Source organism: Arachis stenosperma, chromosome 6, assembly GCF_014773155.1.
Source record: "Arachis stenosperma cultivar V10309 chromosome 6, arast.V10309.gnm1.PFL2, whole genome shotgun sequence".
NCBI lineage: Eukaryota > Viridiplantae > Streptophyta > Magnoliopsida > Fabales > Fabaceae > Arachis > Arachis stenosperma.
This window is the reverse complement of record NC_080382.1, coordinates 143,837,499-143,909,587: the sequence shown is the minus strand read 5'-3', so window position 1 is coordinate 143,909,587 and position 72,089 is coordinate 143,837,499. Positions and strand designations below refer to the sequence as shown.

General features: G+C 28.3%; 6 protein-coding genes and 1 non-coding gene across 8 annotated transcripts in view; 6 read left to right on the top strand and 1 right to left on the bottom strand.

The window, feature by feature from the left end:
* LOC130933057 (uncharacterized) overlaps window positions 1-570 on the top strand; it is a 2,855-nt gene extending 2,285 nt beyond the window's left edge. Inside the window, exon 3 of the mRNA XM_057862558.1 lies at window positions 1-570. This exon is cut by the window's left edge and continues 66 nt beyond it. Coding sequence (XP_057718541.1) covers window positions 1-330 — 330 coding nt within the window. The 3' untranslated portion in view covers window positions 331-570.
* An 18,945-nt stretch (window positions 571-19,515) lies between these two features.
* LOC130932937 (strigolactone esterase RMS3) lies at window positions 19,516-21,112 on the top strand. Its single transcript, XM_057862404.1, has 2 exons — window positions 19,516-19,988; window positions 20,378-21,112. The coding sequence occupies exons 1-2, from the start codon at window positions 19,618-19,620 to the stop codon at window positions 20,808-20,810; spliced, it is 804 nt and encodes a 267-aa protein (XP_057718387.1). The 5' UTR covers window positions 19,516-19,617; the 3' UTR covers window positions 20,811-21,112.
* A 14,654-nt stretch (window positions 21,113-35,766) lies between these two features.
* LOC130935808 (U-box domain-containing protein 4-like) lies at window positions 35,767-38,600 on the top strand. The gene is made up of 3 exons (XM_057865712.1): window positions 35,767-36,627; window positions 36,863-37,189; window positions 38,335-38,600. Exons 1-3 carry the CDS (start codon window positions 35,968-35,970, stop codon window positions 38,410-38,412), a joined length of 1,065 nt encoding a protein of 354 aa, XP_057721695.1. The 5' UTR covers window positions 35,767-35,967; the 3' UTR covers window positions 38,413-38,600.
* Window positions 38,601-43,593: 4,993 nt separating this feature from the next.
* Window positions 43,594-43,667, top strand: TRNAT-AGU (transfer RNA threonine (anticodon AGU)). Its single transcript has one exon. It is a non-coding gene; the product is annotated as a tRNA-Thr (tRNA).
* A 65-nt stretch (window positions 43,668-43,732) lies between these two features.
* On the top strand, window positions 43,733-46,589 carry LOC130936054 (mitochondrial outer membrane protein porin 2-like). 2 transcript variants are annotated; one of them, XM_057866028.1, is made up of 6 exons: window positions 43,775-43,890; window positions 43,985-44,052; window positions 44,619-44,732; window positions 44,995-45,081; window positions 45,163-45,371; window positions 45,878-46,588. In XM_057866028.1, the coding sequence occupies exons 1-6, from the start codon at window positions 43,836-43,838 to the stop codon at window positions 46,182-46,184; spliced, it is 840 nt and encodes a 279-aa protein (XP_057722011.1). In that variant the 5' UTR covers window positions 43,775-43,835; the 3' UTR covers window positions 46,185-46,588. The 2 variants fall into 2 exon arrangements, with proteins under 2 accessions (XP_057722012.1, XP_057722011.1); XM_057866029.1 differs by lacking the exon at window positions 43,985-44,052 and having other exon boundaries at window positions 43,733-43,890; window positions 45,878-46,589.
* A 2,831-nt stretch (window positions 46,590-49,420) lies between these two features.
* On the bottom strand, window positions 49,421-51,055 carry LOC130935725 (F-box/kelch-repeat protein At5g43190). Its single transcript, XM_057865603.1, has one exon. The coding sequence runs from the start codon at window positions 50,975-50,977 to the stop codon at window positions 49,781-49,783; it is 1,197 nt and encodes a 398-aa protein (XP_057721586.1). The 5' UTR covers window positions 50,978-51,055; the 3' UTR covers window positions 49,421-49,780.
* Window positions 51,056-61,014: 9,959 nt separating this feature from the next.
* Window positions 61,015-62,040, top strand: LOC130934908 (AT-rich interactive domain-containing protein 1-like). The gene has a single exon (XM_057864430.1). The coding sequence runs from the start codon at window positions 61,015-61,017 to the stop codon at window positions 62,038-62,040; it is 1,026 nt and encodes a 341-aa protein (XP_057720413.1).
* The last annotated feature ends 10,049 nt before the right edge of the window (window positions 62,041-72,089 follow it).

Sequence of the window (72,089 nt, the reverse complement as noted above, 5' to 3'; positions counted from 1 at the left end):
AACTTAAAAGTGACCGATGAGAAGAAGGAAAGCAAAGCGTTTGCGTATAGCATGGAAGACATTGCTTCTGATGATGAATGGTATGTAGAGAACATTGAAAGTTCATCTAATAATGAAGAACCAGAGCTGTACGATGCAGAATTGATTATTCCAGCTGAAGATGATACACGAAAAGATCAATATGGTTATATAGATGACTTGAGAATTCCTGATATTGATTCTGACTTTAATGATGATGATGATGATGATGTTGCTAATGATGATTATGGAGATGATGATGTCATGGAAAGTGATGGAGATGACATGGAAGATGATGATTACGATGATTGATGCAAACACATTGTTCAAGTCTTGCATGAAGTATTATGTTCTCCTATATATATAGTTAAAACAATGTCAGTTTTTAATGTTTCAAGTGTTTTCTTTTCTGGTTGACATGTTCATGTTCTAAGTGTTTAATGTGGTGACTTGTCTCTTGTAAGAAAACTTAACCTGTGATGTCTTTTGGATTAGAGTTTATTTAACATGTTTGTTTTGATTTTAAATTTCTTGTGGACTAGCCTTAGTTTTTGTTGTTATTGCTTGTTTGTTTTATATTAATAGTTTTAGAACCAATTGCAATATAGAAATCTCTAAGAATTGCCACCCTTACAAGAAAAGTATCAATGTTTTCTCCTCATTCCTTGAGGAAATTAAAGTATTAGGATCCTATCAGTGTATAAGTTAGTTACCATTAGTAAGAACAAGAGAACTAGTTATAACAATTATCTCCTCATCTTGTTATCTGTGGTTAAAGATTCTTAATACCATTGCCAATTTTCATTCCAGTTTGACTTTTTTTTTTATCTTGCTGATATTGAAGTGATAAGTATCCTTGGTTAAAATCCATCCATTTGTGAAATCATAAAACACCTAAGCAGATCACTTGTTTTGGATAATATCATCAGCTTTCAGATTATTCCAAGTCCAACAAAAATCTAAATTCTTTGTAAACTGTAACCACGTCTCAGAATTTTAGACACTATATCACAAACTCAGATACGCATCTATACAAACACAACTATAACTTCATTTGCGGTCTCACATCTTTTGAACTAACCCAAACTATCTTGCCCCATTCACATACCATAAACAAACTTGCTATGTGGAAATAAATAAAACTCGTTGCATAATCAGATTATTACATTAATTTGAAATGGAAAAGTATAGAGTACTAACATGTTATCCGTCAACTTATTGTTAACAATAATTAATTATTATATTTTAAATACATATATAAAGAGACACATCTAAAAAAATATATCTATAAAGATACTTTTATTAAGTATAGCCATAAAAAAGATATTTTTATTAGACATATTCACAAAGACACTTCTATTAAATACAATTATAAATAAGAGTTGATAAAAGTTGACAGAAATATTGTTGGTAACGTAACGGGATTGATTTGAAATTTATTTAAGATGATTTCCTCAATCTGCACCTCATCACATCTCATAGATAGAGGTCATTTTAGAAAAGACCCATGTCCAAAAGCAAAGGCCAATGGGAAAAAGTTCTTAGACTTCTCCGATCTGTACTGTTTAACTGCCAAAAAAAATGTCACAGAATACTAAAAATTAAAGTAATTAATAGTAATAAAATTAAAGTAATTAATAGTAATTTTATTTTCATTAATTTGTTTCCGCTCTTAAATTGACATTAATTAATCTGAAATGCACAAATAGTATTTTTTGTGGGCACGTAATTGTACAGTGTGAGAGTATGTTGAGTTGTTAAGGCAGGCGTGGTTAAAGGCATTATCAAATCAAATCACACTTAATTGTTTATTTTTTATTCTCACTCATGTCTTTTCATGTGTTTAATTTTTTTTTTATTTCTCCAGTTTTTTAGTAACATCAAATCATAAGATTAATGTGTCAAATTAAAGTGCTATATGTCTTTTTACATTTTCTCCTTTTTTAATAAAAATTAAATTATTTTTCCTTTTTACATTGTTGCTAATTATAGAATATATCAAAAATAGTACGTATAAAAAAAATTAGTTATCATATATTTATATATAAAAATATGTTATTTATTTTTATAATATATATTTTTTATTTTAATATATATTTTATTTAAATAATTAATTTAATAACTAATTTTTTACCCACATAGCATGGCTGAAAATATACACTTTACTCTTAAATTTATATGTTTCAAATATGTTAGAAGAGTTTCTCTTTGTTGAAGTGTTATTATGCTCATTTTAATTTAAAATCTTATATTTAAAGGGAAAATTTGACTTGGTGACAAAACATTAGCCTCGTAATTTTCTTTTGATAATTTATGATTTCACAAGTTTATTTATAAATTATTAGCTCCATGAATGTTATGTCTAACATTCGTTAAACAAAATTTTAGTAGTCGTCTTTCTTTAACAAAATTAATCTTTTGAGTTGAATAAATATTATAGATACATATATAATTATTTTATTGATTTAAATTTTTAGAATAAGTAATTTTAGGATAAGATGTTAAAACTTTTATAACAAAAAAAATTGAGTTCTATGTATTGTTGTCCAAAAAGCCAAAAAAAAAATACATAAGACAATTTAAAAGGATGTCTATACACAATTTATACAAATAAAAAAAAATAAATGAGGAGACATGCAAACTTTATTATAATCATTTATATATTTTTATTTATTAATTTAAATTTTTAAAATAAATGATTTCACGATGAAATATTAATCTATCCAATCTGAATTTTAAGTGATATGATATTGTTTTTTTAATATCTCTTACTAAATATGTGTACACTTTAATTTACTTAGAATAGCATTTTACGAGTAATTTATAGTTTTCTTGCAAAAATTAATTTAGTTTAATAACCAGCTCACAACTCGGATATTGGTTAATAATGTCATATAACTTTTGATAGTCGACGTGTAAAGTTAAGTTTGACCAATTGCCCACCTATAATTAAAACACTTATAGCTATGGAGACGGTGCTAATCATGGAAATCAATAATAGATAACCCTAAAAGATACCCATCAAATTTTGCATAAATACATATTTGACCAAAACCTATTAAGTTGTGTTTGGGAGCTAAATTTGGATTGAAAGACCGTGATTGGAGATTGAATTAAATTTTTGTATTATATTTTGTGTAAAGTATATAAATTAAATTATATTTTATTATTTTATTTGATTTAAAATAATTACATAGATTAAAATAAACAAAATTATTTAGAATGTGTTTGTTTTGTATTTTTATTTTTTGTTGTTATTTTTAGTATTTTTTATTTTTTGAATTTCATAAAGAAAAATAATAAATAATAAATAAAAATAAAAAATAAAATTTTATTGTTTATTATTTTTTTAAACGAATTAAAAATGAGATTTTTTAAAAATTATAAAAAATTAAATGTATATTTTATAAATAAAAGAGAAAAGAGTGTCATTTTAGTAATTTTTAAAAGAGAAAGAGAGTAAATTTTTTTAAAATTTAATTAAGTTTTGTATATATATTTTTTTCTTTTTTTCAGTTATCTTTAATTAAAATTTTTCGTTTTCAATCTTAAAATTATTAGACTGACTTATTTAAATTTAATATTTAAAATAATTTAATCATATAATATAACTGTATATTATTAATAATTATTATAATATATCATGAAAAAAAACACACACACAAGTCAAAATATGCTTCACAAAAGTCACATCTATATCCTATTTGTTACGTAAGAAGTTCTAACCCACAATGAAGTGGAAGCTTGGTGGCTACACGCGTGCGAAGAAAAAAGGGAAAATTATTACAAACTTTTCTTTATCTTGATTCACGTCAGAGGATCTAGATGCCTAGATACCTGGCTTGTATTATGTATAGGATTAATTTAAAAGATAATGAAACATGAAAAATAGGAGTTTAGTTTAGTGGATTTTAATGATTTATGTCTAAAGTCTCTCTCTTCAACTAATAAGTCTCTTCCACAATAATAATACATTGGATCGGAAAGATTTTCTCATCATTAATTTTTTATCTTGTGGATTGATTCTTGTTAGGTATAGTTTTCGTTGACCACTTTATAAATTATAAAATAGTAAAATGGTAATAAGAATAATAAGGCCATAGGCAACCTTATATATTCTGCTTTTGTGGGCTACAATTATTCACTCATTATCTTTAGGTATAGCGATCCTATTTATTGAACTTTATCATGTTAAAACCAAAGCTCTATCCTATTGGATAAAAAATAAGTGTAAATATAAATAGTACAACGATTATATGCTACCCGTATATTAAAATTAATTATTAAAATCAATCACTATATAAAATATATATTAAAATATAAAATATATATCAAAAATAAATTAAATAATATATATATTTATATATAAATATATAATAATTAATTTTAATAATTAATTTTAATATATAAATAACATTTTTAATATTACAAACTTTAGTATAAATGTTATTTGTAGTAAGTTTTATTTGATAAAAATAAATGCATTTTGTCCATACTAAAACTTAAGTATATCAATAGACATACATACAAATACAATCGCGGATAGATAAATAAATAAATAAATAAATGATCATCAATGCATAAGATGCGTAGAAATTTAAAATTTTAAAAATCGGTTCGAATTGATCGGTCGAATCATAAACTAGTAAAATAGTAGATTGATCAAAAGCATAATTGTTGAATTTAAAAATTGCATTTGGATTGTTGAATAGATTGGGAATCGTCTAGTCGAATCAAACTGAGTTTCAACATGTTTTAAATTTTTGTCCAAATGACAACGTCATCACTGCAATTAGTCTCGCCTTGTGCCTCCATCTCGCAGCTATTGTCCCGCCATGCATGCTCCAGCTCTGTTCAATCGCGTTCCAACCTTTTAGCTGTGTCAACTCTTTCGTCGTGCTTTCTGTTTTTTTCTGTGTTCTATTTGCTCTTTTCAAAAGGTATTTTTTATTTTTTACTGTAATTGTTGCTTTTTGTTTGTTGGTTAATCTGTAATTTTTTATTTCTATGATTTATAATTGTGAATGATCTTGAATATTGATTATGATATGCTGTGATTCTATTAATTGATTGATTTGATTATGATATACTTGATTTGAACCTTGCTGTTATTAATCTTTTTATTGTGTATCACTGTATCTAATTATTTATGTTGAAATTACTGGGTTGTTGTACGACTGTAATATTGTTATTGAATTGTTGGTAATTTTATATATGGATGAGAGTATCAATCAAGAAACACATAGGGATAATAATGCAGAGAATAATTCAACTTTGAATCATGTTGCTTTGAATGAAGCTTCTTTTTCTACTAAATCTATATAGTCAATCACAAACTTCTAATATTTGGAAGAAAATTGATCCAACTTGGAGATATGTTACTTTACAAGTAATAAATGGAAAGTCGCAATAGCAATGCTTGTCTTGTCTGAGTATTTTTGGAGGAGGAAAAATTAATAGAATGAAGAAACATTTGGCAAAGATAGGTGGAGATATTAAAAAGTGTCCTAAAGTCTCTTATGACGTAGAAAAACAAATGAAAGATTTATTGAAAGAAATTTAGAAAAATATAACTAGTAAAAGGAAAGTAGGTTTTAGTGAAGAGGATGGTGATGAGATTGAGGATGCAATTGATGAAGTAATAGTGGAAGAAGAACAACAAACACAGAGTCAGTTACAATCTAAACAAGTGGTTAGAGGCGATCCAAAAAAAAGTAAAAGAACTTCAACCTGGTAAGAATATCTGTTTGATAGTAACTTATTTTATACTTTCATTTTCTTAATTTGATAACTAATAGCATGGTTATGGGATTGTCATTTGTAGATGAATGATGGAGGTTGTTTGGTGGTTCTGCTCCATGTTTACAAAATATGGACGTTCGCATTCTTAGCTAAACATCTACTTTTTTAGAGTATAAAAGGAATTGGAGTCTTTTTTATCAGATTCATACGAAAAGAAAGAATAGATTAGAGTATGATAAGCTTTATGATATTATGTATGTTACATATAATTTGAGTTTTAAATCCAGATAATATATATTTTATACTTTCATTTCATATCATTAGATTTTGTATAGTTAATATGTTATGCTATTTTGTATATATTGTATTTAATTTATTAGGAAAGAAAGATAAAAAAAGAATAAAGTATCGTTTTTGTCCCAAATGTTTGGGGTAAGTCTCAAAATTGTTCCTAACGTTTTATTCGTCCTATTTAAGTACCTAGCGTTTTAAAATTGACTCAGTGTTGTCCTGCCATTAGGGATCTGTTAACAGAATTGACGGCGGGACAAAATTGAGACGATTTTGAAACGTTAGGGACTTAAATAAGACGAAAATATTGGGGACAAAAATGATACATAGAAATAAATTTAGTTTTATCCTCTAATAATATTAATTTTTTATTGTACATAATATTCAATTATTTTTTAATCGTATATAAGTAAATTACACTTAATCACATTACTTTCATTCTAAATAAATTTATTTTTTATAATTTTACACTTAAAGTTATAAGTTATTATAATTCTCCAAACCACACCCAAGCAGGCTTTCCCCCTCTATCAACTGCTCGAAGTCGCTTAAACATCCACTAACTGCATGTCCATCAATAGGGGGACCAAACTGGTATGCCACATTGATGGATAGAAAAATGCCAGTTAAGAATTTATGATGAAGATAGAGTTGCAAGTACAGCCTTAACCGACGAAATTTTTATTATTAATTTAAAAGTGTGTCACAATGAAAAATAAATAACCGGGAGTAGAATCCTGGGTCATGTCCCTAAGAGTTGATACAGAATGTAAATTATTGGTCAGGATTTTTCTAAATATTTTTTATGTTGAGAATGGAAAAATAAGAAAACAATAAATTAAAGCAATGAGCAGATAACAAGAGGTGTTATCTATTTAAAATAAAAGGCCTTGGTTAGGGGAGATTAATTGGAGTTTCTATCATTGTTGTCTTTCCCAAGTATGATAGTAAATGTTCATTACTTCCACTTAGTTATCCTCTAATAATTGAAGGAAAGTCAAGTGGTTGTCACTAACTCTGATTCACAAGTAGTCCTAGTCACTTCATAGGGAAAGACTAGAGTTAGTGAAAATTGAGTTAGCCAGCAATTCCCAATTACAGATCAATACTTGAACATCACAACTCAAGGGATCCCAATTAATCAACCCCTAAGCCAAGTTGAGAGCTTTAAGTCATTAACATGAATGCCATTTTTATAAACATATAATAGGAGTAAATAAAAGACATAGTAATTCTGAGAAATTAATTAAATTAAAACTGGCACGAACAATAATCAATATGAATCAAACAAGCAATAAAAATAAATATAAAAATACTTCAATGCATTAATAAAATTAAAAAATAACAAGATCCAAACATGAATTCAAAGTAATTAAATAGAAAAGAGTAATTGAATTATTGTAGAAGAAAATTATAAGGATGATGACTTCAATTGAAGGTAGTAGCAGCTCTCTCAAAATTCAATCCAAAGCAAAACTAAGAAATCAAAACCCTAGAGAAAAGTAGGTGTTTCTCTCTCTAGAATTCAAAACTAAAACTAAACTAAAATGAAAAATGAAATGTCTTCAATGTTAGCTCCATCCCTGCCTCTAGTTTGTATTTTTTTTGGACTTGAAATTGGGTCCAAATCAGCCCAGAAATTGCCCCAACGAGTTCTGTTAAGTGCAGTACGTGACGTTCTGTCACACGTACGCGTCAGCCACGCGTACGCGTCGCTGAACTTCTGCACTGGTCACGCATACGTGTCAGTCACGCATACGCGTCGCTGTAAGACGCTCCAAATCACGCGCACGCGTCAACTATGCGTGCGCGTCGCTCCTCGCTTCTCAGTTTTTTAGTTTCTTATGTTCCTTCCACTTTAACATGCCTCATCTTCATCTTTTAAATCATTCATGCGCTGTAAACCTGAAACACTTCACAAACACATCACGGCATCAAATGGTAATAAAGGAGAATTGAAAATTAACAATTTTAAGGCCTAGGAAGCATGTTTTCAATCATAGTACAAAATTAGGAAGGAAATGAAAAATATGCAATTTACATGAATAAGTGTGAGAATAGTCCACAAAACCCACTCAATGTAGTCTAAAATATATCATAAAATAGTGGCTTATCACACATCCTGTAGAGTTATCGTTCACTCTCCAAATGACATATGAAACATATGGGTCTCAGGACGTCATCGCTCTACAAATGCATTATCAGCGACTCATCAAGCTTAAACCAATAATCATCCAGCCTTGCAACATATAGTAAATTAGCACAATCTAAGTTGGGCAATACCTGGTCATGTATTATCATTTTCTATTGCCTATGGACGCTCTTAACACATTGAATTGGCTGATAAAATAGAAATATTAACAACATAATTTACGAGAGCATTATACACAAAAAAATATAATTCAAAGTAAAAAAAGAATAGGTATTCATTATAATATCACAAGTCTAAATATCATAGACATAGATACATTATGAACGAAATTTATAACTTTAAGTCTTTAAGTTCACCTAAGTCTAATATCCTTTATAATCATCCAACAACATGAAAATTCACTAAACAATGAAACACTAAATTTCATCATCACAAATATTCTAACAGTCAATCACACCAATCGGCCTTTAAACTAACCACGATCTCATTAGATATTCGTATTGAAATTTAGATTAAATTCATCATCAAGATATAAATATCATCAACAAATCAATTGCATGAACTAAATACAGATTCTGATAACTAACCTCATCATCGATAAATCAGGCAACATGCGCAATGCCGTTCAAACAGTAAATATTTTTCTGATTGGCGACCATCCTTGCCTCAGTACTGATTCTTCCCACTCCAACGCACTAATCGTCGTTCTGTGCCACACTCCGCCGGCCGCTACTATAACCTTGCCGTTGTACGCCGCATGCAACTACTCACTACCATTTTTTTCACTCTCTTCCTCCTTAACCTTGTCTTCGAAAGCTTTAATACGGTGAAAATGAAAGTCTCGTGTGCAATGTTAATCTCTGCTAGGTCTTCAACTTTTAACTTGAAGGTAAATCGCAGCAGGATGTTGAGGGTGTGCCAACTTGAACATAAATCGTGATTGAGTCTTGTGGGTTAGGAGTTACACATAAATTGTGTCAACCTCTTGTGGTTTAACTTTGAAACACAAATTCTCGTACTCTGGGATGATTTATTCACAAATTGGTAAATTTAGCTACTCTGAGATGATTTACATGTTATTCTTAAAAAATCATTCATGCATAAATCATATTAAGGTGTAGTGATTAATGTATTATATAAACCACAAGGCCCTAGATCGATTTATATAATATTAAGAATAGAATACATGTTTTGAAAATTGTTTTAGAAAAATTAAATAATTTTAAAATAGTTTGTTTTATTTAAGTTAAAAAAACCTAAGTTTAATTTTCATATGTACAATTATCAGAAAAAGTTTTACACAAACAACTATTTGTTATTACTATATTAATAAAAGATTAATTTTTAGATTTATTATTTAAAAATTATCTAAGTATATCAGCCCAATTAAACGTTCGTATAAACATTTTTATATATTATCATGCAGATAAAATTAGAATCCTTTAGTTGAACGGAACTTCCACGCAAATTAATGGGAGCAGCTTTTCTTTTTGCCACGCTTGCTGTGCCCTAAAGAACCATAATTTGGTCGTATTTGAATTGGGAAAAAAAATCACAGAAGGAAAACATGAGATTAGATTCGAATCCAATGTAAGACCACTAATTTATAGATGAAAATGATCATGTGTATTCTTATGTTTTAAGTTGCCCTATATTTTCTAATAATCAGATCAAACTTTAAATATTTAACAGAAGTTTTAATATTTATTATAGAATTATTTATCTCAATATTTTCAGTTATTATTAAGGAAAATTATATAAAATAATATATTAACACAATTACGCATATGTCTAGAAACTATCGGAAAAAAATCGCATTATATATGAAGTTTTTTTATTTTTATTTTTTACTTTTTTAATATATGTTTACAGAATATAATGAAGCAATTATTTGTAATAAAAAGAAGTTAGTATTATGTTGGAGCTAAACATTTAGTTACACTATAATGATGTTGATAAAGATTTTGAATTGGATTTAAAGAAGCAGCATTTTTTTTTCAGCAAGTTTTTTTGTTTATACATTAACAAATGGATTTGACGTTTTGAGCTAGGTGAAAACTCAGGTGCAGTCGATTTTACGTGAAGTTAATATCCGAGAGCCGTTAGATGATTTGACTAATTTGACTAAATTTTCATCTAACGACTCTCAGTTATCAACTTCACGTGAAGTCAACTGCACTTGAGTTTTCACCTTTAAATTATGTGCATATAAAATATGAAAAATATTAGATAATTAATCTTTTTTCTTTTTTGTATTTCAATCAACATTAGTCCTCTAACGGCGGTTTTTTTAGGAATTTGCGGCGATTTTTAATTACCACAAAACAAAATTCTAACGGTTCTACAACCATTGCCTATTAGAGGGTGGAGATTTGATTTTGTGGTGGTTTTGAGAAACCGCTGGCACAACCGCAACATTTAAGGAATATAGAAACAACGTGGTAGTTTTAGTTTCACCATTAGTTCAGTGATTTTATTAATAATTATATATATGTTAAGATTATCAAAAACAAAGGACATATTTCATGGTATAAATAAAATTTTAATATATGTATTTGTTACACTAAGAATTTAAAATTATATATATATATAGTGTTACTATTGTAACTTTAATAAGTATGCATGCCTAAGATACTCACTAACAAAAATAAACCTTTAATTAAATGCGGATTAGTTATACATTTCTCTCACCGTTGTAACTTTACAATTTCCACTCCCTCAAGAATTTCAGAAGATGCTAAACCACAAATTAAAGCATTATTAGCTTTTTAAAGAGTGGGGGAAAAAAGTCAAGGTTTAAAGAAGAATTAGTGAATGATGAGAGGGCCATGACTCGATTCAATGTTTGAATGACTTAACATGAAAAAAGAAATAAAGTATTTTTTTTAAAACAAATTTTAAGTCTTATAATAAAAAGGAAAAAACTTGTTGAAGCAACTTTCCTTTAATTATTTTTTATTTTGTTGAAAAAATTTTACTTCTAGACCTAATTAACGAACTAAGGATAAATAAGAGTCTAGTAGGCTTTAAATATGGATCCTGCTACTTATGCATCCAGAATTTATTTATACCCACTAAAAAAATGTGGCAACTTACAAAATTATACTAATTTTTTAAAAGAAAAATGGTAACTTCATAAAAATTTTGTAAACTTCTAAACATTGTTGATAAATATATTTAAAAAAAGACAAAAGAGCACAATAATAGGAACAAATGATGAGAAGCATTAAAAAAAAAAAGACAGAGAAAGAATAAAATTGGAAAAGAAAAAATCTAAAAGAGAACAAAACGAGCGTAACATTTTGGTCATACAAATTTCTTTAAACATAAATATTTTAGATTAAAAAAATTAAAGTCACAACTTTCAACAATATATTAGTACGCTGTACGTAGTTATAATCATAATTTTTTTAAGGATTAAGTACGATTTTGGTATTTAAAGTATTAGAGTATAGTTTGAAAATATTTTTTGTTTTTAGTCTTTTTTTATATACAAAGTTGTCCTTAAAATTTAAAATTGTTTTAAATTTGTCAATTTTACTTAAATTTTAAAATTTTGAACCAAATTACTCATAATAAAAAAATTATTAAAAAAAAAAGAGAAGAAGAGTGTTTCAGCAAAAGGAGAAGCAAAGAAGAAAAAGGAAAAAAGAAGAAGAAGAAGAAGCTGTCCACGATATATTTCTGCCTCCGCTTCTGCCGCCATAAATTTAAAATCAAGTTAAACCTTAAGAATGATTTTAAAATCAAGTTAAACCTTAGAAACCATTTTGTATGCAAAAAATTTTGATCTTTATTTTAGGGATTAAAATTGTACTTAACCCTTTTTTTAATTAACCACAATATGATTGACAGATGGTGGTAAAAATTTAGTGACGGTTTTCAAAACCGACGCTAAATAATGGTGTAGTTGCTAATAATTAATAACAACCACCACAACAACAATAATGTTCATGACTCAGCAGAACAAATGAGAAGGAACGAAGAAACTTTGTCCCAATCCGAATTCTTTAAATTTGTGGGTAAATTAAATTTAGAACTTTTTCACAACTTTACAAAGAACTCCCATATCCCTCAGTGTAGTTGGGGTCACAATGAATGAATATGCCAGTTTTGTTGAGGGTCCCAAATAATGCATCCTCCAAAAACTTATCTACTTTTCTTTTTGGATGGTTGCTTGACTTCATATGCTCTTATCTTGGATTTGCTAACCTGAGGTGCAAATCTATTGGCTTTTTATGCACACAACCTTTTTTAATATAACGATCTTGTAAATAGCATGAACCATTTGTTTATTCCATCCGTCTAATATGTTTGCTTTATCTGGCAAAGTCTCACCTTTATTATTTTAGCCGTTAATATATTTGTGTATAAATACATATATAATTTAATTTATTTTTAATATATATTTATATTTTAATATATATTTTATATTAATGATGACTAATTTTGATAATTAATTTTAGTGTATATATAACATAGTTGGTCAAAGTTATTATAAATACATTTTTTATTAATACTTGTAGTAATATAATCAAGGATAAGGTGCCGCCCTTTTCTAGTTAAATATGATAAATTGACAAGTTATTTCCGAATAATATTATAGAATTAATATTATAATGGTCAATTTCAGATCACAATCAATTCTATAATAAGTTGTTAAACAAATTTTGTACGAAATTAATTAAAAATAAATGAGTATTGAGTTTAAATTTTAAATATTTTTTTAATATTAAATTTTGAATATTCTTATTTTTAAGAGTTTTAATTTTTTTATTCTTTGTATCGAGTAAATTAAGAGTTTTATTATATTTTTTTAAGTTAGGAGCGAGATTTAAATTTAAAATTTTTAAATAAAAATAAAAAGATGATATTATTTAAATTATAATTCGTTATGCCTTCTAACTATAAAATAATGATTTCAAGCATCATATAGTCAAGGTAAGAGAGTTATGGCGCTTTTGATTTTTTATATGGAGAAGAGAATGTAATAATACAATAATGTGGAGAAGAGAGATATTTTACATATATGTGGTGTTAGCAGAAAACGGACCCTCCGTTTTCAGTTTGAAAAAAAATCAAAAAACTTAAAATTACAATACGGACGGTCCGATTTGTAATTTCAAAAATAAAAAAAAAATTAATGTTGAAATCGGACCGTTCGATTTTCATTTCAACAAATTAAAAAAAATAAAAAATACAAATCGGACCCTCCGATTTCGTGTTTATTTTATTCTTCAAGCAAATCGGACTCTCCGATTTGTAGTTTATTTTTTTATCAAACAAATCGGACCGTCCGAATTGAATAAAACACCATATAAAAAAAAAACACCCAATTTTTCCATAACAATGTATTACACCTATATTTAACCAGTATAAAAAAAATTAGCCGAGTTATGGTGGATATCAGAGGGTGGGAAAGTAATTAAGGCACACATCTATCTTTGTCAAATTAATTAAAGATAGTGAACTACTCCGAATAAATAGATCATAACTTAGATGCGGAAAAAAGAGAAGAAAAATGGACCATGCATTAATGTATTATTTGATTCAAATTAGATAATTAAATTTAAGGTTTAGCTGCCATGTATCTTAAAATCACTATTGATAAAATTTTTTAAATATCTTGTTTTAATAAATACACAATAATTACATTAAAAAATAATTCTGCACAAATTTTTATAATAAAATTTTTAATTAGTACTTTTTGCATTTGTTCTAAAACACATGTTAACTAAATTCTTAAATTTATATCTATGGATAAAGTATATTTTTTGTCTTTAAAGTTTGATAAAAGTTTTAAAAAGACTCCTAAATTTTATTTTATTTTAATTTTGTCCAAAAAATTTTAGATTTGCATCAAATATGCTCCCGACGGTTAATTTTTAAAAAATTTAAGACCAATTTAACAATAATTTCATAAAATCAACCTTTAAACACAAACAAATCAAGCATAATTTTCATGCATTATTGTTAAATTGGTTTTAAGTTTTTTGAAAATTTAGCCGTCGAGGGTATATTTGATACAAATCGAAAACTTTTGAAACAAAATTGAAGAAAAATAAAACTTAAGAGTATTTTTAAAATTTTTGACAAATTTCAGAAACAAAAAATATATTTTACCCTATATATATATATATATATATATATATATATATATATATATATGTTTAGATTAAATGAGAATATTAGAGATGAAATTAAAAACTATAAAATGTGATTGATAGAGACCTCCTTTTACTTGTGAAATTAAACCCTAGCTTAGGTATGTAGGGGTGAAGGAGAGAGTGGTGTTTGAAGGCAACTTGCATTGAATCAGATTCCACTCTCTGACCCCCCATCATCCCTGTTCTAATCTTGAAGAGAAGTGCATGCAGATTCTAATATTCTATATCTGAAATGTCCACACCCAACTACAGAAAAAACTTATAGAAATTTTGTGAGACATGGTGTTTATGTAATTGTTTTGTTTTCTAGTTTCTAGTGCCATCAAAGCTTTGATTAATGCGAGGATGGCCATCATTTATAAATTATAATAAATAATAATGCCATTCAATTGGCGTCATCACCAACGTCAACATTTAATTTATTATGTGTCCATGTGTTTCAATAGTCACATTCCATGTGTTATCATCCTTCACTATTTTTTTTTTTTGGAAGAAATTCATGGTATGCTTTCATATCCTATGTGGATGATTGTCTTCCTCCAATTTTTTAATTTAGATTAATTAATGACCATAGCTTTTCTAAATCCTACACAATCATTGGCATATCAATATTTTGACAAATCATTAAGTTTATTTAAAAAATTTTAAATTAATATAAATTAGGTTTTGCTATCCTAATTAATATGTCCTAAAAACATAAGTTAAATTTACTATAAAATGAAATCTTTTAATGCTATTTATTGTTTTTATACATTAAAAACATAAAAAAATTTGAATAATATTAAAATATATGATTAGCTTTTATTATGCACCTCTTCATTTACAAATTAATTGTGTTTATATATACTAACTTCGCCTAGTGACTCTAATCAGATTTAGGCTATATAGCATTTTTGTATTTTATAAAATATAATATTAATGATGTTCAATATAAATTAGTGGGTACTATGTGTAATATTGTTGTCACCTAATAAATTGATGAGAAGGTTATCAATGTAATTTATCCTAATAAATTTCCTTAATCTTCTTAGAACAATTATAATTTTTCAAATGACTATATTACGTGTACATTAAAATTAGTTATCGGTATAAAATATATGTTAAAATATAAATATATATTAAAAATAAATTAAATTACATATATATTTATATATAAATATATTAGTAGATGATTTTGGTGACTAATTTTAGTGTACAGATAATATTTTTATTTTTTTAATTTAACTTCTGAAATATACATTGGAATCATTCGAATAACATTGTATTTTTATATTATTAAAATTTAAAATTAAAGATTTAAAATTCAATATTTTATCAATTCGTATTTTTTAGATATTATATATGAAAATATATTTGTTAGCTAAGTATTAGTTTAAAATAATAAAATTTAATTTATTGACTATATAATGTCGTTCTAAATGTATTAAAAAAATTTAAAGTAAAAAAATTAATAAAATAAAAAATTAATCATTCTTTAATTAAAATAATAAAATATATATTCCATTAAAATTATAAAATTAATAATAATTAATTTTTTATTTTATCACTTTACCGTTTTTTTTATTCTAGAGAATCTTTATTCGCTCTTAATATATTATTATATTTAACAAACCAAGTTTATCTTGCCCAACACGTAAAGATATTGATTTATATAACAAAATTATTTAAGCCAGTGGACCAAATGGACCGCCGTCGGCCTAAATCGTTTAGAGTTTTTAAATTATAAACTTAGGTATTTTTGGTAGGAAATTAGGTTTGTATAATTAATATTTATGTATTTATCATTGACAGTTAAGGTTAAATTTTTAATCTTAAATATTTATCTAAATCTCTCGCCAATAAATCATTTTTAGAGGCTTATGTACTATTTCACTTTGTTTATTTTTTTAAAAAATGTTTTCCTAATAAAATTGTTTTGCCTTCTAATCCCTAGGCTCAGCTGGATTATTAATTTAAATTTTAAAATTTTTTTCTGGAGGAAAAATAAACTCAAGAAAAGAGAAATTAAAGTTGACCCGCCTTTACGAGTTCATATATTTCTACCTCTACGGATCTAAGTAAGTAATTATAAGTTAGAATAAAATTAAACTCAACCTTATATATTACATTTCATCAAATGTGTTTTTTTTTTTTTTTTTAGTTTTGAATGTGTATATAATATACGTCAGATCAATTAATCTTTTATTCATAATAGATTACTAAATGAGTTTCTATCAAGATACATGCAACATTATTATTAAGCAATTTTGTATCTAAAAATTTTAATGTAAATTAATTATAAAATTAAATATAATAGCATAATTAAATTAAATTTTATTACAATATAGTAACAATATTAACAATATAAATAAATATTCGAATAATTATATGACAAATAAACTTAGGCTTTTTAATAAAAAAAAACTTATTATTTACATTTTTGTTTAAAATCTGAGATATTTATGTTTTTTTATCATTAGGGTATCTATTGACTATATGCAAATGTTTTCGGCATATTTCGCTGATATAAATCAACTATATATATATATATATATATATATATATATATATATATATATATATATATATATATATTTGTACAATTTTTGTTCTTCAACAATTTCTGTGCAATTACTTTAATAGAAAAAAATAATACTTACCTAAATTCAAATAAAATATAAAAAATATAATCAAAATTAATAATAAAAATATAAATTTTGTGTTCTAATTGAAACAAAAAAAATATGTTTATACAAATTTATAAATTTAAAACAGAACAATTAATTATTTTTCAAAATTTATTAAAACAATTTTAATTCATTGCAATCTAATATATAATTACTTAAACTTTTAATGTTAAAAATCTGAATCTAATTTATAGTCCTCTCTAAGATGGCATAAAATTTTAAACTCAAATCTACTATTTAAGTTATTGATTTATTTATTTACTATTAGTTTTAAAACATAAATATCAATAAATAATTAAAGAATAACAATTGTATAATTTAACTATTTTATTCATATTTTATTGGCATTGTAAAATATGATTTTTCCAACTTAATTTTACAATATATGTCTATAAAATAACACTACTTGGGAAATTAATAAATGATACGCATAAGCATAATTTCTATGTTTTTTTTATAGTATCCCTCAATGTGATAGGCTAAAGATTAATCAGTCGTGATATTAAGCTCTATTTAAGAGTTTGTAACTGGTTAAATGAATTGGTGCATGCACAAAATGAGATTCGAACTTTTAAGACTTGCTTAAACGGGCTAGTAAACAAACTACAGACGAACCCAATTTGGTTGAAAAAAATTTTATTTAAATAAAAATTCTTCCAGAAAATTTAGCCCAAAGTTAAGAAAAACCCTAGCTAGTAACAATATGTTGAAAGTCAAAAGAAAAAAGAATACAATGCAAATGGTGGGTGTACAAAGTCAAAAGTAATTTTGTCGTTGAACTTGCCTTCCCGTACAGATAATCAGGTGTGTCGTCATCATCGTTATTGTCATAACCCCCTCCAACTTTCTCTAAAATCTAACGATTGCTTTCGAGATTAGTTTAATCTTTCCGTTAATCATATGAAATTCATTAGCCCGAAGGTAAATTAAAAGGAGTTTTATGATCTAGTACTAGTATTATACTATCTAAAGTTACTTGTTAATTTTTTTTATACAAACTACTTACGTATTTAATTGCAATGAATGAGACCATGAATTTTTTTTTATACGTGAAACATATAGCAAGTGGAACTATTTTGAAGATATATGACATTAGAAATTATTTAATTATAATTATATTATTAATATGTATTAAAACATATTATGTAAGAGATTCATGTGTAACTATAAAATTTTTTTTCTTTTTAAAAGGAAAGTTAAACCAAGTATATTATTTTGACTTCTTTTAACCAAGCCAATATGTGGTCATCTCTCCTACTAATTTGCCATGTGAGAGTGTTTGGCAACTCTTGAACAGGAATGGAGTCATGGCGCCACTCTTCTTTCATGTCACTCTCTAAGATTAAATTATATATAAAATATTATCTAAATTTTTAAAATAAAAAATTATTTATAAAATTTTAAAATTAAATAACCAGTTGAGAATCAAGAGAGAGTAGAGAAGTGTGGATATCTGACCACAAAGTACAATTACATGTGTGAATACATGTAAAAAAAAAAATATTTTCTAGGATTTAACAAAGGCACTAAAGGCACTGTCATATTATTAAATAAAAAATTAATCATAAAATAATAATAAAATTATAAATAATAAAAAATTATAATCTAAAATAATATTAAATAAAAAAATACTAAAAAAATTATAAAAAAATATAGATTTACTTTTGTAATTCTATTTTAGTTTGGTTTTATAAAATTTCTTACTATAATGTTTGTGTACGGTTCATTATTATAATTTTTTATAATATAAATAAATGACCTTATTAGAAAGGTAAATTAAATAAAAAATTAATAATATTGTATAAAATAATAATTTAAAATAGTACTAAAAACAAGAATAGGAAACGTACTATAAAAAGACCTTGCAAAAAGTATTAAAAAAAAAACAAAACTAACGTTCTTATATATATATACCTAAAAAATGATAGAATAATAAAAAAAATTATTTTTACAAGTATAATATAAATTGTTAATTCTATTAGATAGAATAAATTAAATAAAAAATTAATCACAAATAATAACATACTTAAAAAAATAGCATTATAATTTAATATTATATCTTTGTTAATAATTATTTATCTAAATATAATTTTAACTACTATTATTTAAATAATATTCATTTTACCAAAATCAATTTGTATAGAATAAACAAACATAAATTATATTATCACAAACTTATTTTTATCTAAAATTAATTTTATAAAACTAAAAAATTTAATTTTAATTTGACAAATGTCAATCCAAACACACATCTAATTCGGTGATCTAGTAAAAGGAATAAAAATTAAAAAAAATCTGAATGAACATTTTCAAGTTTAGAAGAAGAGATAAGATAAACTTATTTTACTATTGGTTGATTGACTCTTTTAAACCAAAAACAACAGAAGAAGCATCGAGATGGATCTGATGGTAACACTCATTGTGGCAGCCAGTTATAAATACTACCTAACCAGATCACAGTCTATTTGAGAACCAAGCAAAAAGTCCAAAAGCAAGGGGTAACTAAAAATTCACTGTTCATAATATTTAGTTCACATATAACTCCAAATCTTCAAAACCAAATCACTCTCTCTCTCTCAAGATGGGAACCTCAATCTTAGACGCGCTGAATGTGCGCGTAGAAGGTTCCGGCGACAAGTACCTTGTCTTGGCCCACGGTTTCGGCACCGACCAATCCGCCTGGCAGCGCGTCCTCCCTTACTTCACCCGCCGCTACAGCGTCATCCTCTACGACCTCGTGTGCGCCGGCAGCGTCAACCCTGACTACTTCGATTACCGCCGTTACACCTCCCTTGACGCCTACGTCGATGACCTCATCGGAATCCTTGACGCTCTCCGCGTTACTCGCTGTGCCTATGTTGGTCACTCCATCTCCGCCATGATCGGAATGCTTGCTTCCATCCGCCGCCCCGAACTCTTCTCCAAGCTCATCCTCATCGGCGCCTCCCCTCGGTAACCCTCAATCAATCTCTCAATTATATTTTACTATCCAGCTGTATTATATCTAATATACTTTGTTATGTATTACTTTCGTACTACAAGAGTATATATACACTGGAGTACTAAAGTAATACATAACAAAATATATTAGATATAATAAGCTGGCAACTGCAACTTATAACTTCTTTTTTCTTTAATTGATGATTAGTTTCCCTCTTTCAACAAATTCATTTCTCAAAATTACTTATTCAAAGAATTTAATAATTATCAGATAATGAAGTCATCATTGAAATATTAATGTAATTAGTTAAAATTAAATTCTTACATTATGAATCTATGTAATTTTAATGCCATTGCCATTGTTAAACCCTGAATTTTATTTTATTTTATATTTTGCGAAGGTTCTTGAACGACAAGGATTACCATGGAGGATTTGAGCAAGGTGAAATTGAGCAGGTGTTTTCGGCAATGGAGGCCAACTACGAGGCGTGGGTGTGTGGTTTCGCGCCGCTGGCAGTGGGGGCGGATGTGCCGGAGGCAGTTAGGGAATTTTCTAGAACACTCTTCAACATGAGGCCGGACATAACGCTTTTTGTATCGAGGACGGTGTTCAACAGCGACCTTCGGGGTATCCTAGGTTTGGTGAAGGTCCCCTGTTGCATCATGCAGACGGCGAGGGACCACTCGGTTCCGGCGACGGTGGCCACGTACATGGAGGAGCACCTTGGTGGACCTAGCATGGTGGTTTGGCTCGACACCGAGGGGCACCTCCCTCACCTAAGTGCTCCTTCCTACCTTGCTCGACAGCTGGATATAGCTCTCAATTCTCCTTAGCGGCGGCGCGTGAAGTACAAGTACGAGCATGAAGGTTGTTGGTTTAGTTTTGATTTAATTTAATTTAATTTTACGTTAGGCAGAAAAAGAAGAAAGGACAAGAGGTTTGGGTGTGGACACGTGGCAAATAACGTATGGATCTTTGTTAGGGAAGGTCTTATTGTGTGGGATTAATTAACGGTGAAAATTACGTGTAGTTCTGTTAATATACCGTTATTGTAAAAAATATAGTGGACTAAAATATTATTTAACAATTTTTAATTACATGAAGAAAATAAATTTAGACCATGATTGATAAAATATATGCACGTGATTGGCATGTGATGCACAGTCTCTTTTTTTTTTTAAATAAAAGATTAGGATAATTTATATCAATAAATTTATTGGAAATTAATTTTGTGTAAATTGGAGAAACAGTGGATCATTTTTATATTCAAGTTAAATCTTTTGGTAAATCTAATCCTTATTTGTATAAAATATAGATATTAAATCAAATAAGTTTAATTTAATTTATTATAGTACGTATTACGAAATATAAAAAAAAAATACAAACGTTTTTTAGATGTATTCAATTTTTTATGATAAGATATTCTTTTTTTATAATTAAATTATGTATAATAAACGTTTGTATTCTTTTTTTATTTTTTTTTTAAATTGAGCTTATCTGATTCAATTTGTATAAATCTATTTAAGGTAGATATGTAATCAATTTTTATTTATATTTGTGTAAAATTAATCTTCAATTAATTTATTAATATAAATTACCCAAAAGATTATATATTAATCTTATTTTTATATTTTAATATATTTTATTTAAATAATATATATGAATATAGTTTTTTTTTAACTTCCTTAATATTTGTGTTTGGTTCACTATGCTCCACGGTCATGGAATTGTCTTTGTTGATGAATTTGTCTTAATTTTGTAAGAATATTGCTTAGCATAGGAAATGGATATTGAATTCAATTAAAAAAATAATAGTGAAATAATATTCAATTTTGTATTTGTAAATGAGTTGATTTGAGATCTCGTACGCTAACAATAAAATAATATGAATTTAAGTCTTATATTTCATCTAAAAAAATTATAAGAAGTTACTTTCATATGATATTTTATATTTGAACTCTCAGTTAAATTATTAGTATTTCTGTCCCATAATAAAAAAACAAATTATATAATTTCAATACATGAATAATGAAGACAAAATCTAAAACGAGTTAATTTAATGATAATAAGATTAATTTTAGACAAATTCTATTTAATATAAATAAAATAACTTTTAAGAAGTTGACTAATATTGATTGAAAAGATTGGTTCTCTAACACTATTCTTATTATACTTTGCATAAGACATACTAATAAAATTCCGCTATAAAACGCACAGGTTTTTGTTCATTACATCTTAAATTGAAAATCTATCTATAATTAAAAGAAAATATGATGAGCTAGTTCTTGAAAGGGCGAGACAAGAAAAAGAATAGAAAGAGAAATGGGTTTTAGTTCAATTATTTGATGGGACTGATGTACGGAATTTCCAAATGGCTTATCCACTTGGGCATCACTCATTTTGTTGCTCTGCTATTGCCACAAATAAGTATTTTGTTCTTCAATTTCTCCTCAATAGGATCTTGTAATATCATTGGCCCACATAATTATTCGTGGGCCTGGTCCACTTTTATGTCTTCAATTTTTAATTCTCACCAACATTTTTTTTCAAGTAGAGAATTACAAAGGAATATGACTCCATTAATTAGTTCATTTGTTGGCTTCAATAAGCGTCAGGTTGCTAATGAACCTTAACTCACATGGCATATCTCCTCTTTTTTATTTTAAAGGTCTAGAATTCAAACCCTAGAGAATATAATTGAAGGAAAATATGATAAAATGTGTGAGAAGTGTATGGGTGTATTGTGTATTAATCAAGTTGAATTGGTCTACCAAAATTTTAAATGATCTTTTATAGGTACAACTTAATTTTAAATTTTTTATAGTCAATTTTAACAACATTTAAATTTTTTATGGTTAATTTTAGTATTTTAATCTTTCTAATAATAATTAAGATATTTTTATTTTTTTATCAGATTTTATCCAGGTTGAGTTCTTGATAATCAGATTCGAATGCTAATGGTTCAATTAGCACAAAAAAAAAAGCAATTTAAAACCTAAAATATATATGAAATTAGCTCACCCAAAATATTGGTGTTAAAAAGTTGTGGAACATTAATTTAATATTTTATATTGACTCAAATTTATTTTAAGCTAGTTTAGAAGATGAATATAAGAGCAGAATACTTTGAAATGAATTTTAGTTTTTTATATATAAAACAGCAAGTGTCATAAATTTAATAAAATCAAATGTCAATATTTTTATAGCAAAACAGTTCCATAGAAGTTTCAATCACCAAATTTATGTTTCATAACTCTTTTGAAGACTTGTTTGAGACTTTTTAGAAAGTGGCAAAATGAGTGCAATTTGACTGAAAAGTTGTTAAGTTCACTGCATTATAATAATCCTTTTGTAAATATCCAAATCTATTCAATGTCACTGTTTATTTGGGTTCAGCATCTTTTTTGTGGAATTTTTTTTTAAGGATACATATTTGTTCCGGGGCTTATCTAGAACCGGATGGTGGTTGTGCTTGTTTGTGAGGCCCAAGTGCTAGAGGAAGGTGGTCTCCGATTTGGTTTACGTCTAGGAGCCGCCTCCGAGTTGTGTATGTGAAAGAATGGGGGGTGGTACCTGCAAAGACACTCCGATGTCTAAGTCAGCAAGGACGTAAGCAGGTCTAGAGAGTATTGGGCTTAGAGATACGTGAGGGATGTCAGTGTATTTATAATGGTGAACCCATAACCACCGTTGGAGTAGTTCCGCCTTTTAAGGGGAATAACCGTCCCTTTATCTTAGGGAAGTTGAGATATTACTCCTGGAAGTGGTTAGAGAGATTTTAGGGGCAGTTATCCTCTTGAGTGAGGGTTTATCTGTCAGCTAATCCCTCGCCCCCGACTTCTTTAGAGCAAGTCGTGGTTAGCACCGACTTCGTAGATTGAAGGTCGGTGTAAGGTGAGGCTCAATCCTTTGGATTGGGCCTTTCGTTGGATCCTGGACCTTATTATTGGATCAGGGTATGAACAATATTAAAGTTATTAATTTAACTTTTTTATAAAAATGTAAAATTTTAATTCCTAATGTATTTATTAAATAATTTTTTTTTTAAATCAGTGGGGTTGTAGTCCTAAACCAAATGATACTCTCAAATATTAAAATTCAGATGCCACAATTTGAAACTATGAAAAAGGACAATGTTTTTGACTTGTTAATTGTTATCTAATTTTTAATTGATTAATTTATATTTGACCTAATATCAACAACTCAGTAAGTGTTGAAAATTGTTAGCGGGCTCCAATGGGAGTAAATAAACTAAATATTAGACTACGAACTTGTCAACTTTCTTTTAAAATCATTAATTTATCAGTTTATAAGAATCAACCTTTTTCTTGTTGGAGAAATTATAGTAGTTCTTGTTGTTCTATATTTGTCCATTAACTCTTGCAATTAATTAAAAAATGCGTTTTAGTTATAAAAGATCAATCAAATGACCAATGACTTCATAGAGAAATTAAAAAAGAAATAACCTTTTGAAGTAATAGAACATGATAGATATATAAACATCCATAATTTATAAAGATCATATCTCTTATTGCAAATGAATAGAATCATGTTCTTGTTATCTTCAAATTATGATAAACTTTAAAGTAGTTTTTAAAGTTGTACTCGAATCTCAAAGTAATTCTTAAAGTTAAGAATTATTTAATTTTATTTTCGAACTTATACTCCAAGACTCGTATTAGTCCCTAATATATTTTTTGTTCATTGAAACACTAAAACGATGTTGTTTTATATTTATAAAATAAAAAATGAGTTGAAAAAGGAAAAAAGAAAGAGAAAAGAAAAGGGTCTCAGGTTGAAAAAGGAGAAGAATTGGGGAAGGAAAAAGAAAAGGAGAGACTCGGAAAAGGACAGGAGCTTTCGCGTATTTTTTTTTAAAATAAATACAAAATAACATTATTTTCAATATTCTGATGAACGAAAAGTGTTTTAAGAACTAATATAAGTTTCGGAACATAAGTTTGAGGACAAAATTGAATAACTATTATTTCAATAACCACTCTAAAATTTGAATGTAACTTCAGATATTACTTTTAGATTTAGCTCATCAAATAACGAATGACTTCATAAAAAAATTAAAAAAGAAATAACCTTTTTGAAGTAATGAAACATGGTGGATATATAAACACACATAATTTATAAAGATCATACCTCTTATTGCAAATTGACGGAATCATGTTCTCTATTATCTTCAAATTATGATAACCTATGATAACCGAAATTCCATAAACTATTTTATTTCAATAAAAGTAGTTTTTAGTTATTATATATAATCTAAACTCCTTTTTAGGTGGGTATCGAATGCTTGTCCTAGCTTCTTAAGAATCGGATATTTTATATATATGTTGATCTTTAAATAAATTCTGGCTATCAGTTTTTTATTTTTTTTTGGATGAAACATTTAGTAATTAAGTAATAGTATCTTCTCTATTTTTGTTTTTGCCAAACCAAATTTTTTTCTGGGCTGGCCCATGATTAGAGCTAGGGATCGGTTCAATAGTAGTCTAAAAATAATTAGGATATACATGCAACTTATTGGCCAGCGGCAAATCCTTAAATGGAGCTCAGTACCGCGATGAATTAGTCCTTGACCTGTTGGGTTGGGGGATACCGTGAAAACCAAAAAAATAATTAGGATATACATATAATGATAAAAAGTTAAGAACATTGGCTTAGGAAAAAAAAAGAGATAACACTATGATTTTGGGTCGTTATTGGATACACGCAAACAAAATAAGGCTTCGAACTCGGTGAATGATTCCTTGTGCTTTGTTTTTATTTTTGAGCGAAAAAAAAAAATATTTTATTTGTGTTTTAGTGACAAATTTTTGTTTACTTATTTCTCAGCGTTTATTCATCCAAATCTGATAAAGATGTTTTGACCTTTGCAGACTAAGATTAATATCAAAGCAAACACATACATATCATTCAAATAAATAATCAAAGTTCTATTTTTTTTTTAAATAAGAGTAGTCATATAAATATATAGATTGTATAGTTTATTTGAAGAATTTTAAGTGTACCAGATATATTATATATCGGGTTCTAATAATTTTAATGGTTGATCTTAATTATAAAAAATATATATAATATATATTAATTAAAATCAACTATTAAGATTATTGGAACACTGTGTTTCGGGTATATTTAAAAAAATTTCTAACTTATTATATACATTATTTTTTTGAAATAAGAAGCGCTCAACACAATAAGGTGGAGCAAACAGATCCAGAAGCAAAAGAAAATCTCAAAATACAAACATTACTAACAATCTCAAAAGTGATACCAATCCCTCATCATCTTCGGCATTGTTATCAACAACCAAAGGGAGCATCACCAAGCCACTCGTCAAAGAGCATAAAAGATCTGTTGATGATTTTCACTATACTTGAGCCATGGTTATTAAACACTCTATCATTTCTCTCTAGCCAAATTGCCCACACTACAGCAAAGAATCCAATTAACAATCTCTTTCTCTCAAGCTTTCTATGTATAGCATGCGTCCAGCTCTCAAAGTGTTGCTTCAATGTACCTGGTATGATCTATGATCTTCCGAGGGCGAACAACCACGCACACCACACCTGCCAAGTGAGCTTGCAACCAATAAACAGATGAAAAGTAGACTCAACAGACTTACAGCACAGCACACAGATATTATCCACCTGATCAATAACACCTAGTCTGGACAGTCTCTCTTTAGTATGGACCCTATCAATCAACACAAACCATGTAAACAGTTCGACCCTGTGTGGGACAAAGCCCTTCCAAATAGCGCTAGTGAAGCTATAGCTAGTTATTTCTTTCGGGAGAACTGCTTCCTGCATCACCCGCACAAAGGAGTTAGTCGAGAAAATACCAGTTTTATCAAATTTCCAAAAGACCCTATCTTCTTTTTCAGTTGTTAGTTTCACTGACAGTAAGAGCTGATGGAGTTGGTTCAACAGTTCCAGCTCCCATTAAAATAACAGTTGTTATTATATACATGATTATTTCAACCGCTTATCGCTTTAGCAAAAATTTAATCGATTTGATAATGAATGAAAAAAGAAAAAGTAAAAGTGAGATAAGTCAATATATTTATGTGGAGTTTTTAATCACATTATTTGATGTGGATTTAGGTAGTATCAACTTTAATTTTTTGAAGGCGATTTAGAAGCTAACTGGCATTTTCAAATTTCCATTTTCTTGTAGAGACTAAACACGGTATTTGATTTGATCCATCCTTCTTTCTTTGACAAAGTTCAAAAGCTTAGTGTTAAATAAAGGGGTAAGTACGATTTTGGTCCTTTAAGTTTAGTGCCAGAATCGAATTCGTCCTTTTTGTTATTTTGCTATTAAAGTCGTCCTTAATGTTTTTTTCGTATTAAAATCGTCCTTTTTATTTTTTTTGGACAAAAATACCCTCACCACTACCAACACAATTACCTCCTCCACCACCACCACCACCAACACTAACACCACCGCCACAACCTCCACCAACACCACCACCAGCACCATGACCACCACCAACAGCACCACCACAACCTCCCCCTCCCCGCCCCCGCCTCCCCTTCCCCTTCCCCCCACCCCGACCCCCCCCCCCCCCACCACCACCAACGCCGCCGCCATCCCCTCCCCCCTTTCCCCTTCCCCCTCCTCGCCTCCCCTTCCCCCCACCCCCACCCCGCGCGTCTTCCCTTCCCCCCACCCCGCGTCCCCTCCCCCTCCCGACCTCCCCTTCACCACCACCCCCACCCTGCACCCTCACCGCCACCCCCCACAACTCACTGCACCGCCACACCCACCCACTCCCACCTCCACGCCCTCCCCGACACCGCACCTTCACCGCCACCCCACACAATCCCAACATCCCCGCCTTCACTCCCATCTCCACCCTCCCACCCCCGCCCCTACCGTGCACCCTTACCACCACCACCACCACCCCATCCCGCACCCTCACCCTCAACGCCACCCCTACAACCCACGGCACCACCACAACCCATCCCACTCCTCCACCCCCACCCTCACCGCCACCCCCCATCGCCAGTCCCGCCTCCCCTTCCCCCCACCCCCACCCCGCGCGTCTTCCCTTCCCCCAACCCCACCCCTCCCCCTCCCCCTCCCCCTCCCCTCCCCGCCTCCCTTCCCCTACCCCCAAACAGAAACAGAGAAACACAAAGCCAGAAAAACATAGAAACAGAGAAACAGAAACAAACAAACACAGAGAAACAGAAATTCAAAGCACAAAGAAGAGATCTGGTTCGAAGAAAGGCAGCGGCTGCAACGGCGGAACGGCGAGACTGCGGCGGCGGCTTCTCTTCTCCCTTCATCGTCATCATCATCAGAGTTCTGGAGGAGGCGGCGGCGACGATGAGGTCACGGCGGCGACGACGACGGAGGCTCCCTGGCGCCGTCCCCCTCCCCCCCTCCCCCTCCCCCCCTTCCCCTTCCCTTTCCCTTTCCCCCAACGCGTTTTTACGCGTTTTCTTTTTTTTTTAATTTTATAATTTTTATTATTAAAATAGAATAGGGGTAGTTTAGGAATAAAACAAAAAATTTTATTGAAAAGGACGATTTTAATACGAAAAAAAACATTAAGAACGACTTTAATGGCAAAATAACAAGAGGGACGAATTCGATTCTGGCACTAAACTTAAGGGACCAAAATCGTACTTACCCCTTAAATAAACTATGTTGTACTGTTATTAAGAAAGTCAAGACAAGTCTATGTAGGTTTTCAAATTTGAATACAAACATGACAGATCCGTGTAAATTAAAATATTCTCCCGATGTTATCAAATAATTATATGATTTCACTTTTCTTGTGATTTTAAAAAAATCGAAAATATTAAGGTTATAAGAAAATAAAATCAATTTTATAAAATTACACTTAATATAAATTTAATTATCTTTCTTCTCATTGGCTACTACTTTACTCTCAACGACGCCTCTTTTTTATTTATTATCATTTTTCTAATGGTTTCATAAGAAATATTTTAAATTTGGCTCTCATAGAAAGTAGAAATTAATAGGAAAAGTTATGTTACTTCATAATATAAATTGACCACTATGTAATTGATCAATTAGAAGAAAAATAAGTAAATATTAAAAATCATATATGTTCATTCACATAAAAGATAACGCGATTTTTAATAAAATATAGATGACATAACTCACAATTTTATTTTGAGACCACACAATTCTTAAGTTAAAAATTTTGTCAAATTCTAACACAATTTTTTTTTATTTTTATTTTTTTAAAATTCATTCACGGCTGGTGATCCGATAAAGAAGAACCATTGTCAGAAATACCACAGTAAGAAGAAAAAATAAGAGTGGTACGAAGACTTTTTAAAAAATAAAAATATAGTATATAGTGCGAGTAAAGAAAAAAAAAAGTGATTGTAGTTAGCTTTTTTATTATATAGAATTCTGTGTGAGAATAATTTTAAAAGAAACCTCTACATATATTATAAATAAAATTGGTATAAAATTAATTTTTATTAAATAATTATTTAATATTAATGATAATTATTATAATATTAATAAATAATAAATAAAATAAATATTTATTATTTTTAATTAATTTATTTTAATTATCAAATATTTCTGTATAATTATACGATAAAAATTCAGGTGCAGTCGACTTCACATGAAGTTAATAGTTGAGAGTCGTTAGATGAAAATTTAGTCAAATCAGTCAAATCATCTAACGGCTCTCAACTATCAACTTTAAGTGAAATTGACTGTACTTGAGTTTCCACCAAATTATATACGTACATTTTTCCTTTTTATCTGAAGTTCCACGTTTTACACAAGGTGCAAATCTACATGGATCACATGCCAAAAATTAAAGACCAATTTTTCGTCACCTTTGCTCTAACTTAGAAATCAATTCATTCATAATAATAACAGGAAACAGTGAATGTGAATGTCGGATTATATTAATTTATGTGCTAGTGAGTCCGCAATAAATTTCCCATTATGAAATGGTGTTTACAGACAGTTATTATTACATGTTTAAGTGACATTTTTTCCCACCTTAATTACACATGTCAAATATGTATCAATTTGGATTCTAAGTGATAATCAAGTGGTCAATTTTGGTGGCTGAGATCATAGTTTGCTGCCCATAATTTTGGCATGATTGTAGTTATTAGTTAAGTCTCACAAAAAATATGAGAAATTATGTGTGAACATATATTGATGTGGTAAAAATTTAGGTGAAGTCGATTTCATGTAAAATTAATATTTAAGAGTTGTTGAATAAAAATTTAGTCAAATCAATTAAATTATCTAATAACTATCACGTATCAATTTCATGTAAAGTCAAATACACATGAAATTTCACCATATATAATAGCGTGTGTTTACAACAACACATATATAATATTAATTACATGATAATAATGATTATAATCACATTATATTATTAATTATGTTACGTATATTACATATATACAAAAATAATCACTAAATTAATTATTTGTATAAAATATATATTGAAATATAGCATAATAAATATTTAAATATATAATTAAATCGATACACTATTATATACAAATATATATAGTAATTGATTTAGTGATTCTTTCTTTAGTTATACACACATATGCGTATAGCATATATATATAAAATTCAATTTTAATGTATTATAAATATGAATTATAAAATAATTTTATACATAAGTTTTTAAATTTGTTTAACTTTAATTTTCTAATTCCGAGTTCGTATATATATTCAAATCATTATTATTATAAATATCATTTTTATTTTAAAATTCTCATATAATAAAATAATAAATATATTTTTCAGCAATAATATTTTATAAAGATGTGATTTTTCTACTCTTTGGGCTCCGGCTAACAAATAGTCAACGCATGTGGTTCATGAATACAAACACTGCTGCAAATGGCTTAAACATTTATCATTAGTTGATGCGACCAAACAACTAACTTTTTATCTAATTCTCTTTCAAGAGTACCTTAGCTTAATGTAAAGCTATTTTCTGATTAAGCTAATAAGTGTGGACTTTTTGTTGCTATGTCACTATTTGTATAATATATAGGAATATTATTTATTTATGTAGAAATAGGAATAATTCTCCTGATGACATTTGATAAATTAATTAATGCAACTATTAACATTTTCTTATTTTATTTTCTCCTAATATATGGGGATTTTATAATTTCCATTTTAATATTACAAAAGGTGTGCGATGTTCTTATTTTGATTTTTCTTTGTGATCACCCTTTAATTTTATTTAATATTGTACTTTGATGGCGTCTCAATACCATTTCAATATGTAAATAAGTGAGATAGTTTAGTTTGTGAGATATTTCTATAGATATGTATGATGGAATGCGAGTTTATTGCATCCTAAAAACTAATTTAAATTAGTTGAGTAGTTAGATTATTCGTCTGTTTAAATAAGTATAAAAAAATTTAAATTCTATCATCTTATATACACAATAATTTATTAACTAACGACATATTTTTAAATAGAATTTAGATTTGTAAAAAAATATTTTTGGCCTGCTAGACTAAGAGATTGTCGTAGAAAAAAAATTTACATTCTAAAAATTTGACCTAATTTTATATTTTTTGATATTAATTTATCTACTATATTAAAAAATTAGTATAGTACACTTAAGATTTAACATATATATTCAATTAGAAAAAAATATGAATTGAGTTGCTATAACTTAACTTCAAAAGTTAAGTTGAAAAATAGAAGAGTTTTGTTTTAATCCTTAGCTTATCACACTTCTATATATATACTTCAATTCAATTTAATAATGATATAGGTTCACATTCGAATACGAGGAAGGTTCATATAAAGATATTACATTGATGGATGAACAAGTATGGTGTTTATGAAAATAAGTGACCTCAATATCTTATCAAAATCTTATCTCGAATAAGCGATTATTGAAAATGGATAACTAACAAGAGTAACTTTCTTATCCAACTTTTACGATCATGAATCAATCTTATTCCTTATTGTCCACGAGGACAATATAAAAGAATCACAATTTATATTCTTTTTAATTTTCAAGTGAATTAACAATTTTAGCTCCTAAAATTTATTTATTTATTTATTTATTTAGTTCTTTTGCGGCTAGCTTATAGGAAACTGTAATTAAATTACTAGCAATTCTAAATTATTGCAACATATATACATAGGTGTGTTATAGGGTTGTCATATTTTACGACAACTATCGTAATTATATTGCACTCACAAAAAAAAATTCATGTAAACAATTTTATTGTATATAATATATAATAAAATTTAATAATATTATTTAATTTATATAGCCAATTCTATCTAATGGAATAAAGTTTTATTATTGTTATTGATGATTTATGTGAAGTGACATTTGGCAAGAGTTAATAGATTATTGTAACCTTAATTATTATGAAAAACTTTTGGACACAAAAAAACTAATTCAAAAGAAAAAATATTAGAAGATTAGTATAATTTATTATTTTTTATTAATAGTTAGTAAATATTATTTAAAAAATGTTCGTCTGTTCTAATGTTCGACGGCTCGGGTTGGTTTGTTGGTGGAGCAGAAATTTGAGAAAATTGGGACCTGAGTGTGAGTTACGGTGTCGGGAGAAGATGCTTGCTCGAATTTACGGAGGGATGATGTGGTGGGACCACATGCAAGGATTTCGATGTTCAAATTAGTATCCATACAAAAGGTAGTGTTTAGGGTTAGAGTAGGTGACGTACCTGTAAGAGGGATAAGTTCCTCCCCTTTTATAGTCCGTATTCGGATGGGATCATTGAGACTAGACCCACCTTCTTAAAAATTTCTACTAGCTGTCCAAATTTTACGTGGATGAGGAGATGAAGACGGGTCACCTCTTAGCTCGGGCCGAGCGATTCGTCGGATCAGCCGCTCATGTCCGGAATAAAAGTATAGACTAAAAATATATCGTTGAATTACTAAACTAAAAAATTAGACTAGTAATTAAAGATGTTAGCAAAAAAATAATAAATTATGTTATGTGCAGAGATTTTCTCATTCAAAAATTAATGGGAAAAAATGTCATGAGTACCAAAGAATCTGATCCTCTTCTTATTCTTTATATCCTATCTTCTTCTACTTCTCCTGAAGAAACCATCTTTGGTAACCTCTTAGGCCCTAAATCAAGTTAACCTAGAAAAGGAGTAAACTAGTTTTCACTTTAGAGTTTAGATTCTATTAACAAGAGAACAATACACACTTTTCGGAACAAATGTATAAATTCAATGGTTCCACTCCACCAGTTTCAAAGTACAATAATGCAGTCATTACCTTTGGCTTGGTTAGAGTCAAAGTCATAGCTTGAACCATAACACTGAATATTACTTCCATGATTGTTCAAGGACTGAGGGTGTCCATTATTTTCTTTAACTGATTAATATAAAACTATAGGAAAGTTATCAGATGTACCTAGAAACATCGGTGTTCCAGTTGTTTTAACCGTTGATTTTAATTAATATATATTATATATTTTTTTTATAATTTAGATCGACGGTTAAAACAACTGGAACACCGATATTCCCGGTACACCTGATAACCTTCCAAAACTATAAGATGTGAAATAATTATATATTTTACTCCGAGTTAAAACTCTAAATTATTTACCATGCTCATATTCAATGTTACTCTGTCAACTTTAAAGCTATTTTAGCCAAAAAAAAAAAAAGATTTGGCCATGTATGTCAACTATATAAACGGGTAAGAGAAATCAATATCACTGTCACTCTATCACATCCCTGCCATATTTTATTGTTAGGAATTAATAGAACATAAAATATTTCAAAAGATATATTCAAAGTGGTTAACTGTTACATACACAGATACACTTAGGATTTAATGGAATTTATGTATGTGCACGTGTGATGGAGAATAATTCTATATTCTTATTTTTATTTTGAACACAAAAATACATGAATAATAAATTAAAATATTTATTTAGTTATACAAATATAGACTTAAGTTATGTATACGAAGTTATTGTATTTTTGTATTTTTTAAAATAGAAAATATAGGTCTCTATTTATTATTTTTCATTTTTTATTTTTGTATAAGAAAAATTCAAACACAAGTTACACAACCATAAGAAGAATATGGATACTTTAATGGTTGACCAATTTTGCCTTGTGGGATGGAGGTGTTAAATGAAAATTCCTAACAAATGAGCCTATTGAAATTTGAAAAGGTGATAAATAAAAATTCTAGTTGTTCGTAAGTTAAGATAGAGAGATTCACAAGTAATAAAATAAAATTTTATCTAGTGTCATTGAACCATGAATAATGTTGAAATATATAAAATTAATTTGATTGAAATCTAAAAAATAAAATAAAAATATTTTTAAAAATGTCCTTTTTTTTTATTTGTAAAATTAAAACTCAAAGGATACAAGTATCATTTTACCATCAATTATGGTTGATATTAGTATCTCATATGTTAACTTTTTTTTTTAGTTATTCAGTATTTTATCTAATAAAGACTAATTCGTTATGAATTTAAATTTTATTTAAGAGTTTGTTATTGACTAATAAATTACTATATATATAAGATGGGATTAGAATCTTACTGGCTACTCAACCAATCCAAGTTAGTTAGTACAATATATATAATTTAATGAAAAAAATTGAAAAAAAAAATTAAATATACTTTTTTTATTTAATTTGATTTTTCTAGTTAAATCAATAATAAAGATTAAAAAAATTGTATGAACAATAACTCAATAAGTAGCAAAAATTCCGTAAAAAAGATAACAATACATTAGAGAACATTAAAAAAACTCTAAAAACATAATATCTATAATATGAAAAAAAATAATAAAAAATTGATAAAAATAATTAAAACTTGATAGAAAATACTAAAATTATTATATAAAAAAGAAAAAAGTTAAAAGATCACGAAAAGATAGCAAATACGGGAGTACTGAAAAGAAAAAACACACTATTAAAAGATTATATTTCTTAAGACCTTTACTTGAATTGGAAATTTAATTACGTCGAATATTCAATTACACACACGTATCTAAACACTTCTGCACTTGTGAAATCTTCGTACCTTACTCTTATAGGAATTGATCTTCTCGAAAATTTTGTTCAATAAAAAAATTTAAACATAATCTCTAATCGTTTGAATTTTTTTATATTTTTTAATTTTATTTATAAAATTAATAATGATCACATTTTATTTTTTAAAATAAAAAAATTTAAGAAAATACATTTTCTGTTCTCTTATATATATATATATATAGCTTTCTCTTTTAATTTTTTATATTATCAAATAAATTTAAAAAGATCTTTGAGATTTCTTTTTAGTATATTTTTTTATTTAATTTAATTTTTTTAATTGAATCAATAGTTAATATTATAAAATAATATAATACACTCTAATTCAAGAATCAAAAATAAAAATTATACAACGAAAAAAAAAACATACAAAAAATATATATATAAAAAATTATATTAATAAAAGAGATTACGAATTTGTATAAACAATAAGTACTGAAAATTCTGTAAAAAATAACAGTACATTCAAAAACACTAAAAAACTCTTAAAAAAATAATATTTATAATATGAACAAAAAACCTATATAAAAAAATTGATTGAAAAAAAATGACTACTAAACATTATATTATAATAAAACAAAAAAATCACAAATATCAGAATACTAAAAATAGGAAACACAGCTCATAGAACACTGATCCTTTTAGGAGCACATTCAAGACCCTCCCACGTGCTTGCTTGCATTGAAATTTAGTCTCTCCCCGAATATTCAATATGCACACGTGTTATCTCCTCGCTCAAATACTTCCTTACACTTGTAAAATCTCCATAGGTTGGTCTCTCATATATTTGTAGCTTCTCTCTTGCCCTTCTTTATTCTATCACAAAACAAACCAATTTAAAAGAAAATTCAATAACTCTGAATCCCTGGTCCAACTTAATCGATTATACTCATTACCCAAAATCGGTGCCATAACACGCACCATGGGGACCGAGAGCACGACAAATTACTCTTATTTGGGGCGCAGCATAAGCCATCTCACCATCAACGAGGAGTCCTCTTCCTCCGCCTTTAGCGATTGCAACAGCGATAGATCCGGTGAATTCTCCGCTGCCTCTTCTCAGACTCGCCGCCTCCTACTTGCGTGTGCCACCGACAACTCTGACGAATTAATCCGACAGCTCGTGTCTGATCTGGGCTCTAATTCCGTCAATGAGCAAAAACAAGCAGCCATGGAGATCCGCCTCCTTGCGAAGAATAAGCCGGAGAATCGAATTAGAATTGCCGAAGCTGGAGCGATCAAACCGTTAATTTCGCTTATTTCGTCGCAAGACCTTCAACTTCAGGAGTACGGCGTCACAGCTATTCTCAACTTATCCCTATGTGACGAGAATAAAGACGCCATAGCTTCTGCCGGCGCGATTCGATCTCTGGTTCGGGTGCTGAGTTCAGGAAATTCAACAGCGAAGGAGAACGCGGCGTGCGCGCTTCTCCGACTGTCGCAGGTGGATGCTTATAAGCCGGCAATAGGAAGGGCGGGCGCGATTCCGCCGCTTGTAAAGCTTTTGGAAACCGGGAGTGGCCGCGGAAAGAAGGACGCGTCAACTGCTCTGTATTCGCTCTGTTCTACTAAAGATAACAAGGTACCATGTGTGAAATTACTGGAATAATCGACCAATTCAATTTGCAATTATTCATGTGTCTAAATTTTTAAAAAAAATGTTTAAGCAATTACAATTTTTGAGATGGAAGTAATATATAAGATCTAGCAGATATTATAAGTAACTATTTCTTAACATAATGTAACTAACTTGAATTGAAGTGTAACTAATTGGTAATGAAATGTTTAACTAACTGTAATTGTTACTATGATGGAAGGTAAGGGCAGTGAAGGCAGGGATAATGAGGGTGCTGGTGGAGTTGATGGCAGACTTGGAGGGAGACATGGTAGACAAATCAGCTTACGTGGCGAGCGTAGTGGTGACAGTAGCGGAGGGAAGGGCTGCGTTTGTGGCAGAAGGGGGGATTCCAGTGCTGGTAGAGATAGTGGAGGTTGGGACGCAGAGGCAAAAAGAAATTGCTGTGGTTATACTTTTGCAGATTTGTGAAGAGAGTGCTGCTTACAGAAAGCTTGTGTTTGACGAAAGCGCCATCCCTCCTTTGGTTGCTTTGTCCCAATCTGGCACCAATCGCGCCAAAGAAAAGGTCAGCAAGAAAAAATTGGCTCTTTATCTTTTTTATGCAAGAAATTAGCCTTGTAAAATTTTGATATTTTATAAAAATTGTGAACTAAATTAAAATACAAAAGTCTGATTTTTGTACTAAAGATTTTTTTTATTTTTTTTAACAAAAAATGAGGAAGTTCAATTCTTAGTAGTACGAAGGTACTCTGAGAGTACAAAAATCGAACCATTATTTGATTTGATGGCAGGACAAAATATCATTAAATTTTGTATTATATGGATATGATAATAAAAAATACAAATAATTTTTATTTAAATTGAATTTTTTGTATTGTTAATAGGTTATAAAAATAAATGGCTAGTTATTTAAACTATTTTCAAGCTAACTATTAGTTATACTTAGTTTTTTTAAAACTATAACAAAAAAAATAAATAAATCAATAAATACATTAATATTTATTAATCTACTTAATTAATTTAAAAGTATGTGCATTTTCTTTGTTTATTTTATCTTATTAGTTATAGATAATGTTGAATTATTTTTGAAACGTGTTATTTTAGAATTTTAATAGCTTCTATTTTTTGAGTTATTATATAATAAATATATTCATATAATATATTATCATTTCTCTGTTTTTCAATTAGAAAATTTATTACATAGATGCATTAGGGATATACGGTAGAGGTTTTATTAAGCAATGTGAAGGAATGGTATGTGACTGCCACGTCAGCTTCCCTTGCAGAGTGGATATCCACCCACTGGTATCTTTCTTCTTTTGTTTCTAAGTGGCCAATTAAAATGGTTTGCTTCGCACCACCAAAATGTAGATATTGTTTGCATCGGAATGCATTACGGTGTGAACATTTCTACACAATCCTGGTTGAGTTTTTGGCTACTATAATATTTTAAGACCGCTATATATGTGGACTTTGCAATTGCATAGTGTCCTTTTCTGTATAGTGCACATAACATTTTGCCAAAAACAACCCACTGTTTTATTCCATTATTCTTTGTTTATAATAAATTATATATTTTTTTTGTTTCATATTAAGATAATCATAGTGAGAGTCAAATAATCTTAATGATATCATTATATATGATTAAACAAGAATGTGAAAGCTAATGTTTGTTCGTTGGTGTGTTCCTCGTTTATGCACGTGAAACAGGCAGAGAAACTGATTGAGCTTCTAAGGCAACCAAGATCCAACAATGGCACTGCTCGTGCGTCAGAAGTGTCACTCTGAAGTGTGAACTATAAACCCCAGCTCCCCCACCATATTCGTGCGTGTTTTAATTGTAGCCACAAAGAGTTAAATCAACGAAAATGGTTAAGGGTGATGGGCCTTACTTGTAAATATCTATGTGACAAAGAAGAAGAACCTCTTGTAAATTTTGTAATACAAAAATAATACGAGCTTAAGTTTAATTTTCCCTCTCAGTCGTACCAATTCTAATTATTCTTCTTTTATTGTTAATTATGACACTCCTAAATTAATCCTTTTGTATTTTCTTTAAAAATAATACCACACATCTAATTAGTCTAATATAAAAAAATTAGTTATAGTTAATATTATTCTAAATTTTATTATTTAATTTAATTAGACTTAATTTATAAAAAAATTCGATGTGTAACGATATTTTTTATTTGAGTCCTTTTGTCTCATATATTTGTCTCGTATATTAAGAGAAAATGAAATTTTAGTTGGTTTTAAAAGTAGAAGCTAAGCAGCAGAAGTCCAAATCAAGTGGTAATGACATTGTTTTTTAATCAAGCTGCACCAATCTTAAACTCCAGCTGAGACTAGAATGAAGTTTAAAATAATCTGAAAGTGTGGATTTGTGAGTGTGTGAGTAGTATAATGATAAAAAAAAAAAAAAAAAGTAGAAGCTAAGAGAAGGAAGGCTAAAAAGAAACATCCAATTTTTCGAATCACACCCATCAGCCGATTAGGTAAGATGAGAGATGGTATCGACACATTAAAATTAGTGCTAAGTTAAAATATATAATACTTTATATAGTTTTAAGATTAGAGTTGTTTATCATTTTTATAAGTACATGGATGGATTATTGGGGTTGTGAGAGAGAGCCACAACATATATAATTGCAACGTGCTGTTTCGTGCATATATAATTACTGAAGATATTTCTGGAAGATTTTTATTTCCTCTTGCTGGTGGATATTAATTTTGTAGCTTTCCCTTTCATTTTCGAACCCCAATGAATTTGAAAGATTATGAGAAGATACACCGAGAAAGAAAAACAAATAAAAAAGTGAAGAGAAGAAGGATGGTTTGAAATGGTTGTTTCCACGTGGTTGGCTAAGAATGTTAAGTAGGGTTAGGAGCGGTGGCAGTCGTAAGCAGCTTTGTTTGTTTTTATGGCTAATAGCGTAATATTTCATCATTTTTATTTTTCTTTTCTCTTTTTGCACACAACATAATGATAATGATAATGATATCGATAATGCACAAAGATTGGGTGAGACCAAGGAGGGAATGACACGTGTTAACATATTCCCGAAGTGATTAGCGGTAAGCGGTGAATAGGATAGTTGTTTGGGAGTGTGGGTCCATGGTTGACGGCGTGTGGACTTGCTTTTTTTAACTCTAGTTTCTCATTGAGGAAAGGCTCCTTTACTGCTTTTATAACTAGTTTTAGGCGATTTACTGAGTTTTACCTGCACCTGATTAAATGAGTTGTATCATACACCTGGTATTTTTTAGTTTGCAGTTTCTCTTGCAAAGTTGCAATCTGGAGGCATAGAATAATAAGTTATTTTATGATCGATGAACAGAATTATAGGTCTTTATTCGATGTAATTATATTGATTTTCGGGTTATGTTACAATAATGCAAGATTATTATACGAGCTAAATTTTAAAATAGTCTTTAAATTTGTAATTGGACATCAAATTTGTCTTTAAATTTAAAATTGTCTCAAATTAATCTCTAAACTTAATATCGGTTGCCCTTAAAATACTTTTCATCCATCGTTTGTCACATTCACATCACTAACCATACGTTAAAGGTAGAGGCTTTCTCAATTTGTCATGTCACATTGTCACTGCTTTTTGCCGGCCTCCATTTTGGGCCGGGCCCCTCTCCCCCCTTCTCCAGCCTAATCTCTCACACCCACAACACTCAAACACGACATAAATAGAGCACAAAGCCTCAACCTTCTATGCCGTCGCCTCTTGCCGGTCTCCATCTCGTTGCCGTGATATCGCTGACCCCTCTACGTCACTGTGTCGTCTTGTTTCTCGTTTTTACTGCTCGTTGCTGCCTCCCTCTCTACTCGTAGTGCTCATTGTCCATCACTCACTAAAACCTCCCTTTCTATTCATTGCTGTCATTGCTCGCACATCTGCACTCTTTTTTTGTCTCATTTTTTCTTTCTATCTTCTTCTGCCTCCCTCTCTTCTTTTCTGGCTCGGTCCTCTCCCTCTGCACGCAGTCAAAGTGAGTTTTTTATTAATTTTTTTAGTTATTCAATTATTGTCGTTTAATGTTTTAGATGATTGTTGCTACTGATTATGTTTTAATGTAGTTACAACAGTTGATTTTTTGTTATTCTTTATTCTATAATTGTTGCACTTTTTTTTTTATTTTTAGCTATTTATTATTGTGGTTATTGCTATTTAGGTTGTTATGTCTGTGTCAGGAACAAGATCGGGATGAATCTTATGAGCATGCGAGAATTAAAGGTAATGTTGTTGTTGTTGTTTCTGCAGTGATTATTGAATTTGGAAAGTGAGAATAGTTGAAGAAGAAAGAAGAAGAAGTCAGCAAAAAAGAGAATTCGGTGAAGATAATTTGGAGATTAGGATTTTAAAAGAAGAAAAAAAGACAAAATTACAAAAATAAAGTTTTTTCATTACGTTAGTTAGCCGTTATAGTTCTAGCGTGATAAGAATCAGTCCAGCTCAATTTTTTTATGACAAGTAATGGATGAAAAGTTTTTCGATGTTAAGTTTATGGACGAGTTCGAGATTCAATAATAAGTTGAGAGACTACTTTAAAATTTAATTATTATCATACTTAAATATAAAATATTTTTTCGGCATTGTTTCTAGACTTATGCTGTACTAACATAAAGGGCTTTAGTATTTTAAAGTCCATAATATATAGGTTGTTAGATAATAATAAAAATACAAGGATTAGGTCTAAAAAACAAAAATACAGGAGCAAAATATTATTTCAACAATTTTTTAGAAAAGTCAAACTAAAGACAATAAATAAATAAATAAAACCAAAGTCGAAAAAGAAAAGACAGGTAAAGGTCAAGTGAAAAATAAATATAAAATATATAAAAAATAAAATAAAATAAAATAAATAAATATAAAATATTTTCAATTTTAATAAATACATGTTATGTTAAATACTCTTATTTAGTCCGAATAATTTTCAGTCAGTGAAATACGACAAGTTAAAAAAAATGAAATAGTTATTTTATTTAATTATTAATTTCAGCTTCCTTGAAAACTTCACAAATTTTATCAATAACAATCTTTTAAATATTTTTGGGGTCAAGCACCTTATGAGAATATCATTATAAAACTTATATGCATAATTTATGAAAATATTATTGTAATACTTATATATATTTAAAAATTAAAAGATTCTTGTTCGAAAAATTCATATGCACATACCTATGATTATATTTATAATAAAAATTTATAAAAAATTTTAAGTATATCAGTATACTAAATTATTGGTATTTTAATATTTTTTAATCGTTGATGTTAATTATATATTTTTTATAATTAAAATTAATAATTAAAAATTATAAAAATACCAATATACCAATACATTTTAAAGTTTTCCAAAGCTTATATTTACATACAAAATATTTGCTACAAATTATAGGAGCAATATTTAATAAAAATTTATATTCATTTTGCGCAGCTTCCTGTATGCACTTCACGTTCTTCATTGATTTTTTAAAATTGTCATTGGTTTTATGTTATTGTTTCACTTTAGTTTCTTACAAAATTTTGGCTTGTTCAAAGCAAAGTGATTTACATGACTAAAACAAAAATCGCAAAATGATTCATTAATAGATTATTTTAGGCCCATCTATTCAGCATAGGGCTTTATAAAAATAATTGTATTTTTAAAGCATTAACTTGTATTATTGATTTTTATTTAAGAATTTATTACTTGTCAATAAATTACTATATGCATAAAGTAATATTAAAACTTGATGCTTATTTAAATAGATTAATGAACTAAGTAGTTAACTATTATGCCAATTCAACTTGGTTAAACACGTCTTTGTTACGATAAATTCCATTCTCAATGAATTATACGTTAGATAATATATCAAAGTAGTGGAAGGTAAAAATATATACAAAAATACTTTTTTTTTTTATTTTGGGTCATGATACAAAACTTTTTAAAAACAATTTTTCTCCTTTTTCTTGGACTGGGACTCGGACCGATAACCTGACCCAAGCCCAAAAAAAAGGAGCTCCAAACCCAAACCCGACCCGGAGTTCAAACCTACGTTTCCCTCCCCTTGCGCGACCCCCTCCATTGCAGCAGCTTTCTCTCAGCCATCCCGGCGAGGCGAAGCTCTGATCGACGGCAGCATCTTCGAAGCTCCAAGCCCCTGCATCAATGTGCTCGGCAACCAGGTCGCCCTCCTCTTCTGGTCCCCCGATCGTCATCTTCATCCTCGCCGGCACGACCTCGACTCCCTCCCGTCGTTGTAGCAGTATCAAATCATTCCCATCTCTGAAGGAGGTTGCCTTTCCTGGAAGTCCAAGTTACGCCCCTATCAGGTAATTGTTCCATGCTTCTCCAATTGGATTTCTGGATTTGATTGCTTGTATTATTTTTAAACTATCTGATTAAGTAATAATTTTTTCCATGGACAAATTATTTGCAATGATTCGAGCTTGTCTGATAGCTAAAGCTTCTGCTACTGTACTTGATATTGCTTGAATGAATCCTGTAAATTCTGATTAAATCTTTCCTTTGTTGTCTCTGAAAACCACTGCTATAGCTCGTATCCTTTCTGAATGAAGCATCCACATTTGCCTTAATCCATCGAACCTCTCTCGTTCTTCTCCTTAGTAAAATATAATTTCAAAATAACCTTATTGTTTTGTGCCTTAGCTTCCATCGTATGTCGCCTCACAAATGTTTTCAGCTTTTGGGACCGTTTTGAATCCTTCTTCATACATTTTTCATTCAATTTCTAAATAGGAATAGTCAACTAATAAGTAGATAGTTCAGATACAACAAACTACTATTTATTCTAAAACTAACTCTTCACATAATATGCCTATATATATATACATCAGAAAAACACACTATTATTTCTTTAATGGAGAATACTACTAAGTATAGAATATATGTGAATTTAGTTTTATCAAAATTAATATGCATTATTTTATTATATTAATCTTGCATAGCCAACAAGCTCTCGTAGCTCAGTTGGTTAGAGCACCCGTTTAGTAAGCGGGAGGTCTTGAGTTCGACTCTCAACGAGAGCATTATTTTATAGCCTTTTCAATTTGTTTTGGTCGCGTGAAGCTTCCTACGACGTCGTTTTGGGAGACGGCAAAGAGAAAGGGTTTTACCTAAACCCCATTCTTCCCTCTTTTCTCTCGTTCTGCGTGTTTTTCTCTTTTTATGCAACACATCGAGCTTCAGATTCAAAAATGTCAAGCAACAAAGGACCTGGATTCTTCTCTGCTATTGGCAGCAAGGCCAGAGGTAAAAACCCTAACTCCTCCTTCTTTCTTCCTCGCACTGATTCTGGTTCTGATTCTGCGTTTTCAAAAATCGCGTTTTTTTCCCCCTCCTGCAGATGTCCTAACGAAGGATTACAACGCTGATCACAAACTCACTATCTCTTCCTCCTCCAACACCGGTGTTGTGCGTTTTCTTTCATTTTTTAACCGATTGTTGATTTCCAAATCAACACCAAATTTGAAAATTTTTTTATTCATTTCGCCGTGCTCCATTTTTTGTGGTTCAAATTACATGAATCATTATTGCAGTTGTTCGTAGTTATCCATTTCAGAGATAAAATTATTGCTTTTTTTTCTTTTTAACCGTACTAGCTCGTTTTTGGAGTGAAGAGTTATTATTATATTCGAATACAGTGGAGGAGTTATAAGGATGCAAGTGTAGGATATACAATCTGAAATTCTGAATTACTATCTTTTTTATGGTAGTTTTGTAGTTTTGCAATTATTATGTTATTGTCCAATGTGGCATAGAGGGGGTGATATTTGGTTGGTTGATAATGGGAATATTTTACATTGGTGATATATTGATATGTCAAAATTAATCTCATAGAAGTTGCTGTCAGTGCAATAGCAATTATTGGTTAGATGTTGTAATCGTATGATTTGTTTATGAGGTGTAATGGTGTATGCTGTTGAGATTTATTGGCAGCTATTGAAAATTGCTTTTTGTTTTGTTGATTGTAATTTCAGGATTTGAGTTCCACATTGTTGAAAAGTAGAGGACTCTCATCTGGAAATGTGGCTGCATTGTTTAAATACAAAGACAACACGGATGTTCATGTCAAAGTTGATACTGAATCAAGTGTATGTAGCTCTCTCTAATTTCTTTCTCAAGTGTATGTTGCTCTCCCTAATTTCTTTCTCTCTTTTTTTAAATTTTTTGTTTATATTCCTTATTTGATGCATTGCTCCTATATCTTTTTACCTTTTAAGAAGCTATGCACAAATCCTTGATCCTTTCTTTTTAAATGACTCTAACTAAAAGTGGTGTTATTGAAATTAATATTTTTAAAAAAGTGATCTTTTGAAATGTTATGCCTTGTAGTAACTGATATCTGTTCTGTAGGTATTGACAACATTTACTATATCAGACGTATTGCCTTCTGCTAAAGCCATTGCATCCATACGAGTACCTGATTACAACTCTGGCAAGGTATTGGGATTGTTTGGTATATATGATTGGAGAGAAATATATCATTTTGGGATATTAGCAATTTGTTGTTTTTTGATGCAGTTAGAGGTTCAGTATCTTCATGATCATGTGGCTTTTACTACTGCCTTTGGTTTCAATCGTTCCCCTACAATTGATTTTTCTGCAACAATTGGGACTCCTGGCATTGCATTTGGGGCAGAAACCAGCTTTTCAACGGCTATTGGCAAGTTAACAAAGTACAATGCTGGTGTTTGCTTGAAAATGCCGACTTCCAATGCTTCAGTAATTTTGTAAGTATAGAAATACTTTTAATTGTTGAATGTTAAATTGACATAAGTAATGCATTTTTACAAAGTCAAATATAAGTTAAAAGGGGCAACCTAGTGCAAGGGCTTAACTGGTCATGGGTTTGAGGAGTGCAAAGGATAGATGTACAGCGCAATCTCTTCGAAGCAAAGAGGCGATTCCAAGATTTGAACTGTGACTTTCACAAGCCATGCCCTCAAAGCTAAATATTAAATTCAGATGATTACTTTATTGGAATGAAATTCCTTCTTATTTTGGTAGGATGTTTTAATTAGAGGTTCTTTTCTTTTTTTTTATACTTAAGCGTTCAGCATGTAATTTTGCTGTTGCAACTCTGGTTGAATAACTGTTAGTTTACATGTATTGATTGTTTTGAGATTCATACTTTACAACTTATCAGGGTGTGAGTAATGTGCAATGTCAATGTTAAAAGAATTTTGCCTCGGTATATAATTATTTCCTCCCTTTCTTTTTCTGTATACTTTTGTAGAGCTGACAAAGGAGACTCCATGAAGGTAATGTATTTGCATCAGCTGGAAAAGTTGAATGGGGGCGCCGTTGTAGGAGAGATTAGCAGAAGGTTCTCTACCAATGAGAACACATTGACAGTGGGATGTTCATACGTAGTCGATACACAGACGGTTGTGAAAGCAAAGCTGAACAACCACGGGAACCTTGGAGCTGTGTTGCAGCATGAGCTTACAGACAAGTCATTCTTGACTATCTCGGGTGCCTTTGAAACGAAGGCTTTGGAAAATAGCCCCAAGTTTGGCTTCTCACTTTTGCTCAAGCCATAAATGAATTTATATATAGTGATAATGCTAAATCTCAACAGTAAAATATTCCATGTTTTTTCCCACATATTTCTTCAATCAGGTAGAACAGAGTAAGAAAGTTTAGGAAATCGATATAGATTGTCGATGCCTTCAATTTTGTTCTTATTTTATTCAAATGATTGATTGGTTGTATTGAGATTGTATTGACATTGTCATGGGAATGAAATCTAAATTATTGATAGCATCTAATTTGAAACTAATGATCATTAATTTATTTTAAACTTCTGGGTGTTGCTTGAACTTATGAAGTTTGGTCTTTCAGTGAATTCACAGTTCCATATGTTGATAAGCATTCACCTTTGTTGTTATCTCCCCATAGTGAACTCACCCCTCATCCTTTGAGCTGATTTGGTCTAAAGTCCACTTACCTGAATTAGTAGCGCAAATTTGTAAACACTTTGTAAGCTTCTTTCATGTTATGAACACGTTACCCTTGTTGAAATGCTGCATTAATTGCATGCAGAATCTGAGCAATTATTGCCCCCTTCTATTTTTTAATGCTTAGCAGTCTTTGTAGATCTTCTGTCTTTGCTATGGTTCATATTATAATATACAATAATTCATTATCAGTGTGAGATCATAATTATGGATAAATATATAGGAGAATCAATATTCATATTTTTTTGACCTGGAAAAATAATGAGTATAAATTTTTACTTGCCACTCATTGACAAATATTTATTAGCTTATAAACACCGACATTATTTTGTAATATAATATATTCTAACTGTTTACTAAAATATTTAGAGATAATGACCGGTTATTGTCTTTTTCTGGGACCCTGTTCAATCAGTCCAAATTGATTCTAATTTTATAATTTGGGATACTTTTATTTAAGAAGATTCTTTTTATCCCTCTTAATGTAGTCCTAAGAATTGTGCCTAAAAAGTCAGCATTCTTTTATTTAAGCTTTGAAGGTGGACTCAAGAAATAGTAATACTAATACTCGCTCCCTAGCCCCAGCTACAAGAAATGTAAGCTAAAGTGTTGTTGGTTGGTACTTGGTAGTAGCTGGCAACCTCCACAACCATGAAAGCTTTATTTGCCATTTTGATGTGATTTTGTAAGAGAACAAATCTTTAATAAAAAAATTGGTAAAATTATTAACTATTATTAAATTTATAACTTTTATTATGTGTGACCTATACTATCTTGATCTATCAAAATGATTGTATTTTTTGTTAAGTAGAAGTCAATAACATGCAAAATTTATGAGTTTAATTTTGATTAGCATAAAATATTGCTCATTGACATTGAATTAGATTCATTGTTTTATATGACTATTCCGGTAGTAGGCATAAAAATATAATTAATTAGGCTACATAGACGGTATTTAATTAATAATTGTGTATTTTCCATAATATTTTCAAAGGAAACTTAATGACCATTGAATTTTTTGGCCTATGACACTTGACATGCAACCTGTAATTGTTTTTTAACTGTCCTTATTATTTTTCAAATGCCAATCGGAAACTTCATTTTATTTACTGTCTTTCAACTTAGGATTGGTCTTTATTACAAGAGTAAAGTATCGTTTTTGTCTCTAACGTTTGGGGTAAGTCTTATTTGTATCCCTAACGTTTAAATCGTCCTATTTGTATCTCTAACGTTTATAAAAGTGATTCAATGTTATCCTACTATCAATTATACTAACAAATCAGATTACATTTTTCAATTATTCTCACTTAGATGTATTCATTCTCAATTAGGTCTCACTTGGATGTGTTCGATTTTAATATTATACCCACTATTTGTGTTTAAATTCAATTATGTTCCTAGAAAAGTGAATTATGTAAATGTTGTAGAAATTAGTTTCAACTTTTGATGGACTATTTTTCGGAGTGGATCATCGATTCTATCCCAGACATTTGTATTTTAACTTCAAAAAGAGATTTTTAAAACTCAAACTAAAGCGTTTATGATGTGTAATTAACGGCAGGATAATATTGAATAACTTTTACAAACGTTAGGGATACAAATAGAACGATTTAAACGTTAGGGACATAAATAGGATTTACCCCAAACCTTGGGGGCAAAAACGATACTTTACTCTTATTACAACTACTACTAAAATTCATCAAACCAATATCAAGCATTAATTCGAAATAACGGAAGTTCTATCATGATTTACTTATGGGTAAGTAAGATCGTTTATTTTTTTAGTTATTAACGAAATTTTGGTGTAATACTCAGTTATTGTATTTTATAGTATTTTTTAAAATCATGGGCGGAAGGCATATTGTATTGTCCCGCTTCTATAATTTTAAAAAACACTATAAAATATAATAATTAAGTATTATATTAAAGGTTTTTCAATAACCCTCTAATTAAGTGGTAAGACCATTTCCCAAGCCATGTCAAAAATAAAATGATGGAAGGCATCAAAGAGAAATTCAAAGAGAGAGAAGTTTATGAATAAAAAGGATACAAATTGGAAGGTCAAACGTTGTAACATGTATCGTGTTAGAATAGCTATACAAAACCACAGACATATTCCCTTTTTTTATTTTTTCTACAAAGAAAATGATAATAATCATTAATAACTGCTAAGATTTTACATAGTCAAATATGATTAGATTGATGTTATCGTGAAGCTATATATTCTGATTTGTATGTTGTAACATCTTACCTGATCCTGGAAATTATCTTGTGTCAGTATCGATAAAGACGTACCAATCTAAATCCAAGAGCATAAACAATGCAAATTAATGGAAGAACGGCAATTGGATTGAGTTGATAACGTCTTTTTCAATAAATTTTAATTTATTTTTACAAATTGTTTATAAAAATAATATTATGTTTGTTTTAAGTTTTAAAATTTATTATTGAAATTTTGATATTTTTATCCTTATTTTGAAAATGATATTTGATATTTTCATGTTAAGAGAATTAAAATTAATATATAATATTATTTTTATATTTCTTAATTATTATATTTTTTTAATTTGTTAAAGAATTCTTCCTTTCATTAATATAGAAATATTTTTAAAATTCAAAACATATTTGTAACTTATTTTAAAAATATTAAAATAAATTTCAACAATTTGTAGTATTAGAAACAGCAATTTATTTCAGGAAATTTGGTGGATAAAAATATCTTTTTAGTTATTATACCATTGAATTTGATAAAATAACCCAAAGACTAAGCATAAGACAATTTACAAGATGACAAGAAAGTGTTAATCAATATGGTTTAGCTGAAAATTGTTACCTGTAACTTTGATGGCACTATCCTAACATATGACTTTTGATTATTACTTACTACTTTGAGAAATCAATTCTAGACCTAAACAGAACTACAGAAGTGATATCTTGTTAATACTGAATCAAACACACACAGAAGCTGCTTAAGCAATAATCCTTAGTAAATTAAGAAACTGTACATCTAATGGGGCTAAAGGTTCACAAAGAAAGATAAGTTCAACTAATCAAGTATCATTCTCATTCCAAAATTCATATTAAAAAAAAAAAAGCATACCAAATCTAAGGACATCTCCAACAAACTTAAAGCAACTGAAAAATTAAAGAGAAGAAGGGTGATACATTACATACATATCTCAAACAGCAGCATAGAGATTAGGAACAAAAGAGAACCACTTGAATCCACAGCTACATTTGAGAGGCAAAGAAGGGCACCTTGGAAGCCAATGCCATGTCTTCCTTGAAACCAAGTAATACAAAATCTCAGGCCAAGTGTAGCAACAAATGCATATCATCCCTTCATGCCAAAAGCAATAAACATGTTCATAGTTATGGTAACAAACTGACACAAATTTCCTACACATAAGATCAGGTAAACTCTCAACTTCATTCCAATAATTCCCATAATCATTTTCTTCACAAAACTCCCACAATTTTATGCTCCTTGAGATTCCATTGCTTCCAACCCCACCAACCAAGTACATTTTTTTACCCTCTCCTCCATCCCCCACCAATCTCAAGAATGTAACTTGATTTGGTAACACCCCAATTGGCCTCTCCAATTTGCCATTCCCCAAATCAAATTTCACCACAGAAAATGGCTCTGGGGTTGCAAAATACAAACCCCCATTAAAGTAAACACCTTGATGCTGGCGAATGTTATCACCTAAATTAACCCCAAAACGCCCTTCAAATCTTGTCCAAGATAGCACCTTTGAGTCATAGACAAACACATTACTAGAACTTGAAGAAGGAGAAGAAGAAGAGTGAGAGAAAAGGACAAAAATTGTGTACCCTTTTGGGGTTGTAACAAAAGTGAGATGCTCAAGGTGAAGATTGAAACTTGGATATTGAATCTTTCTAGAAGTTTTTGCCAAGAGATTGCACACAAGCAAAGAACATGAGGTTGGATCAGAGAGACAGAACAAGCCACCGGATGAAACAAGTGTGGTGAAGCATGATGATGGAGAAGAATGGTGAAGGGAGGAAGAATCATTGGTGGTGAGGGAGAGGGAGATGTTGCGCCACGTGGCGTGGTTGCAGTCATAGAGAGTGAAGTGGCTATGGTGGAACTGTGGGTGTGAGAGGAAGAGGAAGTTAGAGAAAGGTGAAGAAGAAGAAGAAGAAGAGTGTTTGTTTATGAAAGGAGGAGTGAAGATGAGAGACCAGAAAGACTTGCAAGTTGACCTGAGATTGAGGAAGGTTTTGAGGGGAAGAAAAGAGAGGATGTATTCTAAGATCTCTGGAGGTAGCTTGCTCCAGATTCTTGGATCCATTGGTGTTGAAGAAGATCTTGGGGAACTCTTCATCATCATGTTCTTGTTGATTCTCATCGGAGTTACCAAGATGTTTGATTTTTCATCTCTAAAGTCAGAAACAACTTGCGGGGTAACGTGGACTTCAAACTTGAGTCTTACTTCACACTTTAAGTATAGCAAGTTAGCTACCATCTCAACACTTATTCAACTTTTTTTTTTTAAATTATTTTATCCTTTCACTATATGATAGTGAACATTTAATTTTACTACAATATCTATACTTTTTTTTTACAAAAATATATAATTAAATATTAAATGGTTTAACTAGTGATTCACTTGTTAAATTAGAAAATTAGTAATGTAATCAGATTAATCACCAATTCAGTTCTGAGAACTATGTATGAATTAAGAGATTATTCGCGTTTTGCATAGACATTATTATGCATCAAGAAAATCAATATAAAAAAATTTTAAATACTTTATTTTCAGGTCAAATAATTTAAAAAAATAATTAACACAAATAATTTATTGAATTACGTACTATTTAATGTGTTGCAAAAAAAAATGAAAAATATTTTAAAATTACTTCAAGCTAATATAATTGAAAACTGACAATTTTACTATAAAAACCTTAATTTTGCATTAAATGTTGCAGAAAAGTTTAAATTTAATTGTGCTTTTCATTTTGCTTAATATATTAATAATATATAATTGTAATAAATTAATTATATATTCCATCTAACCTATATATATAGTGGACAATTTATATAAATAAAATGATTAAAAAAATCTTTACGTAAATATAATATTGACAAATTCTAGACACAAATACAACAAACACAATTGTATGTAATCCGTGACGTAACTTGAGCTCTAGCTTCGTCGCGACGCGTCTGGCCCACGCCCTCGTGTTCCTCGTCGTCAAAGAAGTGGTGGTCGCCCTCATGTTCCTCGCGTCCTCCAGCAGCGTTTTTCAGAAGAATTTTTGGTAATTATATTTATAAATTTTTTGTTCTTGTAATTGAAGACAAATTTGAGAATTTTTTATTATTGTAATTACATCTGAGTTTTGTTAACGAAAGAGGAAGAATTTTAGTTTTGAGTTTTGTTAATGTTTCTGAGTTTCAATGATGATGAGGATGATTTTCTTGTTTTTTTGAGTTTTGAGTTTTGAGTTCTGCTTTCTGAATTTTTATAATGATGACGATGATGATGATTTTTTAAATTTTGGGTGGGGTGATGCAGAAAATGATGGAGTGGTAGTGGGTGAGAGGTGGTGGTTTTTTGAGTTTTGGGGTAATGCAGATGCAGATGCATATGATGATTTTCTGAGTTTTCTGAATTTGCTTCTGCTTTTCGTTGATTTTGGGGAAGAAGGGGATGTGTATTTTCTTCCGAAAAAAGATTTTAGAACTAAGGTAAATCTTTAGAACTTTTTTGTAGGCAAAAAAGATCGAAGATAAAAAAAAAATTTTCAACCTCTATTTTAGAGACTAAAATTATATTTAACCCTAAAAAATTTAACTAAATAATTTATAATTATATATTCAGATGATAGCATAAATTTGTTTTTTGGTAGGGTGATTCAATTCTCATAACTATAAACGAAATAGCCTAATTGAAGAGTTTCTTGATTTTGGTTGGATAGTAATACTAAAAAAAAATGTACAGAGATCTTTGGGCGTACTGAAGAATATATATTCCGCCTTGAACGCAATCATAAACATAAATTCAAAGTCTAAATCTTTTAATTAGTGTTTACAAAGACAAAGTCATTATAGAAAAACAATTTAATATTAACACCGCCATCATCATCATCAATTCATTGTCATCTCCATTGATACCAAAGTGACAAGTCCAATCTAAGTAATATCATCATAGAATTCAAAACTAATATCACCCCATATACACATAGTATCTTTTGAAACCTGCATTTAGTAATTAATGATGACTCATACAATTCATACTTTTCTTTTTGGACGTGTGCTTGGGCCAGCCAAACGAGCCGGCCCAAAGCAACAGAAGCTACTTGACCCGCATCAAGTCCCAGACCCGCACCTGACCCGGATACAATCCTGACCCTCAAAGCCTCAGCCTAATCTTCATCCTCCTTCACACAGATTTTAAGATTTTGTTTTTGGGTATTCAAGATTTTTTTTAATTGTAGGTCATGAAAACAAATTGATTGGATTGGATTGTATGAAATGGGCTCTTTTTGGGCTTCATAAGATTTATAGTATTTATAATTTTATATTTTGTATTGACTCACCCTTCTGGGCTAATGTGTTTCCTTCCTTGGGCCTAGGCCCCTTTTATTACCAAAAAAATATTTATTCTTCTAAATATGTGTTTTATGTACTAGGATATTTTGTATTTATTAGAGTCCATCAATACTCTTCTTTCATATTAACCTTTAATTTTCATCTAATCAAATCTAATAGTTTATATAAATATGACGCATCTAATAAGTAATAAGCACATAATTGTTTGTGCTCGTTTTTTGGTATTCAAGATTTTAAGATTTTGTTTTTGGGTATTCAAGATTTTTTTTTAATTGTAGGTCATGAAAACAAATTGATTGGATTGTATGAAATGGGCTCTTTTTGGGCTTCATAAGATTTATAGTATTTATAATTTTATATTTTGTATTGACTCACCCTTTTGGGCTATTTCTTTTGGATTTTGTTTTTGGATGCAATTCTTTTCGGTAAGAGAAATAATTTATTCTTTTAAATATCTGTTTAATTTCAAGACATTAGGCAGCTGAGGCCCAGCACAGTTGGCATATCTGTCCGCCTCATACAATGCTGCACCCGGGTTCAAATCTGGTTGTGTGTGTGAGTGTGTTGTGTGTGTGTGTGAAACATGGGTAAAATGCCTAGGATTGGGGGCAAGACATTAGAAATTGCCTATTTTTCATTTCATTTTGTATTAGACAATGTTTAAGAAAATTATGAACATAATACATCAACTTTGTGTAATTTGAATGGAATATATATCGAACTTAAATTTTGATTTAAAGTTGTAGGCTTTTTTGAGCTTTCGGTAGAACCTACACAAAAATTCATCAGCAGAACACCGACTCAAATCTTGTCAAGCATAAAACTTGATTCCTTATTAGTATTAATAATTCATAGTTGCCACAATATTCTCTACACTCTTTATCAGTTAGTTGGGGCATCTTTTGTTATTAGTCCATTGAATTAGAATGAAATATTGGCCTAAAAACCAACCACGTGGTACTAATATTAATAGATTCTCCTAAGTCTTTTTTGCTTTATTCCTTATTATATATTTAATCATTTTTCATTATGAGTATCCAAGCAAAATTCATATAGCAATAATATTAATATAGAGATTGTTATTATTATGGAGAGAGGATCAAGTGACATAGTTACTAAGAAGACATGGTTATTCAAGAAGCTAAGGAAGAAATCATGGAGTTGGAAATTTTTAATGTCTTCATTGAAGTGGAAGAAGCTTTGTTGGCCACTTTCCTTCATAGATGATATGATTTTCAAAATTGTGTCAATTTTTGAAGCTATTGCATTGGTCTCAATGCTCTCTTTTTTCTATCTTTGTTGTGGCTGTAGTTTCTAATTAGTTGATCTTGCATTGCACAGTTTTTTTTTTTTCTTTTAAAGTTTATGATGAACAATAACCTTGTTATTAGGAACACTATATATTATTCATCTATAAGATTTTGTTTTTTGTTTTTTGCTGTTATAGCTTGATATCTTTTAATATACATTGAAAATTAATTTGTGAGCAACCCTAAGCAAAACATTATTTTGGAAATTGAAGATTTAACTAACAAGTATCCAATTCATTTACTATCATACAAGAAATTTATAGAATTTATTATGAGTTGACAAAAGTCAACCACAAAAATTCAACATTTTCAAAGATTTATTTTGTAAAATTAAAACATTTTCTCTCCCCCTATAAAAACATTACATCTTAATAAAATATATCAACCAAGTTGCTTCAAAATATGATGAATTCCACTATTCTCACTGATGATGAACTCTTAAAGGGGAAGGAACAATGGAGTTGCTTCAAGGACAAGTTACCACTCTCAAGAAGGGGATTATGAAGGGATCATAAACACTTGAATCTTTAACTTTCTGTGGCAGTGAATGAAGAAGTTGAACACTTTATATTGCAACACGTTAACAAGGAATTCAATGTAATTGGTATCACGCACTACAATATATATGTTAACCCTAATGTTAGTAAGTTCTAATTTTTAGATCCTTGTTTTGAGTACATACAATACTCCATCATTTTTTTTAGTTTTATGCATTGAGGATATTTATCTAATTTGTATTAGTTGCTTCCTTAATTTGTTGTGAAAAAGGTATTATTTTTTTCATTTATTTTTTGACACAGGAATAGTGGAATCCAATCTTTAGTGAGTCAAAATTATTAGTGTAATCTTAGTTGTAACGTTGTACTTTGTATTTTACATTTTTGCCTTAACTAATACTTTGAGAGTCAAAATTAAAATAGTCCCAGTTAAATATATGTATTTTGCATTTTTATTAAAACTCCAATTAAGAAATAGCAAAAAGTTACTTTTTTTTTATTTTTGGATTATATATTACACGTAGTATTTGGTACTGTTTTTTTTTTAAAAAAAAAAACTTAACATTTTAAGAAGTTAATTAAGAGTTTTTGAAGAAGTAAAATATGATTTCTTTTTTTTTTAAAGTTATTTTATTATTTTTATTAATTTTTTTTTTTACTTCAAAATAAAAGAGACTATTATACTATTATTTTTGTAGAGGACATTACATCAAACATATTTACAAGTCAAAGGTTTAAATCACACAAGATTCGATATAAAAATATGAAGGATAAAGATATGATGCGAGTAAAACAATGTATAAAAATCTTAGGACGCAATTCAGCTACAAGACATTATATTAGGTGAATTATGATTTCAATTTTGGCATAAATTGTGACAAACATGTTAAAATACACAATCTTGATTGTTGTAGAATTATTATACTAATCGATTAAATTTTCATATATCATTCTAATCAATCGATTGAGTAACAGAATCAATCGATTGAATTAACTAAATTCATATTACTTTAATGATTTCAATTGATCGAGTAATATGACCAATAGATTGAATAAGGAAAATTTCACATACCGCAAAATTCAATCGATTGTGTATTAATTCTAATCTATTGAAATTTGGGAAACCTAAATTTCAATCAATTAATTTAGGAAAAGTCTAGGGAACCAGCAGTTTTGTTGAATTTTAGCCTGTAACCAGCAGAGGAAGGTGAGCCATTGAATGAAATCTCACACCAATCTCACACCATCAAATCATCATTGATGGCTAGTTGATGGCTAACAATCACAAAAATTGCTGGCCCCCCAGCATTACTCATTAATTTATGCATCCAATTGATTGAATTTTTAACGAACACAATTTTTCCAACCCAATACGTATATAACTCGATCAATGATAAAATTATAAAGATTCGATAAAGTTCGAGCTGAAATAGTTGGATACCCTAATGTTGAAAAGTCATCATTGATAAACCGTTTACTAAATAAAGCGAAGAAGGTGCCCTGCAGCCCGAGACCAGGAGTTACCCTAATTGTTCACGAACTTATATTCTGTTAAAGTTGAAACTAATGGCTTCTAATGTTGAGTACTTAACAAGTTTTTGGGAACAAATTTTCATATTGGCATTTAATATTTAGACATTTTTTTTATTATTTAACTTTTTAGTTTGTATTTTGATAAAGTCATATGGTTTTGGTTGATGATATTTCATGTAGTATTTTAAAATTTAAAAATATTTTAAGATTTATATTAGACTATAATTATATTTTATTTATAATTTATTTATTATTTTATTTTAAAATAATTTTTCCGGTTGAACTACGATTAAACCAATAAATCAGTGAATTAGTGACTAAAATGGTTCAATGACCGGTCCGATTCTCAGAACCTTGAATCCAAGAGAATACATAAATTCAATTACAATTTAGGACTTATTTGGGCGCTATTCTCGAAAAAGATCATTTTTAAATGATCTTTTTTTAAAAGATCTTTTACAAAAGTAAAAGTGATTTTATGTTCGGATACTTTAGTTAAAAGTACTTATTTAAAAGATGTTATTATTTGGATACAAAAATACAAAAGTACTTTATAATAATAAAATTACTTAAAAGGACATTCAATCATAAAAGAGTTTGTTAATAATAATAAAAGAAAATTAATTATTTATACTAATTTATTTAATTCGATAATTGATCTCTTATATTGTCTTTTATTTCTTCCATTGCATGAATATCTTCTTGGGTTGGTTTTTCCCATTCATTAATTTCAGAATTTGTTGATCCATTTCCTATAGTAGTCCCGTCATCTTCATTGGCTTGTAACGAAACAATATCTTCAAACTTTTGCAAAATATTTATGTCATCAGAATTCATCATTCTTATAAAATGATGAAGGGTGAAACATGCAACAATGTTATCACGCTGGGTTTTAAATTTGGCTCTTAATGACATGTTTTGTAGTATTTTCCAATCTTCCATCTTGCTTTGCATACTCCAAAAGTCCTTTCAAGTTCTGTCCTTAAACTTGAATGACAATAGTTGAACTTTTCATTGTTTTATCTAAAATTTGGAGCTAGTCTAAATTGTGGAATATGATACCTTGTATGATGATAAGGTCCAAAGAATTTCTTAAAAGTTGGATAACCAGCATCAACTAAGTAATATTTATCTGAAATACATTAAAAAATATACAAAAATCAAGCTACATATTATCATGAAAATGAATGTAACCTCAAAATAAACTTAAATGACATAACTAACCTTCAGGCGGATGTGAAAAATTTAGCTTTTTTGTTCGAAGAGCCTCCATAAAAATTCTTGTATCATGTGCAGAACCTTCCCAACCAACCCATATAAATGTAAAACACATTAAAATCACACACACCCATTACATTTGTTGTAATATTTTTTTTTCTACCAATAAATCGTACTTGCTCATCTTGGTGAACATGAATGGCTATATGCGTACCATCTATAGCTCCAATACAATCTTTGAAATATGGCCAATATCTATCATTATCCATAATATATTTAGGTGTGTCTCCAAAACTAGGATCAATAGGTCTAATAATATTTTTTGCCAATTTCTTCACACATGATAGAACATGATGAAATTGATGAAATATAGTTTCACCTGAATGCTGAAATCGCTCCTCTAACATTCTATAAGAAGCTCCTTGCCCAAGCATGTATAAAAACGTTGCTATCATCTCTTCTCCATTAACATGTGTGGATTTCAAGCCATAATTGAGAACCAAATCATTGCATAAATGGTTAAACACTAATTTTCTCATTCTAAATTGTTCAAAAAATCGCATTTCATTCCTTTCCTTTAATTCTAATAGCCATTGATATCCTGATAGTTTTGAAGTCCTTTTCTCTTGTTTGAGGACATATCGCAAGTAATAATTGGCAACCCCACAAATAGCTAATACAGCAACTGATTCGTAATCTTTTTCATGTTCTTCATATTCAGTATCATTATCTGTTTCGTAATCACTCATCCTGTATAATTTAAATTAACATGAAAAATAAGATAACAAAGCAAAAAATATTATTCACAATGTCTTTATTAAATAAAGTTCCAAAATATAAAATCAAAATACAAATTATAACATTGTCACTAAATTAAAGTTCAACAATAACGATAATAAGGATTCATGCAAAAAAAAAAAAAAGTTTAGAGACGGTTCATGTCATCCAATTTAAAAGATTTTAGCCATCCAAGTTGTTGATTGAGATCATCACTCAATGCAATAAAAGTTTTTCTATATTATGGCTTAGCTATTAATCTAATTCCCAAATAGAACTGTGGACTATATGGTTTTAGGCCAGGTAATTTGCGTAGCAACTTGATGCAATTTTCTATTGAGTAAGGATCATCTCCCTTAATTGCAGCTTTTGACTCCAGACCAACCAAAATACGATCAAGTGAGTCTTGTAATCTAGATGCTATTTCAGTTCGTTTCTCAACTTTTTTGTTTGAAGTCTTCCTTCTTTTCTCTCTAGTAGGGCGTTGAACAACTGTATAATTAACAATGTCTTCTTCAACAAATTCATTTGTATAATTCATTTCACCTCCATTCTCAAAGTCCTCATTGTTCTGATTAAATTTTTCAAGATTTGAATCTTTTGATGGCGCCCAAGCACTATAACTAGTAGCTACGATATCCTTAAAACGTTGTTCAAGCCTATCTAAAGATTTTGGAGCCATACTATATAAATTATAACGTTAATAAAATAACTTGTAATATAAATAATAATCGTGAATATAATAACACACTAAATAAAAATAAAATACTATGATAAAAAACCAAATAAAAATCACAAATAAATTATTAATAATAATGACAAAATGATAAAAAAAATAAAAAACACAAAAACATAAAGTAATATGAAGACAGAGACAATATGAAAAGAAAGCAAATAATAATAACAATATAAAAAAATGGTAAAAGAAAGCAAATAATAATAACGTACAGTAATATAAAGCTTATAATAATAACAATATGAAAAAGAAAGGGTAAAAGAAAAGAATCTAATGATTTGTTGTTGGGTGTGTAGAAAAACAATAATATTTTAACTTTCAACTTTTATATTTATATATTTCACAAAAGCTAAATGAATATGTTATATCTTTAAGATTTTTTACTTTTTAATATTTTGATACTAGTATATTTTTTTATATTTATATATGATTATATTTTATATCAAATCATTAAAGATTTTATCTCAAAATATTATATGATTCTTCCAATAGTGAATTTGACAAAATATTACATAATAATGCTCCTAAAATATCAAATACATATTCTTAAAAAATCATAACACTGAAAATTAATGATTCAATGCAATTGAATCTCAAACATCAAGCCAAGGTCAACATTATATAAAATATAAATCCATCTATAAAAATAAAAACAAAAATAAAAGATATCACATGTGATTATAGCAAAAGAAAATAAAAGTTGCGTTGATTTTGTATGAGATAGTCAATTGACTTTTCATATACGTATTGAAAACATAAAATAGATAAAAAAAAGATAGCATGAAGAGAACCAGAGATTACTAGAGGAGCTGCGGTTTGAGTTGGAACCTGGTTCTGAGGTTCAAGGCATGAAAGAGACATTGAATATATAGTACATTCATTCATGAGAGAAAGGAGATAAAATGTGTCTTTTTAAAATTTTAGTAAGAATATTTTTGTCTATTAATTATTACAAAACATCTTTTTTTAAGGAAAATATTTAAAAAAAAAAGATATAAATTGTAACTTCTTAAAAAAGATGTTTTTATTTTTATTTTTCTAGTTCTTTTACTTTTACTACTAGAAATTTGTCAAACACACTGAAAAATAAAAAATATCTTTTTTATTGAAAGAAGATCTTTTTTATCAAAATAATGGCACCCAAACATGCACTTAGGGCTTGTTTGGGTGACCTTCTAAGAAAAAATCTTTTTTCGAGTTATATTTTTTTAAAAGATCTTATAGAGAAGTAAAAATAATTTTATGTTTGGATATCTCATACAAAAAGATCTTTTTATTTATCAATTATGTTTGGGTATAAGAATATAAAAATACTTTTTTGTTCATTTATTACATGAAAAACATATTTTTTTAAAGAAAAAGATTGTAAATTACAACTTCTCAAAAAAGATGTTTTTTTTATTTGTCTAGTACTTTTACTTTTACTACTAGAAATTTGCCAAATACGCTAAAAAATAAAAAAAAAGATATTTTTTTAAGATATTTTTTCATTGAAAATATATCTTTTTTTTTACATAATAATGACGTCCAAACAAACACTTAATCATTATTATTTTATCTTATCTTTATCTTATTTTTATTTGTTCTTATCTTATCTTTATTTATTTTTATCTTTTATAGACCAATGCTCTGTATATATTTAGTTTTACTTTTATAATTCAATTCAATTCAATTAACAATCAATAAAATTTCTTCCTCTTTTCTTTTCCTATTCTTTCACAATTTTATCATTTTTTTCTTATTCTTTTATAATTTTATCATGGTGGAGAGTGTATGCGACTTACTAGATGGGAGAAAGTTGTGTAGAACTAATAGAGATAGGTGCTTGAATCCAAAGCTCAGTGATTCCAAAAAAATTGTTGATTTGAACTCACTGTACCGGAAGACAAATGTGGCTAGTGTTGGAAACTTATGCAGCCGTAATTATGCAATGGATAGACTCAACCATTTGAATGGAAGTAAAACATCAATAGCGGATACATCTGATGCAGTAAACAGCCTGACTGGAGTTTCGGATGGTGGCAAGAGGTGTGATAGTGGCGATGAAGATAGTATTAATAAGGGGAGCTGTGGTCGAAAGAGGAAGAGAGAGTCTATGTCAGAAATGCTGCACTGGATTGTTGATAAGGCTGAGAATCCTTGTGATCCTGCAATGGGTTCAATGCCCAAAAAGTCAAAGTGGAAGTCATATGGTAGTGAAGAGATCTGGAAGCAGGCTTTGTTGTTCCGGGAAGCTGTATTTCTGAAAAGTGATCACCCTAGTTGGCAGGGTCAAAGGATGCATCCTTGCATGTATGATGATCAGGTCGGGGCAAACTACAATCTTAGGGAGAGATTAAAAACTGACCAGAAATCACATGCTGGAGGAACAAAGGGAGGTTACGGGAGATGGTCACTTGATGAACCTGCCACCGTGCCCATTCCTATTGGCCCAGCCCATCAAGCTGAAGTTCCTGAATGGACTGGCATGGCTGTTGAGAGTGATTCAAAATGGTTTGGAAACCAAATATGGCCAGCAGCAAAGGTGAATACCAATCTTATCGAAAGGGATCCAATTGGAGCTGGAAGAAAAGATTCATGTGGCTGCCAATTTCAAGGTTCTGTTGAGTGTATCCAATTTCATGTTGCTCAGAAAAGGGCTAAACTTAAGCTAGAATTGGGTGATGCATTTTACATGTGGAATTTACACAAGATAGGGGAAGACGTTAGGCGATTGTGGACCGAACACGAAGAGAAGAAGTTTAAGGATGTGGTGAAAGCAAACCCTCTTTCAAAGGGAAGATAGCAAGTTACTGAAGTCACAAGCTTCGTTGAGCACAGATTTTGGCCATTTGTGCTTCTTAGTGGCAACAATCTTTGTATTTAGATAAATTAAATTACCTTAAAGCTAGTGTACAGACAAAGTAGAGAGGAGAATACTCTTTAAAAATTAACTTATTATTAAAAGTTATTAGATAAATTAAATTTATTTATTATTGTTATTATTTTTATACAATTATTCGTATTACTGTTTTATTAATTTATTCAAAAGGTAATTAAAATTTGAAATTAATTGGTATAAAATATTACAGATATAAAACTAAGAAAAATTCTTATTTGTATAAGAACGAACCTAATAAATAATTATTCCATTTAATATATAATTAAAAGTATTTTTTGTTGTATAAAAAATATATATATGCAACATTTCATTTTATTCACTTATTATAATTTATTAAGATAAAATTATGTAATTAACTTTTTTAAACATTAGTTATTTTTTTGCATGCAATATAGAAATAAATGAATATAATATTTATTTAATAGACCTAGTTATGTAAAATATTTTTGTTATCATATTATTTGATGAACCAAAGAAAATAAAATGTTTTTTTAAGAAAAACTAATAATATATTTTTAATAATATTATTAATACAAAATAATAAATTTTAAATGTTCTTTTAAATAGTATATATTTTTTAAAATAATATATTTAAAATATAATAAAAGTAACATATTTTAATAAAAAATTTGTACAATTAAAAATTATATCAATATTTTTTTATATGATTTTTTTATTAAACTTTTTTTCTTTTGCAAGAACAATTAACATATCATCGAGATATGATAAAAGTTAACATAAATATTTAACTTTATTTTTTATTTAATTCGAATTTGATCCATAATAAAATATGACATATATACACATATATACACATATATAAATTGGAGTCATACAATATAGATTATTTAATAACCTACTTTATCATGCATATGAGTATATAAAAGATAAATATATAAAATATTTAAAATATAAATATTATGAAAAACAATTTTGACAGATAAATGTATTGTGTGAAAAAAAATCAATACTAATTTTTCTATTTTTTATTAGTTTTTTTTAAACTGATTAATTAGATATGTAACACGTTAAAGGATTTGATGGTCTTGGAACGTTTGGACTATTAAATGGTCGGATAACAAAATATGTTTTTTAAGTTTTTTAATAATTACTAAATAGTCTTTATCTAATTTTAATTACAAATTAATTATTTATAATTATTTAATTATAAAACTTATTTTTTATTTTATAAATTATTATTTTATTATTCATCTATCATATTTATTACTAATAAAAAACAAAAACAATAACAAATGATATCTTCCATTAATCATAATAATCTTTTTAGTAATCTTAATCCATTAAAATTTTATCTTTAATCTGTTATATTCGTATAGAATTGTAAAATTCTGTTTCTTAAAAAATCAATAAATTTCTTAAAAAATTAATCGATTTGATTCATAAAACAATCGACTGAATTTTACGTTTTTATGATTCAATCGATTGAACATGGGATTAATATATATTCACTGTTTTCTGTAAGCTGTATTATTCGCAAAGGGTGTAAATCTGAGTTGAGATTTTAGAAGGAAAAGGAAGGGATGAGAAGGGTTTGAAGAGTAATTAAGAGTCTATTTAATCGTCAAACTTTTTCATTCAGTTCCTTTTGCTGCAAAAATTCAACTCACAATCACCCCGCCAAAAGAGATATTACTCGACAGCAAGAAAACCGGTTGAAAATTTTTAAATTTAATTATAAAAAATCTGAAATTCAATAGATTGTTTTGTGAATCAAATGGATTGATTTTTTTAAAAAACACGATTTCACAATTCTATAGGAATATAGTGGATTAAAGATAAAATTTTAATGGATTAGAATTGACAAAAAAATTATTACGATTAATGGAAGATTTAATCTGTTATTGGTTTTGTTTTTTATTATTAATAAATATGATAGATGAATAATAAAATAATAATTTATAAAATAAAAAATAAATTTTATAATTAAATAATATATAAAATATGAATTTGTAATTAAAATTAAATATAAGCTATTAAATAATTATTAAAAAACTTAAAAAATATATTTTATTATGAATGCCAACTGACCTCATACTCTCAAGTCTCATGAATATACTAAAGATTTTCCTAACCAAAGTAAAGTAGTATTATATGCAAAGAGTAATAAGAAAATCATTTCTTATTTTTTGAAATAAACCATTCTTATAACTAAAGAAAAAAAAACATAACTGGGATTTTGTATAAAAATAATGCAAAATAATGCATAGCCTTAGCTTCCAACATTGTCTTGTTCTTCAACCATGTTTGTGTTTGTCTTCTCAGCTTGTTGAGTTGGATTCATATCTTGAATATTATAATCCACATGCTCTACCTCTACCCCTTCTTTGCATGCTTATTGTTGACATCAAAAATTTCAAATATGTTAGCATATCAGTCAAAATAAATAAATAAATAAACTCATTTGGATTAAGCAACTTATGAGGATCCATCATCCACCTAAAATCACAATCTTACGAACATCGATATGTTTTGAATAATGGAAATACAAACTATTTTATCAAGCTGCTATAAAACATATTATTTTGAAAAAAAAAAGAAAATTAGTCACTAAATTAAACTCATATATTTATACATATTGTTTGATATATTATTTTTTTATCTAGTGAGACAAAACTTTGTTATTGTTATTTATTATTGTTTGACATATTATTTTAACAAAGTTTTTCATCTCTAGAACTAATAAAAAAATGTAACAGCAAAATAATCAAATCTTTTCTAATAGTATAATCATAATTTTCCATGATTATTAGTTAGGTATCTTATATAATGACTTATTTTTAGCATATAATATGAAAAAATTCTTAAATATTCTCTGTGCACTGATATAATAATTAAATAACAAATCAAGTATTTATAAGAAAACAATTATATTTCGGATATATTATAATTAGTTACTAAAATTAATTGTTAGTGTATATTTTTAAATATGTATTAGAATATAAATATATTAGTGGTTGATTTTGGTGTAAAAAACTAAAAATAGCATTTTTGATAAGTAAGCATATGTATTATGCAACATAAATTGATAAGAGAGAATAAACCTTTTTGTTTACATGGTTGGTTATCTTGAAGACAATGGTCCAGCCCCATGAGAAGAAGTTCCATACCGCCGGTAAGGGCGGCAAAGGAAGCAGCGGCAGGGAGGCCACGGCGGGCTGAGAGCAGCCCTACGGCAGCAGCATCAGCAACAATGGTAGTTTTCCATGAGTCATCATAATTCCGTTTGAAAGCAACGGACGATGCATATGTTAAGGTGTCGCTGAGTAGGGACCAGGCACCAAACTTGCCGGCGACACCCAGCGTGTTGAGGCCCACTGCGCGGAACGCACAGCCGAGGCGGGGGAAGCCACCGCCGTCCACTGCTCTGAGAAAGTGGTAGGCGGAGCCCCCAATAAGCCCGAAATGGAAATTCAAGCCAGTTGCATAGGCAGTTTCACAAAACCACCCTTTCAGGGATTGATCCTTCGTTAAAACAACTGTACATACACAAGCAATTTTTCAAATAACAAACACAAAACATAACAATTACAGACAATTTGGATTCTAAATTTACGAGAGGAAATGTTAAAAATTATCAAAATTTATTTATTTTTAGGTAAAAACTCAGGTGCAGTTGACTTCAAGTTGATACTTGAGAGCCGTTAGATTAAAATTTAGTCAAATTAGTCAAATCATCTAACGGTTCTCAGATATCAACTTCATGTGAAGTCGACTGCACCTAAGTTTCCACCTTATTTTTATTATAATTTAGTTATTAAAGGTGGAAACGCAGCTGCAATTGACTTAACGTGAAGTTGATAATTGAGAGCCGTTAGATGATTTGACTAAATTTTCATATAACGACTCTCGACTATCAACTTCACGGGAAGTCGACTACACTTGAATTTTCACATTTAACAGCTCTCAAGTATTAACTTCACGTGAAGTCGACTGCACCTTAGTTTCCACATTTATGTTATATTCTTAAATTAACTTCAATTTAACTCTTTAAATTTTTTATTTTATAATTTTAAATGACTCTACAAATTTTATAAAATTTCTATTAAATCTCACAACTTTAAGATTTAAATCTTGTGAAGATTTCATAATTTATAATCATACTTGCATGAGTGCACTTTCTTGCTCTTTTTTACCTGAAAAATCAATTTTATATTGAGAAAAGTAGCAAGAAAAACACTTGATCAAGAACTTGCAATGGAAGCACGTACACGGGGTACCTTTTTGTGTGTCTTGAATATCCTGGATTGGGCGCAGCCATTTGTCGTGGGCCTTGTGAAGAGCACAAGCACTGCCAACAATGGCGGGGAGGATGCTTGCATAGGGTCGGAGACGCACGTTCTGGCACGCGCTTCCAAGGCGGTGGAAGGTACTAACACCTTTGGGAGAAGCATATAAGGCTTTAAGAAACTGGAATGCAGTGTCCCCAGCCACACCAATCTGGAATCCAAGGCCTGTTGCTGTCACAACATTGTAATAGCGACTCAGATCCGGTTCGGTTTTGGTTTTGGGATTGGAGGTCGCAGCCATCTTGACTATGGGAGAATGCTGATGCTAAAAGGGTACGTTTCAAATTGATTCAAACAGAGATTACTCCAACCTTTTAAATAAAGTACGATTCTATCAATCTTGGAACAAAATCTTTATAATAATTGTAGAAATTTGAATCCATTCTTCTTTGACAAGAGATTTTTTTTTTTTTTAAAGTAAACTACTATTTTTAAGTAATACAAGTTTAATTACCCGTGCCATGCACGTGATAAGATTGAAATTATAATTTTAAATTATTTTTAAAATTAATTTGAATTATAATAATTTGATTAATAAAAAAATAATATGGTATGCATTGTTTGATTTTTTTTAATCTAGTGTTAATTGAATTAACTCTAAAATAGTTATTAATCGGTTTTAATAATTTACTTTTTTCAATAAATCAGACATATATACTGAATGTGATCATAAATATAATATCGTAATAGTCAAATTCACCAACAAATATATTGGCTATTATCACAATATAAAATAAATTAAATATAAAAGCTATTAGCACTTATAAATCTATAAAATTGCACTGTCTTTGATTCGTGCAAGGGTTTACTTATCAAATAAAATTAAAATATGAACAAAAAATATTTATAAAATGGACCTAGCATTACTTGAAAGAATCATGGAAAATAATCAACTTACCTTATCATCCATGAGAATCATTTATACGTAGGTCGTCTTGTTTTTGTCAAATTTGGATGGGACTTTCCATAACCTTATAATTCTTGCATTTATTTTTCAAACTTTTTCATTACATATGTAATATTGTTGATAGAATCATAGTTAGTAGCCCTTAGGTATGAGAAATAATAAATAGAAGAAGATCTATGTATGAGGTACGAATTTTCTAGATGATAAATAATTGTAACAATTCACTATTAATCCTTATATATATATATATATATACACTAATTATACATGATAATAATTAACAAATATTTTTAATAGAGATACTTGCTATAATTAGATGAAATTTATGCCATTATATTTTATTAATCTTTATGATTAATTCAATAGAGATATTTACTCAATATATATATATATATATTATCGACATTAATTATATGCCAATATGTTTAGGAAAGAGCCAAAAGAGGAGATATAAATATATATATATAATATTATTGCTATATAAGAAGCATACATAAATTGCTACATTTTTTTATTATATTATACAACTTAAAATTATAGTATCATGTTATTATTAATTCTAGATACTTGCTATAATTATATCAAATTTAATTATGACTCTAAATAAATAAAATAGATAACATTTAATATTATTTTTTTTCTTTTTTACATTCAGTATTTACTGTAATTATAAAAAGTAAAATAATTAATAAAAAAATATGAGCAAAAAATAAAATATATTAATTAAAATTCAATTTGTTATATAATTAATTTTGTGTCCATACAATATAACTTTACGAAAATATTATGAATCACAACCTTTTTTATTCTATTAAAAAAATACTATATATAGCCTTTAGTAGTACAAAAATAATAAGAATTAATTATTGATATTGATATTAATCACAATTGATTATTGATACCCTAATTTTTTTAAAAATATATTTAACCTTTTTAAAATATAATGCATGTACCATGTAGACCTTATTATTATTATTATTATTATTATTATTATTATTATTATTATTATTATTATTATTATTATTATTATCAAATTAAATGGATCACGATTAATGTTTGCATTAACTATCTCCTAATAAAATTATTGCACTTGAATGAAAATTAGAACTATATCAATTGATATAATTAGAATGATTAAAAATATCGATGATTGATAAGTAATTTAATTACGTATTAAATATTGATTAGATATAATTATAATGAAGATATTTTTTTAAATTAATATAATCATACATTATTCATGAGCTAATTGTAATATAATTAGAATAAATTTATTTAAGAGAAAAAAAGAGTTCATGTGTAATTTTTAAAAATTATAATAAATTTTTTATTTATATATACGTATATATTAATTTTGTTAAATATATATTATATATATATATATATATATATATATATATATATATATAGATTACAGTAGTTTTTCTTAATATATATACATATGCATAAATAATTATATATATACATAAATAAAAAAATATATGAATTGTATTTTGTTAAACTCCATGTTACTGGTTATTAAAAACATTTAAATCATATATATTAATTATTTTTTGTTATAATTATTTCGTTATATATATATATAATTATTTTTTATTCAACAATCATGCAATAATTTTTTATTTTTTATATCCATATATACTCCTCAATCTCGACTCTATTGTTTTTTTTTTCTAATAGTGATGTTTTAATTTGTTGTTTTCTTTTTTTTCACGTATCTTTTTTTTTCTTAAATAGTGATGTTTTAATATTTCTTTTTTTTTAAATACAAATTTTTTAATAATTATATTACTAATCTAAAATATAAAATGAGAAAAAAAAGATGATACATATATTCAAGAAAGAAAATAAACTTAAAAATTAGAAAAAAAACTTATATTAAAAAATATAAAAATAATATATTCAAAAAGAATAGTTGTAATATATAAATTGAGTCAACAATTTAAATTTCTCTAAAACTAATTTAATTAAATACCAATATTAGAAATAAATTACTTAAATAATATTTAATCTATTCTACTCCTTAGACACGTATAGATTAGAGTCATTCCCATAACGACAACCAACTGAAACAATATCGTAAGTTCGAACATTTAGAATTCGTGCAAATTTAGATCATTTCCTTGTTCTTTGAAAACCTTATGTATCCCTTATAGAGTTGAATCGCAATTCCTTTTATGGAAAAAAGAGTTATGGATGTGGCTTTGATGTGTTGGGGACCAAAATTCGAAAGTCACTATTTATATCTGAGTGTGACACCCATTAAACACAAAAGCCAAATAAAATCGTATATATGGTTTTATTCTCATTTAATTCTAAATCAAAAGTAATAATGACTTATTTAATTAAGCATTTATGATAATTAATAAGATAACCATTATATAAGTCATTTAATATAAAATAGCTTAATTTACGATTATAATTAATATATGTATTGTGCATGAATAGATTAGAAAATAATAATTTCATAACAAAATAATCATTCAATTTGAATTATAATTAATTGATTGATAGAAATTATAATAAATTGTATGATATTTAAATAATTAACTAAATTAATTAGTTGATATAATTAATTTATTATAATAAATTGAATTTAATGAGTTAAAAGAAATAAATCAAAAACACCATCAGAAATATGCCACGACAGTTTTATCATTAAGTGCAGAAATTTAATTTTTATATAATAAAATAGATAAAATAGATATTTACAGATTATCATTAAGTGCAGAAATTTAATTTTTATATAATAAAATAGATTTTTACAGATTATTATATTAAACACAGACTAAAAAAACACACTAAACAAAATAAAAGTATCAATGGTAAAATATAACCCAAAAAATCGCTTAAATTAAAAAAGAACCTGTGATGAATTATAATAAATCTATATGAGAAGTAAAAGTAAAATAAATAATTAAAAATAAAGTAAAAATAGCAATTAAAAAAGTATAATTTTATCATATTATAATTTTAAGTCAACTTCTTAAACACATTATAACATAAACCATCTAAAAAGATACACCAAATTAACGAATATCACATGGATCACAATATACACTCTAAATTGTCACGATATTTCAAATAAAAAGAATATCAATACAAAGAAATCAATGAATATAACTAAAATAAAGAGTAACAAAGAGACACAAAAAAAAATAAAGAGAATCAATAAAGGCATTAACAAATAAATCACATACACGAACAATGTATATATTAATTGTGGATCACAATATATATATATATATAAACCACATACACAAACAATGTATATATTTATCGTGAATCACAAAAAAAAAGACAATATATATATATATATATATATATATATATATATATATATATATATATATATGAATTGAAGTATACATGACAAAATATAATATTACAAATAAAATTATAGTAAGATTATTTAAAAATAATGTAAAGATGACACATCTTTTTTATTAATCAGAAGTTAAAAGAAAAAAAAAGTATGTGCCTAATAAGAAGCAATTAAATAAATAAAAATTTTTAAAAAATAAAAAAATAAAATGTATAAATAAAGATAAAAAATAAAAATTAAATAAATTATAAAAATTGTACCTTAAACACAAAAGAAAGAGAAAGAGAGGAAGAGAGGGAGGGAGTGAAAGAGAGAGAAAAAAGAGGGAATGAGTAAAAATTATTTGATCTTGTATAAATAGATGATATTGAGAAAAAATAAACTAATTAAATTAATTCATATATTTCGTTATCATATTTATTATTTATTAAAAAATTTGATATTTACTCCAATCAAATCAAATAATTAATATAATTAACCAAATTAATTCATTGATATAATTAATTATAATTAATCAATTCATATAAATTATAATAAATGGTGAGATTTGAATGTCTAATCAAATTAATTAATTGATATAATTAATTAATTATAATTGATTTGCTTTAACGAATTAAATGAAATAAATAAGAAAACACACCAAGAGCATGCCACATCAATTCTATCATTAAGTGCAAAAATCTAATTTTTATATAATAAAATAAATAGATAATAAAGATATTTTCTTAAATTAGTATAATTATGCATTATTCATTAAATATTAATTACAATATTGTAATATAATTATAATAAAGATATTTTTTAAAATAAATTTATTTAGAGAAATATAAATTGGTTATTAATAACTGGTGCCATTATTATATAATTATCATATTATTATTATTATTATTATTATTATTATTATTATTATTATTATTATTATTATTATTATTATTATTATTATATATTGATTAAAATTGTGAATATATACTGATAAAATTATTACATATAAATAAGAATTAAAATTATATCAATTATATCAATTATATTAATTATATGAATTTGAAATTATTATTATTATTATTATTATTATTATTATTATTATTATTATTATTATTATTATTATTATTGCATAATAGGTTATTAGTCACGTGAATTATTATTATGAAGTCACGTTAATTATGCTTGAAATTGATATAATTGCTATAATTGTCATATACTCTCAATCATATCAATTATATCAATTTAACTATATCAACTATATTCAAATTATTAGTCAATTATTTTAATGAAAATTCTTGCTATAATTAGGTTATTGCTATATTATTATCTTGTATCAATTGTTATAATTAATTCAATAAAGATATTTATTCAGTATATATATTATCTATATTAATTATATGCCAATATTTATAAGAATGAGTTAAAAAAAAGT

What these genes read in the sequence shown, in the direction of transcription:
- LOC130935725 (XM_057865603.1), bottom strand. Translation starts at nt 50,977, where the DNA reads ATGAGAATCAACAAGAACATGATGATGAAGAGTTCCCCAAGATCTTCT.
- LOC130934908 (XM_057864430.1), top strand. Translation starts at nt 61,015, where the DNA reads ATGGTGGAGAGTGTATGCGACTTACTAGATGGGAGAAAGTTGTGTAGA.
- LOC130935808 (XM_057865712.1), top strand. Translation starts at nt 35,968, where the DNA reads ATGGGGACCGAGAGCACGACAAATTACTCTTATTTGGGGCGCAGCATA. An exon ending in GTTCTACTAAAGATAACAAG is followed by an intron (nt 36,628 to 36,862) that starts GTACCATGTGTG and finishes CTATGATGGAAG; the next exon opens with GTAAGGGCAGTGAAGGCAGG. An exon ending in CCAATCGCGCCAAAGAAAAG is followed by an intron (nt 37,190 to 38,334) that starts GTCAGCAAGAAA and finishes CACGTGAAACAG; the next exon opens with GCAGAGAAACTGATTGAGCT.
- LOC130932937 (XM_057862404.1), top strand. Translation starts at nt 19,618, where the DNA reads ATGGGAACCTCAATCTTAGACGCGCTGAATGTGCGCGTAGAAGGTTCC. An exon ending in CTCATCGGCGCCTCCCCTCG is followed by an intron (nt 19,989 to 20,377) that starts GTAACCCTCAAT and finishes TATTTTGCGAAG; the next exon opens with GTTCTTGAACGACAAGGATT.
- LOC130936054 (XM_057866028.1), top strand. Translation starts at nt 43,836, where the DNA reads ATGTCAAGCAACAAAGGACCTGGATTCTTCTCTGCTATTGGCAGCAAG. An exon ending in CCTCCTCCAACACCGGTGTT is followed by an intron (nt 44,053 to 44,618) that starts GTGCGTTTTCTT and finishes TTGTAATTTCAG; the next exon opens with GATTTGAGTTCCACATTGTT. An exon ending in AAGTTGATACTGAATCAAGT is followed by an intron (nt 44,733 to 44,994) that starts GTATGTAGCTCT and finishes TCTGTTCTGTAG; the next exon opens with GTATTGACAACATTTACTAT.